Source organism: Solanum dulcamara, chromosome 1, assembly GCF_947179165.1.
Source record: "Solanum dulcamara chromosome 1, daSolDulc1.2, whole genome shotgun sequence".
NCBI classification, from domain to species: Eukaryota; Viridiplantae; Streptophyta; class Magnoliopsida; order Solanales; family Solanaceae; genus Solanum; species Solanum dulcamara.
In genome coordinates, this window is record NC_077237.1 from 39,159,179 (window position 1) to 39,231,267 (window position 72,089).

Sequence of the window (72,089 nt, forward strand, 5' to 3'; positions counted from 1 at the left end):
CCTTACCTTGATACCTTTGTAGTAGTCTTCATCGATGATATTTTAATTTACTCTCGGGGTGAGGAAGAACATAAAAATCACTTGAGAGTTGTGCTTCAAACATTGAGGGATAAACAATTATTTGCAAAATTTAGTAAGTGTGAATTTTGGTTAAAGGAGGTAGCATTTCTTGGTCACGTAGTGTCCGGTGATGGAATCAAGGTTGATCCTAAGAAAATAGAGGCAGTCAAAAATTGGCCTAGACCATTATCTCCTTCAGACATTAGGAGCTTCTTAGGTCTAGCCGGGTACTATAGACGGTTCGTCAAAGGCTTTTCTTCCATCTCATCTCCTATGACAAAATTGACCCAAAAGAAATCCAAATTCATATGGACAGATGAGTGTGAGAAGAGTTTCCAGACCTTAAAAGATCGACTTACCTCTGCTCCTATTTTGACTCTCCCAGAAGGATTAGAAGGGTTTGTAGTTTATTGTGATGCTTCAAAGATTGGTTTAGGTTGTGTCTTAATGCAAAAAGGCAAGGTAATAGCCTATGCTTCTAGGCAATTAAAGGTGCATGAGCGCAACTACCCTACCCATGACCTTGAATTGGCGGCTGTTGTTTTTGCTCTGAAGATTTGGAGGCATTACCTCTATGGGGTGCATGTGGATGTCTATACTGATCATAAGAGTCTTCAATATGTGTTTACCCAAAAGGACCTTAATCTAAGGCAAAGGAGGTGGCTAGAACTCCTTAAGGACTATGACATGAGTGTGCACTATCATCCGGGTAAAGCCAATGTGGTTGCTGATGCACTTAGTAGAATATCTATGGGGAGTGTGGCCCATGTGGATGAAAGGAAGAGGGAGTTGGTGAAAGATGTTCACCGATTGGCTAGATTAGGGGTGAAGTTGGGTAGTACTAATGATGGGGGTATGGTTGTTCAAAATAGTTCTGAATCCTCTTTGGTGGTGGATGTTAAATCAAAGCAAGATCTTGACCCAAAGTTTATCGAGTTAAAGAAGTTGGTAAAGGAAAAGAAGATAGAAGTCTTTTCCCAAGTGGGAGATGGGGTTCTATACTACCAAGGTCGGATATGTGTTCCAGATGTTGATGGCCTAAGGAGTTTGATCTTGATGGAGGCTCATAATTCTAGATACTCCATTCATCCCGGTTCAACAAAAATGTACCGAGATTTAAAGGAGTTGTATTGGTGGGGTGGCATGAAGAAGGACATAGCAAGGTTTGTGTCCGAATGTACAAATTGTCAACAAGTGAAGGCCGAACATCAAAGACCGGGTGGCCTAGCCCAAGACATTGAAATCCCAACTTGGAAATGGGAAAATGTGAATATGGATTTTGTAGTGGGTTTGCCTCATACCCGGAAACGTCATGACTCGATTTGGGTAATTATTGATAGAATGACTAAGTCAGCTCACTTCTTACCGGTTAAAACTTCCTGTAGTGCCGAAGACTATGCCAAGTTGTATATTCGGGAGTTGGTGAGGTTGCATGGTGTGCCATTATCCATTATTTCGGATCGTGGTACCCAATTCACTTCTCACTTTTGGAGATCATTTCAAAAAGGCCTCGGTACTAAGGTAAAGTTGAGCACAGCATTCCATCCTCAAACGGATGGGCAAGCCGAAAGGACGATTCAAACACTAGAGGATATGTTAAGGGCTTGTGTGTTGGAGTTTAAAGGGAATTGGGATGATCATCTACCTCTCATCGAGTTTGCCTATAATAATAGTTACCACTCAAGTATTGAGATGGCACCGTTTGAGGCTTTGTATGGGAGACGATGTAGATCACCGGTAGGTTGGTTCGAAGTAGGTGAGATGACCTTGTTGGGCCCCGATTTGGTACTTGATGCTTTAGAGAAGGTGAAGATCATTAGAGAAAGGTTGAAGACGGCTCAAAGTCGTCAAAAGTCCTATTCTGACACTAGAAGAAGGGATCTTGAGTTTAATGTGGATGATTGGGTGTATCTGAAGGTTTCACCCATGAAAGGTGTGGTTCGATTTGGTAAGAAAGGGAAATTGAGTCCTAGATATGTAGGGCCTTATAGAATCGTGAGACGTGTTGGTAAGGTTGCATATGAGTTGGAATTACCATTGGAAATGGCCATGGTTCATCCGGTGTTTCACGTGTCTATGTTGAAAAAACATGTGGGTGATTCTAGTTCCATTGTACCTATGGCAGTAGTGAATATTGAAGAAAACTTGACCTATGAAGAAGTTCCTGTGGAAATTTTGGACCGGCAAGTTAAGAGATTGAGGAACAAAGAAATTGCATCTGTTAAAGTCCTTTGGAGGAATCAACAAATAGAAAGTGCAACATGGGAAGCGGAAGCGGATATGATTAAGAGATACCCTCATCTTTTCCCCTCTACCCAAACCTAAGGTATTAAGTTGTCCTTGCTCAATTACTTGAAATCCTTTCATCTCAACTTTTCTTGTCATATGCTTGCAAAATTATGAAATATTTTTTAACGATATTTTAAATTACACTGTTGCATTAATGATAGGTTGTTTGTTAATACTCTACTCTACTCAAGCTAAGTCTTTTCTCATTCGAGGACGAATGTTCCCAAGGGGGAGATAATGTAATATCCCCTAAAAACGTTGTATACGATGTTTCAATTTTTGCCTAAACATGATATAGCCTCTGTATTTTGGTCATAACTTTTCATAGCAATATCCAAATTGAGTGATTCAAATTTCTGAGTAACCACAGGATCATTACCTACAACTTTTATGAAGACCATATTTTAAGATTCGGAGGTTAAGTAGGTCAAAAAAAATTAATCTTTGTAAGGTAGGATGCTGTTACGGAAATGAGTATTTATAGAAGAAAAATCATATCTCACTGTAGGTTTATCCAAATTGGTTGATTCTTGAACGATATGAAACTAGACTTCCATATCTACAATTCTTATGAAGACACTAAATCCTAATAAGGAATTTATCTTATTCAAACGCAGCTCCCAAAAAGAGTATTCTGTCAAAGATAACTCATTTCACCTACCATAGAAAGATCTAGATACATTTGACATCACTCATGACATAAATTGTCCTCCATTTAACATCATCCATGACATCAATATATTCCACTAAATTTTCAGATTTTTATTTTATAATTATTTTATTTATTGTTAGGTCATTTTTCCCACCTATAAATACCCACCTTATTTCCTCATTTTATTCATCAAGCTTTCTCAAGCAAATCTTCTCTCTATACACATTCTCAAATATAGTTTTAGTTCTTAGTAGTGAAGAAATACTATTCCGGTGATTCATATATTCCGAGTAGTACACAAAACGTTCCGGCAAGGAGAGAAGCTAGGACTCAAGAGTGTTCATTAAGTCTTCCGGTACCAACTAAAGCTTCGGTTTCCAGGTATGTAAGGCTTCAATGAGAGTATTCCTTCCACTCTCATGCCTAAATTATTTTGAGTATATGATAAATTATATTTATTTTCTTTAAGATTTACTCTAAGTTATGTGAGTATTTATCCATGGGTTCTTCCACCCATGTAGTCCAAAAACTCTTTCAATTAAATCTCTCAATTTCAAGTAATTTTCTTATGGATAATTCTTATTTTTACTTAATAGCATGAATCATGGTTGAACTAATGATTATTGGTCTATTTTGATGCAATATTATTTCATATGTATAAATTGATGGTTTGCAAGTAATTTCTCTATTTATCTCTTTAAAGGTTCTTGAAATTAATGGTGGGTTGTTTAAAGCATGATTTTTAATTAATGAATTTTAAAGTATTTATGTATATTTATTTACATACATATTTGCAAGTTGAAGTGATTTGATCCCACCTAGTTTTACTATGTTTTTAATAAAGTTTTACTTGAAAGCTTTGACTCCAAATAAATGTTTATGAAAACAATATCTATGATCAAAAAGGGAGTCTTATGAAATGAAAGAATGATGAAATGATATGAATGATGGATTCTTTATGCAATAAGGACAATTCTTGCATATTTGAATTATCAAATGTTTTAATGAGCTATTCTACCGAATATGATGTTTGAATTCTCAAGTTATATGCTATGAATATTTTAAAGTATTAAACTATTCCGTGGGATTGACTTAGCACCGAATGAGGCATTGAGGTGGGATTCGGTAAGGGAATCCTAGTAGCAACCCCTTGTCTCATTAACTATGTGCCAACATAGGAGCCCTTGTAGGCTTAGGCTAATGGATCCATAAATAGCTCTTAAAGTTAAAGTTAAAGAAATGAATGAAGTTGACGGAGTTCTACTTGGCAAGTAGTCTCCCCGACCAACGTAGGGGGTTATGTTGGATTCCATGTAATAGCTCGCATGGTCTTAAATGTCGGTTATGGTTAGATTCCCACAAAATGAATGTTTTAAAGGATATCCATATGATTTATTATGCATGTATTACATTATGTTTCATATTACATAAATGTTATAATATTTTTTCAATGTTCATGCATCCTTACATACTTAGTACATTCAAAGTACTAACGCATACTCTTTTGCCTATATGATATCACCATGTAGGGATCGGTGCTCCTCCTCGTTCTCCTCCACGTGGCTAGTTGATATTCCATTGAAGACTACTTTTGGTGAGTTCCCATGTTCCGGGAACAATACTCCTTTGTCTTTCTAGTTTATGATATGTTAAGATATTTTATTATGGCATTTCTTCTATTATGATTGAGGGTGAGCTAGGAACTTGTCTTAGCCCCATTAAATCTAATAGTTAGAGGTATTGTTGGACATATGTAAGTTGAAGATTTATTATTATTATGATTTCCGCTTGTCTATTTATCATCATTACCTATGAAAGGCTAAAAGAATGCTAAGAGGCTTGTTTGAGGTACTTTCGGGTTCCTCATTCGCCATGTCACGTCTAGGCCCTAGGCTTGGGTCGTGACAATAATCTATGCATTTGGGACCATCATGTAAAAGCCCATAGGATTTTATCATTTAGAATTTAAATTCTAAGTTGAGAAAATATTTGGGCTCCATGGGTGTAAGAACCCATGGATTAAAACCCACATACCTTAGTGAGGAACTTGAAGAAGAATTGGAGAATTTTTGATGTTAGGCCTTTAATTGGGAAGCTTGTGTCACGACCCAACCCTATAGGCCGCGACTGGAGTCCGACCTGAACCCCCGTATACACGTCTATCAGCTGTGGTCGAGTCGAACTATAAATAACATAACACCATACAACAGAACCCTATTGGGTGATAACATTATCATAAAACTGTAGCCTCTTTCACTTGCATCACATTATGAAAGGGCACGCAAGCTTACAAGGTTGCCAGAGCATAATAACATATATAATACATCATATAGACCCAGCTGAACCAAATTGACATACACAACCCACATATATATGTTTACAGACCTATAAAAATATTAACAAAAACCTATGGTGGGACAGAGCCCCCGCCATACCCCTGAATAACAAAATAATAATATACATCAGCGACCAGTGCCAAAAACTAGGCTCTGAGATAATGGAGCCTCATCCAGCTGAGCTGAACGGAATCTTAAGCTGATAGACTCCCAAAACCTGTATCTGTACCTGCGGGTATGAAACGCATCCCCCTGAAGAAAGAGGGTCAGTACGACATATGTACTGAGTATGTAAAACCTAACATAATACAACTAGAAGTATATCTGAAATAGAGAAGCAGGGGATAAAAGATCAAATCAGAAACCTATACCTATATTCGGTGAATCATAAAAAACATGCATGCTCAAATTAAACTATATATCCGGCCCTGGCAGGGATCCGGTGAATCATGTTTGTAGGACCATCATAGGCCCTGATGCCATCACCACCTTATTACAACACATCATATATATATATATATATATATATATATATATATGTACCCGACCTTCTAGTGAGGGACTCAGTGAGTTTTTCATGTTATTGCATTATCATGTCCTCATATACTGTACCCGGCCCTTTAGTGAGGGACTTGGTGGATAATATAGTGAACTATGCATGAGAACATAGCCTGGCCAGGGACTCAGTGATAAAAGGGTTACAGTATTCACGAGTAGAGCAGTGAGTAACTATATGCAATTTAAATCATAATTAGAGACTCGACAGAATAAGAAAGTTAAGCTTTTGCCTGAGGACCCGAGTAGTAGTGTAGTCATCTTGAGTATCCTCTAAATGCTATTATGGGATATATCAATGGTAATTTCAGGGACCCTAGACACATACCAACGTAAGTCCAAGTCGCTTATGGAATCAGAAATACTTGTTATTACATAGTCTTTAAGAATTGGAGCCTGTACATTTGGTACCTCTTTAACATATAGAAGTTTCCAGGGAAATATCTCAACTACTATAGGACTTCAATATTCAGAAGTAAATAAGAGATGCTTAAAAATGGAATTACCCCGGAGCTCACATCATATTTAACTTACAACTAGGACATGCCAAAAGAGAAAGAGAATAAGCTCTATATAGTCTGTACTTTCCTTCCTGTGGTCATCATGTATATATTTCATACCCAGCCATCCTGGGGCTCAGTGAACAATTATGGCATCATAATCTCATTTTCATACCAAGTACATATCAAGCGAAAGGAGAGATAGCTTTCCACACACTACTTTTTAACACGTAGAAGCCTTAACAGGCAATACTTAATTCTTGCAGGAGTTCCAATACCAAGCAGTGGATAGGGATTATGAGGTGTACTTGGAGTTCTGGGAATGGAATTATCCCCTCATTTCACATACAATTAACTTAAGTATAAGATATGCCAAAAGGAAAGAAAGATAGCTTTACATACTTATGCCAAAACATGCCAAGAGAAAGCTTCACATACCTCTTATGAGTTACTCTTTATCACATTCGCCTCGTCGTCCTTTGAACCTATTCAATATGGAAGCAATACGAATATCAACCACCCCTGACTTTTCAGCATCTTAAGTTGCACACAAGTATTCATAGGACTCATTTCCTCGCTCGTCTTCTCGACTAGTTCTTTAACTAGTTAAGGAGTTAACGAAAATTGGGCAGCACCTCCCCTATAACAGGCCCTATCCGAATTTCCAATTAGATCCCTAATCACTACATCCAACCAACAAAAACAAACTGCAGCTCATATACAAATAAAACATGGAAACATTACACAACATAAGCTCCAAACAACTTGCTGAAAATTACGATACCAAAATAGAGTTTCTAGTCTTTATTTCACAAAACCTTTAATTATACAAAATGAGGGGTCGTGTGGATGTAACCAGAAGTACCCATACCTCTTTTAGAATACTTTTAGGCCCTTAAACACACCCCCACACACCTGCAGCAACACACCACAACCACAACACCTTGCTTCGACTATAATTTAACTATAGCGACTCCAATTTAGTTTGTTTCGAATCGTCGAGCATATTTATGGAATTTTCATATTTCCAGCACTTTAACAAAGTGTAAAAAACTTCATAAAAACACCATAAACTCAAAATTGAAGGGAAAGGTCTTACCTTACCCAAAATTGGCCAAAACTCGCCAAACTAGCCTCGGAAGTTCCTTGTTGTGGTGAAACTTTAGCGGACTATTTGTATCGCTTCTTCGCTGTCCCAAATTGTTATTTTTTGTTATCAAACACCGTTATGTAGCCATGGGTTACCACAAACAATTAATTCATGGAATGAAAGTCGGAGGCTCACCTTTTCGAGACCAAACTCGTAGCCCCTCTCCTTGGCCCTCTAGGTTTTTCTCTCAACTTTCTCTTAGTTTTCCAAGTGTAAAACTGAAGAAATGACTCCGTAGTCATCGTAATATACATATATACACTCCCAGTGATCAAGGAACACCTTATATAATTAATTCACAGAGGAAAAATTGAAGAACTTACCTTTAATTCTTCCAAATCGTGGCTGCCTTTCTTTTTTGTTCTCTACATTTTTTCCTCTCCTTTGGCTGATTTTTTGGATAGATTATGAGGTCCTTAGTCACAATACATACATATATATGTTGCCTTAGGAGGTGAAACGTGTTATCCCCATAGGGTGACACATGTCATCCCCATAGGGTGACTGTGTCCAACCCTTATTGGATCAAAGTAACCATGCAACCAATTAGGGGCTGCCACATGTCCTTAGTGGGGCTCACCCCCAATTAGGTGGGTCACCTACTTAACCCCAAGCAGGTGGGTCACCTGCTTCCATGTGTCACCTTCCTAGGCTTCCACGTGGCACCTTCTCTTGCTGCCACGTGTTGCCCCCTCTCGCTGCCATGTGTCACTCCCATATAGTGCTATGTATACCTCTCACGTGCTGCCATATGTCAAGTAGGTGCATCACCTACTTATTCTAAGTAGGTGCATCACTTTCTTATTTCTTCTTTGTGGGTTCGTAATCTCTTCTTACTTTAAGGACCTATGTAATCCTTGCTATGTAATCTTGGTATGTACTCAAGTATCTTAGGTATGTAAGACTTCCAAGTTAGTAACTTATGTAGGTAAATCAAGTCCTATGACTCGTTACTTGGCCCCAACTCCTTCCGACTTCTCATGACCCTATTTCCAACCTTCCCTCTCACGGGTTATCGCATTCTTCTTTTCTTAGAGTTGTGTGATAGTGTAGTAAATTATCCGACTCACTTGATAACTTCTAAGAAGCTTAAGAGACATTCTGAGATCAGGAGTGTAGGGTGTAATAGCTTGAATCCTTAAGTTTTAGAGAAAATGTGTTGTAGATGATTTGAGAGAGAAGAGGATGAAGTTTAGGGTTTTGGGGAGGCAAAACACAACAAAAATGATCCCAAAGGCGTCTAAGTTCGTATATATGTTATTAGGTAATTGTCCAAGATGCCCTTCACGAAGAATCTGGAAAATGGGCTCAAAACCCTGCAGGCGCAATAGTGGTGTGCCGCGCCAAAGGAAAAACTACTGCAGCTAGTTTCGGGCGCTCTGTTGGTGCGCTGCGACAAGCCCATAAACTATTGCAGCGGTAGTCTTTGGTAAAATGATCATAACTTTTGACTCTGAACTCAGAATGAGGCAAACTTTGTGACGTTGGAAAGAGGACTCAAAGACCATTAATTTGATAGGTCATGGAATACCTAATTCCATATATAAAAAGAGATATAGGCATTTGAAGTTGACCCTATTATGAACTCATACAAAAGCTTAGCCGATGGAAATTCTTTAGACTTGACTTGGTGTTTGAGATCCCTTATGACCATAAAACACATATACTATACTTCAAATACTAAGAAATTGATCCTAAATCATATGTAAAATTAGAATTCAATGAGTTCAAGCTTATACACCTTCAAAGAATGGTTTGGATTTTGGCATAGAAATTTTTGAGGTGTTACATGAAAAGTTTGAAAATAAAGAGGAGGGAGACCAACACCCATGTGATAGAATAGATGTTGCCAGTCCAAATTGTTTGATGAGGAAATTTCCAATTGAAGAGACTTGTACTCAAGAAAGAGAGTTCACCGTGCCCTTGTATGTGGTAAGAATAGTCATGATTAGCAAGGCCATGGATGATCCAAGCCAAAGAGAGAATCTCTTCCATTCCAAATGCCTCATCAAAGAAAATATATTCTCTATGATCATTGATAGTGGAAGTCGTGCAAATATTGTTAGCACCACCTTAGTGGACTTTTTAAAACTTGCTACCACTAGGCATGCTACTACTTACAAACTTCAATGATTGAGCGAATGTGATAATTGAGGGTTCATTAACAAGTATTGATCAAGTTCAAAATTAGAAAGCACAAAGATGAAATTCTATGTGATGTGGTTCCAATGCAAGCTTTTCATGTACTAGTCGAGAGACCTTGGTAACATGATCATTCAACAAAGCATGATGGTAGGACTAACCAATATTCCCTTGTGTTGGATAGTCACAAATATGTTCTTCACCCTATGTCACATTCCCAAGTCAATGAAGTATATCAAAAATTGAGTGAGTTGAAGGAGAAAAGGAAGGAGAGAGGAGAAGAACATGCAGTAGTTGAGGTTGATGAAGGAGAAGAGTAGAGAAGGTTAAAAGGGAATACCCAAGTATTGATGTCACACATAGGGATCATATGCCACACACTAACCCATCTTATTCTTCTCTTCCCCATTCTATTTCCTTTCTTTTGTAGGATTATGATGATGTCTTTCCAAAGAATCTTTCAAAGGGATTACCCCCTCTCCAGGGTATTGAACACCAAATCGAATTTGTAATGGAATCTCAATTACCTAATAAGCCAACTTATCGAAGCAACTCGAAAGATTCAAAGGAGATCCAAAGACAAGTTGAGGAACTCTTCAACAAGGGATATATGAAGGAGAGCATAAGACCATGTGTCGTACCGCCTATTTATTCTAAAGAAAGATGGGACTTGGCAGATATGTGTAGATTATCGAGTAATCAACAAGATTACGGTTAAGTATCTCCATACTTTCCCTAGATTAGATAACATACTTGGTGAATTGAATGGTTCTTATGTGTTTACAAAGATAGACTTTGAAGTAGGTATCACCAAATTCGGATGAACCCCGGTGATGAATGGAAACCGCCTTCAAGACCAAATTTGGTCTTTATGAATAGATGGTTATGTCATTCGGCCTCACTAATGATCCAAGTACTTTCATGCGTTTGATGAACCATATGATGAAACCCTTTATAGGGAAATGTGTTGTAGTATATTTTGATGATATCCTTGTTATAACAAATCTCTAGATGAATAGGTTGAATATTTGAAGGGTGTTTTTGATGTTCTTAAAAGAGAACGATTGTATGCCAACCTTGAGAAATATTCATTTGTGTGGATGAAGTTGTGTTCCTAGGGTTTGGTGTGAGCTCAAGAGGAGTCGAAGTGGATGAATCTAAGATAGATTCCATTAAAAATTGGCCGACCCCAAAATCTATTAGCGACGTAAGAAGCCTTCATGGGTTGGATAGTTATTATAGGCGATTTGTCAAAGGATTTAGTACCATAGCCACTCTCTTGACCAAGGTAATTTGAAAGGATAAACTTCTCAAGTGGGGTGATAAGCAAGAAAAGTCCTTCGAAGCTTTAAAGTCTATGCTTAGCTCCGCTCCCTTATTGCAATTGCTGGATTTTGAGAAATTTTTTGAAGTTGAGTGTGATGCTAGTAAGGTAGGCATTGGAACCATCTTAATCCAAGAACAAAAGCCCATTGCCTACTTTAGTGAAAAGCTAAAAGGAGCAACTTTGAACTATTCTACTTATGATCTTGAATTGTATGTTTTGATTAGAGCTTTAGGGAATTGGCCACATTACTTGGGGCTAAAAGAATTTGTCATCCGGACCGACCATGATTCCTTAAAACACATTAGGGACCAAGGAAAGTTGAACAAGAGGCACACCAAATGGATTGAATTCCTTGAAACTTTCCCTTATGTAATCCAATACAAAAAGGGAAAGGAAAATGGTGTGGCCGATGCCTTTTCAAGAAAACATGTTTGGTAAATATTTTATCTTCCAAATTGCTTGGATTTGAATGTTTGAAGACATTGTATCCCAAGGACCCCTACTTTGCAAAGATCTTTCTAGATTGTGAAGAATGGAAAAAGAAAGGTGGTCTAGGGAGAGATTATCTACTCCTTTTTCAAAATTTGATGGATTCTTGTTTTAAGGGTAAGAGACTTTGTGTGCCAATGAGCTCTTGGAGGGAACTCTTTGTGAGAGATGCACATGATGGGGAATTGATGGAACACTTTGGCATTGCTAAAAGCTTGAGTATTCTTGATGAGCAATTTTATTGGCCCAAAATGCGATTCGATGTTGCTAAAATTTGTAGCCAATGTGTTTAGTGCAAAAGTGCCAAGTCTAGACTTCTTCCCCAAGGGTTGTACACCCCTCCTCCCACACCTCATGTATCTTGGGTTGATATCTCCAAGGATTTTGTATTAGGCCTACCAAGGACCAATCGAGGGAAATATAGTATTTTTGTTGTGGTTGACCAATTTTCTAAAATGGCTCATTTCATTGCATGTAACAAATGTGACGAAGCTTCTCATGTTGCATCATTATTTGTAGAGAATGTGGTCAAATTGCATGGTATTCCCCAAAACATTATAAGTGATAGGGACTCAAAATTCCTTAGTCACTTTTGGAAGGCTTTGTGGGGCCATCTTGGAACAAGATCGTTATTTTCCACATATTGTCACCCCAAACCGATGGCCAAAATGAATTGGTAAATAGAACCTTGGGTTCTATGCTCCGAACCATTATGAAAGGGAGATTGACATCTTGAGAGGAGCATTTGCTTTTAGTTAAATTTGCATATAATAGAGTTATTCATAGTCATATCGGAATGACTCCATTAGAAATTATTTATGGTTTTAACCCCCTAACCTCCTTAGATCTCATTCCTTTGTCCCAATATTTTGTTTTGACTCTAGATGGAGCAAAGAGAGACAAAGCCATGAAAAAGTTGTATGACAAAGTGAGGATTCAACTTGAAAAGAAGAACCACGAAATTGCAAAGGGAGGAAGAGACTTGTGCTTAAACTAGGAGAATGGGTATGGGTTCATTTTCGCAAAGAGAAATTCCCCCACAAAAGGAAAGGGAAGTTGATGCCTAGAGGCGATAGTCCCTTTCAATCCCTTGAGAGACTCAACGACAAAGCTTATAAGATTGATCTTCCAATGGAGTATCAAGTTCATAACACTTTCATTATGAGTGACCTTTCTCTCTTTGATACCCATAGTGATGGAGATGTGAATTTGAGGACAAATTCCTTTCAAGAAGGAGAGAATGATGCGACCCGTAACTCATCAAGACCATTCACAAGATGATAAGATTTCGATTAGGAATGAATCTAATTAAAATAGAAATTAAATAACATAAAAAGTAAGATAGATGAGAATAGGGGATGAGAAAGGAAGAAAGAAAGGGCAATTGAATACACAATCAACCAATGGGGAAAAGAAACTTGAATTCAAAAAGAAACAACTCAATTGAAACCACAAATGACCAATCTCAAGTGAAATCAAGGTTAAGAAGTTTTAAATCAAAAATGGAAATCAACCCATCACTAATCTAGATTTACCTACACTAAACTAGACTAACCTAAAGGAAACCACCCTTAAACTACACTCTTTAAAGAGTTTGTTCATTCAAATCCAAAATTTTCCTTCCAAATTAAAAAAGATTACTATTTATACTAAGAAATAAAAAAGTCATTTTCTTTTACAATTTTACCCTTAATGAAATAAAGGCCTTGTTTGGTTGTCTTCTTTCGTGAATTCTTGAATTTATGAGATGGCCATTTGCACATATGGCTTATTTCTTCTTTCTCTTCACTTTGATGGACTTTCCACACATTGTATGTCTTTATTTGGTGTCCATCAAGCTCCTCTAAATTTTTCATTTGATATATGCTATCCATGCCATTATCATCCTCCCCTTCTTGAAAGAAAAAAGTTTAGGTCCAAAAAACTTTCCATACTTAGTTTTTTTTAAGCCCCAAAAACCTGCACACTTTTTGACTATGTGTAACTACTGAGCACGCGCCATGTGGCACACGACCGGAGGGCTGGAGCTGACTAGGCGTGGGCTGCTAATGTGGCACTGACTTCACACCTGTGTGGCTGCTGCGTTGGCAAGCTTTTTCTGACGTGCTAGCCCACGTAGTTTTTTTTTAATTTTTTTTTAAAAAATTTCCACTAGTGGGCCAACCGATGTGAACCAGCCTAGGAAGGCAAGAACAAAATAGGAAATCAAAAGACAAGGAAAAAAAAGATAGATAGATAGATAAAAAATAGGAAATCGAAAGCAACTAAAGGGTATATTAAATCCTAAAACCTCAATCATATTAATTCTAAGAAGCAGCTAACTCTTATGAAGACCTCGAGGAAATTGAATTCACCTCGCAACCCACATTTCTAAGCAATGTTCAACCCAATCTTGTACCAAGCTCACAACACTCTTTCAAGAGTTACATTATATCAATATTCAAACAATCTACCTAAAAATCAAGACTAAGCTAGCTATTTATAGTGTTTGTCTAGTTATTACAAAAATGGCCCAAAAGTGACCCCAAAGCTTTACAAGAATGGCCAAATTAGGCTGATGCTCAAGTGATGCCCAAAATGATGGGCCATCACCCTTTTGATGAGGTATCACTGCGTCCGTCGCCCCTAGGCAGTATGCTTCCAACAACCTTCCAAGTGACGCCCATTTTGATGGGCCATCACCCCTTTGACGCCCAAGTTGATGGTTGTCACACCTAGGTAGTGAACAACTTGCCTTCTCTTCCACCTCTGATCCAACTATCATGTTGTGGAACCCTTTGTGTGGTCTCAAGATGGGCTCAAAGACATCAAATACATCCATCTTCACAAATATGATTTGAAGAACTTATATCTCTCACACGTGGCTACTTGTAAATGGATTAGAGGTTACTTGGATCGTATCATACTCCCTCTATTGAAAAGGATTTGTCCTCGAATCCAAGCCTTGCAAAACCATAGGGAAAAAAAACAACAACATCCTCAAGACATGAGGGTTGGCGTTAGTAAGAATAATTTATTACCATGACAAGGTGTCACACACTTAACATATATCCAAGCATCAAACTGTTGAAGCACAGGTTTGTAATTCCACAAGAAAAAAGACACTTGGCTACTAAAGATATTTTGACATAGGGTAAAATCATAAGAACCAACATTTGCTCTACAGTTAGGCAAGAACCAATCCCCTTTTAAATCAAGTAAAACACCATAGCTAAGTGCAAGGTCATAAACAATATTCACCCAAGTTAAGACTACAACCCACGCACTAGCTAATTTCAGGAATGGAATTACTCCTAATCCACCACCGGGGTCAAATACCAATGTAATGCTCACACAAATTAGCAAAAACATATCATTTAAGTGAATATGATCAAGTAGTAATACCAAGTAAGAATCATATATAAAGGAAGAAATGCTACTACTATACTCATCGCTATCTAGGCCAACACTGGGGTCAAATGAAAAGGAATAACATAGCATCAAGTCAAGGTGACTCTCATTTGCCCTATTGATACTACTATTAACATAAAATATATTCCCCAAATAAGCATGAGTATCATCATATGCAAATAGATAGTAGAGAAAGGTGTCTCACAAAACAACTTCATCCAAGGTGTTCACATAGGTATGGCTACTATTAGACTCAAAATCATGGGTCATACCATCAAGAATTGGAACACACCAAGAAGGAGAGGTAATGGGAAAACAAATACCACCTTCCTTCACATCATAATCCTTCCCCATGAGAGTACTCTCATCTTCTAAGAAGATATTTCCATCTTTGGGAGGAAAGACTTCATACCATAGTGGGTTACTATAAAAAGTATAGGTCTCATGAACTACACTATTATCATGATTCATGCCACTAGGCCCTTCACTAGGAGTGATCTCATTATTTTCAAACAAGATATTGTACTTGAAGAGAGAATGATCAATCATCATAGGAAAATTAAAACATGTAAGTTCACTCTTAAAAAGACACCTATCTTTTTCCAAAGCATTTTCAAGCACATGATCTCTATGAGAAAAACAAATTATAGGATCTTCAACCAAAGATATGCTCAAAGAGTCACTCCAATACAAATGATCAATATTATTATCATTATCACCAAATTGAGGTTCATTAATCACATCACAAGATTCCTCAATTAGTGAACCAAACTCACAAGCAAGTTGATCAACACAACCACTACATGTTATTGAACTATCATTCAAAGCATGGGTTTCAACATTAGGTGGACATAAATCAATCTTACTAGAAGAATCAATTCAGTTATCAATAGGATCAACTAGTGTATCTACACCCTCAACATATATATTATCAATACTTGGTAAAGAATAATTAGGCTCATATAAAGATAGGTTGTCACTCACACTTTGTTTATTTGTAGTTGTAAAAGTGTTAAGTTTAGCTATTTTACCTTGATGTTCGCAAGAAAGATCTTCTTTACCTTGGACACTCCCTTAAGAATATTGGAATACCCAAAGGAACATTCATCACACCTTCGATGGTAGGTTCCTAGTTGGGAACTTGTATCCCTTCATTCATCATGTTTGTACCTATAGAAGAATACTTACAAAGAGAAGGATTAGCAAGAAGGTTAGATTGAGATTGTGGCAACCCCTCACTTCACTCCACTCACACTCTCCTTTTTCTACTCTTAGGTTTCCACCTTTCTCTCCCTCACTCCTCTCAATATTTTTTCTTTCATATTTCACCTTGGGAGGAGGAAATAAATGTGTTCCCTATTGATCCATAACATAGTTGGACCATACTTCCTTATTTGGAACCCTATGTTTGTTAAACCAATTGGCTCCCAAAAAGAAGTCACAAAAGGCCATAGGTATTACATCACACCAAACCTCCTCATAGTATTCGCCATATGTGAAAGAGACCTTTATCACTTTAGTAACCTTATATCCATCCATGATGTATGGATAATGCTTTGATATTTGAGATGGCCCCAAGTAGTCTATCATAGATAGAGTGATGTAGTTTAGATTACACCAATCACCAAGGACAAGATCAAAACCCAAAGCTCCACACATAGCAACCTTTATTTTAAGAGCTTATCTTCTCGGGTAAACATTATAAAGCTTGGTGTATCCTTTTGGCACGTACATGAACCTCATGAGCCATTTAAATTCTCCCCATGTCAAAGGATTGGTATTTCCACCAAATCCTCGAAGCCAATGTTTCCATCAATTCAAGGCAATACCTTTAAAGTATTCAAGGGCATACCTTGATTTCGTTAGGTCCTCAAAATCATGGTCTTAGAAATTCTATTCACATTACCACTCCTAATCAAGATAGGCCTCGGGATCACACTTTTCTTCAAAAGTAGGGAGAGTAACCCTTTTAGGAGTGAAACCCCTAGAACATCTCTCATACCCTCCTTGGTTCCTATATCCTGACACTTGTGCATGGGAATCAAATGTAGAGAATGTAGTGCTCTTAGACATTAGAGATACATACTGCCTTCTTCCCATCGAATGACTGTGACTTGAACGAGCATAAGCATACATACCACTTTGACTAGGACAAGGATTTCCATGAGACAAAAAGTATGAATTTTCATAAGCCTTAGGGGCATGCTCCTCATAATTCTTGTATAAGAGAGTATTATACCTTACCTCATCATCATTCTCAGAGCGGGAAGTGTAATATGTTCCCATCGTCATAGGAAGCATCTCTACTCTTGGAGTAGGAAGTGTAAGATCTTTCACGTGCTCCATCATCATTGTCATAAGGACTATCACTAGGTGCTTCATCCTCTCCATATCTACCATAAGAACCATCACAAGGCTCTTTTCCGGAATAGTAGCTTTCATTCCCATTTGGATCTTGATCATGGCTATCAACATAGCCTCCATAATCACCATCATCTTCATACCCATAGTCTCAATTACTACAATCATAGTCTCCCATATCATAGTCACATGTATCAGAAGCTATTGAGGAAATACTTCCTTATATCTCCTTTGTACCTACAAAATGAGCACACAAGATTAGTAGTAAAAGCTCCTTATCAACACTCATGTTTAAACATCTTTGATTGCCTCTCAAACTGGCTCGGTTAAGGTTGAAGATTGCTTATACTTGGTTAGTTGTCGAAGCTTCAATTGCTACTCTTAGACGAAATAGATCTTTATTTCAAGAAGGAAGGATGACCCGATTAACAAAAAGTACTTGAATCAAGAGGTTATCTACAAAGTAAAAATGAGAAAACCACAAAAAGAATTAGCATGAATGAAAAACGGACACAAAAACTAGCATTCACAAGTACGGAAAGACTACTAAATGCACACTAGTTATGGAATTTAAAAACGGGACATGAAAACCAGATAAAATTAAAATTTCCGGGGTCAATTTGGATGATCACTTGAAATATAGTCTAGATGACCCTAAGAAGACGTGGCATCAAAATGAGACAACGAAATTTCAAAATTTCCATACTCATTTTTTACCTCAGACTCACCAAAGTGAGCCTCACTTCTCCACAATTGTTATCAAATTGCAAAAATTGTCAAAGATTGATGCTCACAAATACTTAGAAGGAAAACTTATTCAATCTTAGTTGAGAATTAGTTCTAGGAATCAAGAAAAGATGAATTAAGAGTCAAGAAATTAACACCAGGAATTAGATAAGAGATCACTAAACAATACTTCACTTGCCAAATGAGGGACGTCAGTGATGGTCTATCTGATGATCCGTCAGATGTGTGATGGGCCGTCACATGTGTCGCCAAAAATGACTCTAAAAATGGGCTTACTAGATAAGAATGACACCTAATGTGATGGGTCATCACTTGTATGATGGGGCGTCACTTGCTCCGTCAAAAAGAGGGTTCCAATCAGAGCTTTTGTTTAAGTATGACGCCTAAAGTGACGAGTGTCACGTGGGTGATGGGACATCACCCTCTCCATCACTCCTCTTCAGTGATTTTCAAACTCCGTATTTTATGCGGAATTTTGATTTCCCTGGGCCCACTTCTCTTAGGTCTTACCCTTTTTGGACTCAAAAACACCTTTCTTCTAATTTGTTTTAAGGGTTTTGGATCAAATGTACATTTCCTTGCTTCTTCTTTACTAGAACTTTATGAAGAACACCAAGAACACTTCAAAAATTTAAATTTGCAACTCCTTCAAATCAACTCGAATGAAGCTCAAATTTCAACCGTAGCTTCCTTTCAACGTAGAGAACAAATTCCACTAGAAATCGGAATCCAATCAACACTAAATCAAAGAACCCAATTCAAAATCTTCAGTTCTTCAAGCTTTCTTCACCCAACAATGGTAGAACTCAAACCCATTACTCAAACTTGGTGAAATCTCATATCTAGGCTATATTAATACTAGAGAATGCAATTCTAGTCTTAAAAACATTAAACAAGACTCAGAACATAAAAACCATTTTTCGGGTTTTCTTCAAAAACAAATTTGACACTTTTTTTTGATTTTTTTCAATACCACAACCCAAGACTAGAATCGTGAAAATGAATCTAAGCTCATCTCTGATACCAAATGATGCGAACCAGCCTAGGAAGGTAAGAACAAAATAGGAAATCAAAAGCAACTAAAGGGTATATAAAACCCTAAAAACTCAATCGTATAAATTCTAAGAAGCAGCTAACTCTTACGAAGACCTCGAGAAAATTGAATTTACCCCGCAGCCCACATTTCTAAGCAATGTTCAACCCAACTTGTACCAAGATCACAACACTTTTTCAAGAGTTTTATCATATCAATATTCAAACAATCTACCTAAGAATGAAGACTAAGCTAGCTATTCATAGTGTTTTTCTAGTTATTATAAAAATGTCCAAAAAGTGACCCCAAAGCTTTACAAAAATAGCCAAATCTGGCCATGCTCAATTGACAACCAAAATGATGGGCCGTCCCCCTCCTTATGAGGCGTCACTGCCTCCGTCGCCCCTAGTCAGTGTGCTGCCAGCAACCTTCCAAGTAATGCCTATTTTGATGGGCCATCACCTCTTTAATGCCCAAGTTGACGGTCATCACGCCTAGGTAGTAAACAACTTGCTTTCTCTTCCACCTCTAATCCAACCATCATGTTATAGAACCCTTTTTGTGGTCTCAAGATGGTCTCAAATACATCCAACACGGCTATCTTTACAATTATGCTTTGAAGAACTTGTAGCTCTCGCAAGTGGATCCTTCTAAATTGATTAGAGGCTAATTGGGTCGCATCACCAACAATGACCAACTTTGACATAAAAGAAATTAGATCAAATGTACCTTTTGACCTTCTTTTCCTTCAAGAACATTTGAAGATCTTCAAAAAAAACTAGAAAACCAAGAACACACACCAATTGCTAACACCCTCAAATTAACTTGAAATTGGTTCAAAATTTAGGATTTGCTTCTCCTTGACAAAGAGAAGAATCTTCAATAATTATTAATCTCCAATTCCTCTTCAATCAAAAGACCCACTTTCAAAGTTTGAAAAGTTTCAAAAGCTCATAACCCTTCACTGGCAACTCAACTTCTACAACTTCAAATTGAAAGAAATTTGAAACCTAGACTCAAACAAATACTAGGAAACAAGAAGCTAGTGTCATAAACAACAAATCAATACAAAATAATTTTTGGATTTCTTTTGGATGAATTTTTGGAGTTATTTTTATTGGATTTTTGAATTTATGAACCTAGGATTGAGATCCGTGAATACAAATCTCAAGCCTATGCTCTGATACCAAATGATAAGATTCTGATTGGAATAAATTTAATTGAAATCAAAATAGAAATTCAATAACATAAAAAGTAAGATAGATGGGAATAGGGGATGAGAAATGAAGAAACAAAGGGTAGTTGAATACACAATCAACCAAGGGGGAAAATAAACTTGAAATAAAAAAGAAACAACTCAATTGAAACCACAAATGAGCAATCTCAAGTAAAATCAAGGTTAAGAAGTTCTAAATCAAAAATGGAAATCAACCCTTCACTAATCTAGATTGAGCTACACTAAACTAGACTAACCTAAAGGAAACCACCCTTAAACTACACTCTTTATAAAGTTTGTTTATTCAACATCCAAGATTTTCCTTCCAAATTAAAAAAGACTACTATTTATACTAAGAAATTAAAAAAATACTTTCTTTTACAATTTACCCTTAATGAAATAAGGGCCTTGTTTGGCTGTCTTCTTTCGTGCATTCTTGAATTTATGAGATGTCCATTTGCACACATGGCTTCTCTCTTCTCTCTCTTCATTTTGATGGACTTTCCACACATTGTATATCTTTATTTGGTGTCTATCAAGCTCCTCTAAATTGTTCATTTGATATATGCTATCCATGCCATTATCACAAGATGTCAAGACGTGATGTAACATTCCTTAAAATGCTCAGAAGTGTCTTAAGAATACCTTGGGAATAGGATGCTCGCGTAACGCAATATACTTATTCTTTTTGGAAAATCCAATTTCGGAATGTCGATTAGGGGATCAAAACCTGCGAAAAAATAGTATCAGTGGATGTTTAGGACTCTTGTATCGAAAGACAAATTTTATCAAAAATTGCACAAAACAGTGAGGTGCGAGGGAGCTACGCGTCGCCCACTTCCTCCCATTCAGTGTAATATTTTCCCGAGTTAAAATCTGGTCAAAATCTCATTCACTAAAAATTAGCTTATTCGGGAGCAATTCCGCGTAGCAGACCTGAGAGATGTTTTTCGTCCGAATTTAGTTTTTTAACTAAAGGCACATTATACATTTCCCTAATTGTTAATTAATAAACCTGGACATTTTTAGGCCATAGTTCTACTCTATAAACTACCCTAAACCCTTAATTTTATTTATTCTTCTACAATTCACATACTCAAATATTTTTCTCTCTACAAGAGCTCTTAAGGACTCCTTTGAAGAATTACAAGAAATTCACTCAATGTCTCCATCAAAACTCTCAAATTCTCCCAAATTATTTGGTTTTATCACTCAAGGTATGTGGATATTGATTCATGGATTCTTTTATTCATGAAGCCCAATCAATCTCAAAATTTCTATTAAATTCAAGTATGGGGTTTTATGGGTTTTATGATCTCTATTCCAATTGCATGAATTATGATTCAAATTATGATTATGAGTTTATTTTAATATAAATTGATAGTTATTGCATTGAATTGAAGATGTTTTCCTTGAATTTTCCTATATTGATCTTTAAGGTTCATGTTATGAATTATGGGTATTTTCAATTATACTTTCAATGACATTATGTTTATAAATTATGTATGGACTGATAGAAAGTATATGATCATGCATGTTTTCAAGTCAATTTCATAAGTCTCGAATCAATTTATCATGCATCCATGTTTTATCCTAATTTCCAAGTATGAACTATGATTATGTATGTATGATTTATAATGTGGAAGGACAATACCCGCATTGCACTTATGTTATGAAAATGAGCTACTCTATGATTTCAAACCTATGATCATGACTATGATATATGTTCATTACAATTTCTATGCTATATATGTATTCCGTGGGATTTTACTTAGCATCGAATGTGGATTTGAGGTGGGGGCTCGAATTATGGAGTCTTTAAATAAAGTCTCTTGTCCTATAACTACATTCCACCTTAGGATTTCCCTTTTTGGTCTAGTTAGTAGATCCACATATAGCATACGTTAAGACCCGCCTAGCGGGGTAGAGTCTACCTTGGCAAGTAGATTTCCTTTTTTCGGTGTAGGGATGACATCAGGATTCCATATTATAGCTCACATGGTTTTATTGTCGGTTATGGTTCCTATTTCACATATTTAGATCTCTTATGTATTTTTTTTTTTTTTTTTTTTTTTTTTTTATGGGAACAGACCCTACACGAGGCTCCCACCTCTCGTGCACAGTCAGGGGTTGAGCAACACCCCCAAGCCTTAACATAAATAATCAAAATAAAATACAAGGAGGGAGACATAAACCTTACCTCCGATCCTATGGTGGTTCATAAGTCGGCTAACCTATTAAGGTCGGCTAACTCATCCCCGATACAAAAAAGAGACTAACTATAACTAGAAAGCATTAAACCTGTGAGAGGACTCCTCTCGGTACAAATCAACTAAGAAAGCATAAATGAGGGAGACTCTCCCCTTCCATGAGAATACAAGAAAGTAGCCTACACTAGTCCTATTCAATTATGCTACGACTCAGGCATAGCTACATTGAGAAAGAACAAGTATACGAACCTTCTATCTCGCATGGGTTGGGGAAATTCTTTTCATCTTTGCTCTTTTTAGGCATGTCGTACCAAGTAGGTCCAAGGAAAGTTGCAGCAACAACAATCGTAGCTAAGAGGGATGAAATGATAGGAAGTAAATGTAGCCATAGCAGCCAGCTTGCTTGGGATTGTAGTTAAGGAAGCTGAGGGACAGAATAGGTGTAATATGCATTTTGTATGTGGTGCAGCCCTGACTTGAACAGCTGGTTGGATGGTTCCAGTGTTGTCTACTGATCCGGGGGGTACCTGCATATCCACAAATAAGCCAAGCAAGAGTTCTAATGCAGCCTTGGCTTAGATGTTTGACTGAAGGTGCCTTGGACTTTGGAAGGGGGCCATTGTTGCTGTTCAATGTGCCTGCATAGCAGCAAGTAAACAAACAGAGAGTTGTGTTTGTTGGAGCTCCATCTTCTTGTCTTCTTATCAATGAGAGCAGTCAAGGAGTCCCAAAGGACTTGGATGAAAGGGGGCTGCTGCAGGTGTTGGATGAATACAGCAGGTATGCATGGATAGTTGGTGGGATTAGGAAAGGCCCTTGCAGTAGTGGCTGTTATGTCCCTTTGTCTGTGACTTTGTTTACCTGCATAGACAAGCAAACAAAGAACCAAACAAGTGTGATAGTAGTGGGGGTTGTTGCAAACCTGTAGGCTGCTTCTTGTTGCCTCCAATGGAGAGATGAGCAGCTCCTTTGAAGGTATCTTATGTGCCTGCACATAACAATTAAGAAAGCAAGGAGGTTCAAGATTTTTGGGATGCAATGGGGCTGCTGCAGGTGTTGCAGGGATGGAATATGTATGGGTGTAGGGCTGGTGTTTTGGTGAGGTCCTCTCTTGGAATGCTGTAGTCTCTATGTTGATGCATTTCATTTGCCCAGGTTCCCCAACAGTTGTTGTACCTGCACAAAAAACATCACAGAAAGACAAATATCCAACCAGACAGGGGCCTTGTGCAGGGGGCTTTCTATTTGATTTGATGGTTGTATCTGTGTTGTCTTTTCTGTAGTTGTTGTTAGTGCATGTTGATGAGTCAATCCAGCAACCTGCAACAATACAACAAACAACCAAAGGCAAAAAGGAACTTGCACCAGTTAGCAAATAGGAAAGGACCTCCAAGAGAGCTTTGGGTTTCAACGTCGCTCGACTAACGTCTCCAATTATCCGATTGAGTTGAAACTTCTTGGGGTATACACAAACAGCCCTTTCTTTAGTTCTGCAAGATTTGGAAGCTTTTTGCACAAGCTGGAAAAAAGGCACCCTCTTTAGGCCTAAGGCAGCTGACTTTTTCAAGGTCGCTCGCCTAACGTCTCCAATTGTCCGTTTGTGTTGAAACTTCTTGGACCTTGTCAAAATAATATATACTGCACTCCCACAAAGTTTGGATGCCTTGGTGTAGGTCCTCAGGTTGCAAAACACCCTGCACATCTGACCCTGCTGTATTTTGGTCATAGTCTGCTGTAGGTTCTTGGTTATCACCATGTTCTGTTGTATATTGCTGTAGGGGATGTAGCTCTGGTGTTTAAGAGATGGTGCCTTGCAGTTTGGAATGTTCCATTTCTGATGTATTATGTGCCTGCACACCAAGAAATAACCACACAAGGAATTCCAAGTATCTTGGATATAATTGGGCTGATGCAAGTAATAAAGGGTGGAATCTGGCATGTTTGAATTGTTGTTGGGGGCTGGTGAGTCTCTTGCATGTCTAGCATTTGTCTCCCTTTGTTTGGATATCTGTGGACCTGTACAAACAAGTAGCCAAAGACCCACACAAATGTGGGGGAAATATAGGCTGCTGCAAACCTGTAGCCAGCTAGTGGAATTGTTCAGTTATATGTTGTTGCAAGCTATCTTCAGGAGGAGATCATTACTCATGATCAGCTCCTTAGGGTACCTGCACCTACATACAAAAACAAAGACAAAGCAAAGAAAAGAAAAGACCTCAAACAGTTCTTTGGAGCTAGTTAGCTTTAAATCGGTTAATTTTTTCAAAGTCGCTCGACTAACGTCTCCAATTATCCGATTGAGGTGAAAATTCTTAGGCTTTGCAATTACCATATTTGCTGTGTTCCTGCAACATTTGGAGGTCTTTTGGACAATATAGAAGCTCCAAATTGTGAAGTGCACCATTGGGAGGCTTAAGTCGACTAACATTTTCAAGGTCGCTCGACTAACGTCTCCAATTATCCGTTGGAGATGAAACTTCTTTGGTTGTGCAAATATAGTATTTTCTGTATCCCTGCAAAGTTTGGAGGTCATTTGGACAAGTTGGAAGCTCCAAGTTGTGAAGTGCTCCATTTGGGGACTTAAGTCGGTTGACTTTTTCAAGGTCGCTCGACTAACGTCTCCAATTATCCGTTTGAGCTGAGACTTCTTGGGCTTTGCCCCTATTATATTTTCTGTGATCCTGTGCAATATGGATTCCTTTTGATGTTGCATGGTGCTTTTGTTTGTTGTTGCAGTTGTGGCATGTGCAGGAATTCTGAGTGCCTGACCTTTGTTGTTGTTGTTGAATTGCTTGTTTGTGCAGGTGTTGTATGACTGCTGAGTCTCTAAGGCAAGTCCAACCTTGGAACAGCTGTGGTAAATTTCCAGTATACACCTGACTGGCCCTCCACTAGTTGGATGATATGGTGCCTGTGTATTTATACCTACAAGGCCAAAAAGGAGAAAGACAAAGAAGAAAGGTTCTATTCTAATCCTAACCTGTAAAATAAGATTGGTTATTTTAAGAAGGCATAAGCCAAGGGAGGTATTCCCTTTTACCATGGTCCTAACTATAGAACCTTCAAATTGATTATTACTATGCATAGCAATAAGTAATTTGAATAGTAAGTTGGACCAAGGAGGCTGACAAGGTCATGGTGGCTTCTTGATTCTCTTAAGCCTTCTTCTTCTGAAGTTGGCCATTTCCAGTTTGTCAAGCTCAAAGTAAGCTCTTGCCTCTTTGGGAAGCTCTTGTTTATTGAGATATATCTGTGGAGTAGTGCATTTGTGGCTATGTTTGGACAAAACATCAGCTGTAAAATTGGCTTCTCTGTAAGTGTGGTTGCATTTGAAAACCTGGAATTGATGACTGATGTCCTGCAGTTGTTGGAGTTGTGTTCTGACAGTCCATGGTGGTTGAGCTAGGTGTTTTATCCATCTGATTACTAGCTCAGAGTCCACTTCAAGGATCACTTTAGTATATCCTAATTGGAGACACCAAGTCAAACCAAAAATGGCTGCCAATATTTCAGATTGGTTGTTTGTACCTTCTCCAAAAGGGGTTGAGAAAGCAAAGAGAAGATCTCCTTGATTGTTCCTTAGCAATCCTCCCCCTCCTATTTTTCCAGGGTTGTGAAGTGCACTACCATCAGTGTTCAGCTTCACCATGTGAGCTGAAGGTTTCCTCCAGTAGACAGTACTAACATTAACTTCATTAGTACATTTTTCCACAAGAAGGACCAGTTCCTTCCATCTATTTGGCCAGCTGATATAGGAGTAGGTAGTGCTTAGAAGGTTGAAGTTATCCTTGAAGACTGAGTAGATCACTCTTGTAATATTGGACTGCTTCCCTCCATATTTGATGGCACATCTATTTTTCCATAGGTTCCAACATATGAAGATTGGAGTTGCTTGTAGGATAAGTTTATGGACCTCATTACTGTAATTACTGGACCACCACCTCATCATCAGGTTTCTAAGGGGTGTGTATTCTTTACTAATACCCAAAGAATCAGAAAATACACTCCAAACCTTCCTGGCAAAGTTTCCAGAAACAAATATATGGTCAATGGTATCCAAACCAGCTCTATGGCAACAGTAACATTGGGCTGGGGCTTCTCCAAAGCTGATAAGTTTTTCATTAGTAGGTAGTTTCCCTCTAAGTGCTCTCCAGAGTAGGAAGGAACACTTAAAAGGAATGTGTTTGTGCCATGTTTGAGAGTTAATTCTTGTCTTACTCCTTTTGTCCCTGATAAGTTCCCAGGCAGAAGAACAACTAAATTCCCCACTGCTATTAGGCTTCCAAGAGGCCTGATCAAGTTTGTGGGGCTGATAGTTGATGTTACTTGCCAGGATGCTAGGTACAAACTGAGGAGGTGCTTTCTGAGAGACCAGTTCTGCATTCCATTGACCATTAATCATGAAAGAAGACACCTTAGTATTGTTCTGTCTACTACTGGCTGACCTGAAATTAGCTAAGGGGCCAACTCCCAACCAATTATCCCACCAAAAGAGGCAAGAACCAGACTGTATCTGCCATTGGATATGAGGCTCAACATTGTGCTTGTTCTTCATGAGGTGCTTCCATATCAGAGACTGTCCTGTGTGCCATTTTTTGGTTATAGGATTTGACCTCTGACAGTACTTAGCTTTGAGGAACTCACTCCATAAGGAATTCTTAGTTCTGAATATCCACCATTGTTTGTATTGGAAAGACTTGGCAACATCTGATATTAGTCTCACTCCAATACCACCCTCTTCATAGGGATAACTCAGATTCTTCCAAGAAGACCAATGATATTTCCTCCTTTCATTCTTCCACCCCCAGAAGAAATTGGCTGTGATGCTTTGAATTTTCTTGATAGTGGTTGCAGGAGGGGAACTAGCAGATAACAAGTGAATAGGAAGTGCTTGGATGACATGCTTAATCAAAGTAACTCTTCCTCCATAACTAATTAATTTTGCCTGCCATCCAGCTATCCTAGCCACAACTTTAGCTATAAGCTCAGAATAATAGATGATCCTCTATCTACCAATATAAAGAGGACACCCCATATATGTGATAGGGCTGTTCTTTTGCTTGAAGCCTGTAACTTTCTTGATTCTTCTAACAGTAGAGTTGAAGGCATTTGAGGGTACCATGAAGTTACTCTTGTCTCTGTTGATCAATTGGCCTGAAGCATGCTCATAGGTATGTAGTGTTTCCATGATAAGCTTCAAGGTATGAGATCTTCCAGATGAGAATATGATGATGTCATCTGCAAAACTGAGATGATTAATTTGAGGGCCCTTTTTAGCCATCAGGAAACCATGATATTGGGGGTGTTGATGAAGGTTGTTCATGAGCCTGGAGAGGACTTCAGCACCTATGATAAACAAAGCTGGTGATAATGGATCCCCTTGCTTAAGGCCTCTTGTGGAATGAAAGAATCCATGCCTTGAACCATTAATAATGATGGAATACCAATTATCAGCCATAATTCTCCATACCATATCAATGAAACCTTCTTCAAATCCCATTTTCCTCAAAACTAGACAAGTATAGGCCCAAGATACCCTATCATAGGCTTTAGCCATGTCAAGTTTGATAACTACATTGCCTCCTACATTTGGCTTCTTGATCTGGTGTATAATCTCTTGGGCTAGCATAATATTTTCAGAAATGTTCCTGCCTTTGACAAATCCAGATTGGTTAAGGGAAATGAGGTTGGGTAGGATAGGTGCCAGTCTAAGGGAAATGAGTTTGGAGATGATTTTGTTTGTGAAGTTGCTAAGGCTAATTGGTCTATACTCAGAGAGCTTGTTAGGATGGTGTACTTTTGGGAGCAGCACCAAACAAGAGTGAGTAAAGTATTTAGGCATAGCTTGTCCACAGAAGAAAGATAGAATCACTTTAAGGAGGTCCTCTTTTATGATGTTCCAACATGCTTGGAAGAACTTGCCATTCATTCCATCAGGTCCAGCAGCTGAATTGGGATTCATTAAAAACACTACAGTTCTCAACTCCTCCATTGTAGGGATAGCTTTCAGGTTTCTGTTATGCTCATCAGTGACCATCCTGGGAATACATTGGAGGGTATGCTCCTGAATTTGTGTCTCCTCACCAGTGAAAATGGCTTGGAAGTGTTCACATGCAGCTTTGGCTATGTTTTCTTCACCTTGTACCCAATTATCATCCTCATTCTGGATCTTATGGATGTATAATTTCCTCCTCCTTCCTCTTATCAAGGCATGAAAATACTTGGAATTCACATCACCCTCTTTGAACCAATGCAACTGAGTTTTTTGCTTTAGCATGGATTCCTCCAGTTTCAGGTATTTTATATACTCTGCATTGATGGCATGGAGCTTTGTTCTGTTCTCTTCAGAATTACTAGAGATTAGCTCTTCCTCTGCATGTCTAGTCTTGTCTTCATATTCTTTAACTTTGGCATATATATCACCAAATTGCAATCTGGACCAAGTACTAAGAGTGGATGCCAACCTCTTCATTTTCTGATGGAAACACCACATTGGATTACCCTCCATGGTCCTGTTCCAGCAATTACTAACAGTATCCAAGAAAGATGGTTGTTCTGTCCAGCAGTTAAGGAATTTGAAATATTTGGTGTGTTGTTGGTTTTGATCAGTCATCTCCAGCAGTAAGGGGCAGTGATCTGAACCCACAGAGGGTAGATGAGTAATGGTAGTCTGAGGCATCATCTCTAGCCACTTATCGTTGACCATTCCTCTGTCAAGTCTCTTCCAGATTCTGAACATTATACCCCTTAGATTAGACCAAGTGTATCTCTGACCACAAAACCCAAGATCTTGTAGTCCACAGGCTTCTATGATGCTGATGAACTCAAGGCTCTTTTTCATATTGTAAGTGACACCTCCCAACTTTTCTTGAGGGTCTGTGATAACATTGAAATCACCTAATGTGCACCATGGAAGGGAGGTGGCTGACTGTTGTAGCATGCTATCCCACAGAGGTCTTCTGAGATGATCTTTGCATTTTGCATATACAAAGGTAACTATGAACTGATTTGGATTCATTACATGATTAAATTCACAAGTAATCAACTGCTCCTCATTTTCCAATATCCTGCAGTCTACATCCTTGTTCCAAAAAAGCCAAATCTTACCATTTGGATTACTAATAGCATGGTCCATGTTGAGTTGATTTCTGAAGTACTGAATCTGAATGCTATCAGAAAAAGGCTCTAGGATGGCAATAATGGGAATTTGATGGATACTCTTAAGAGATTTAAGTCTTTCCATGGCTCCTTGGGTATTAATACCCCTCACATTCCAGCATAGTGTACTAATCATTGAGAGTTTTTGGAAGTGAACAGCCTAGTGTGAGGTCTGCTTGTGCGAGCAGAAATAGTTGGACTGATGGGTTTATTACTGTGACTGGTTCTATGAATTCCTCTAGGGGACAAACCTTGGGAGTTAGCTATTCGTTGAATCTCATCATCATACTCATTTGTGTAAGATGTACCTAAGGGTCTGTTTACGTGTTCACTGGCAGCATCCTCCTCATCTAGATCCTTCAAGGGTTGGTCCTCATAGTCACCCTCATCTTCAGACTCAATAACTGCATATTCATCCAGGTCAGGAGGGACTTCTATATTAGTATTAGTATTAGTATTGAGGGTGCATTTGGGGAGAGATTGTGTGTGTTGTTCTGCAGTTCTGCTTGCAGGATGTTGAGGAGGTATGTGGTTGTACTGAGTTTGCAAGGGTGTAATATCCATCCCCCCTTGGTCATCCTCCAGCACAAATTGTTGGCATCCAAGGTTACGATGTTGTTCTTTCACATTGTCTACTACCAGAGGAATTTGTTCCTCGTGAGACAAATTCCTTTCTTCTACTCTTTTTTTTAATGCATCCCTTCTCCTTTTGCTCAGTTTATTCTTTTTTTCATTAGACCCTGTGACACTAGTGCTTGCTACAGACCCTAAATCCTTGGCCATAGATCCCAGCTGAGTATTATGACTGGTAGTGTCAATATTCCTATTTGTGTGGTCATTAGGCTGATTAATTGTAGGTAAATTTATGTTATGAATTGCAGGGGTTGAGTCTTCTCCCTGAAAATGCAGCATGTGCATTTGAGTTGGGACCTGACAGCTCCCCTGTTGCTGCTGCATATCAACATCCCTTCTGTCAATATGCATTGCATTGTCCTTCAAGCTAATATCTGCTCTTTCCTCCAAGGATTCCTTTGAGTTAACAGGTGCAACTTCTTCCAAGATTTGCAGATTTGTAGGCTGAGTAGGAGTTGTAATGTTGCCCATTTCTAGATTGAAAATGGGAGAAACTGCAGGTCCCAGTTCATGCAACTCTGTTGCCCTATTTTGCACATTCTTTTCGTTTATTTTAGCAGCGGAAAAAATATATGAAGTGGTAGCAGGAGTTCTAGAGTCACTCCTAGGGTCAACCATACTGTTCTCATGCAAAACATGAGACATAACCCCCCCTCTGGGTACCCCTTCCTGCAAGTTAGTTGGCTTCTCCTGAAACCCACCATCCTCACCTCCATTAACTACTTCAGCAGCAACAGTTAAAACATTCAATACATTAAGACTACAGGGGGAGCCATGGGGGATTGGGAGCATTGAGTCAATACCTGATCGATGCTCGCTTTGTACGGTTTGAATTGCGCTGGTCGTAGTGACAGTATTACCATCAATACCTGTAGTTCTGAGTTGAGTGGGTTTATATACCTGTTGAGTGTTACCTTGTATCTTTTGGGTGTTTTGTACGGTTTGGGTCTTCCCTTTGAATTTTCTTCTCTTTTGGGTTTGCCATTGGTTGTTTGGGACTTGATTCCTGTTCTGATTATTTGAGTGTTCCTGTATTTTGTTTCTTCCTCCTTGAGTTGTGGTGGTTGTTTCTTGTATCGGTACCTGTTTTTTGACACTTACAACATTAGTTAAAACAGTTGGAGAAGAGATCATACCTGTGTTTTTTGTCGACTCATCTTTCTTTGGCTCTTCTTCCTTGTTTTTGGCCTTATTGCGTTCTGCATCTCTTCTGCTGACTGGGCAGGCTAGAGGAGTATGACCTTGGTGTTTACAATAAGTACAATAAAGTGGTATATCTTCATATTCGATATCCTGCCATCTACCTTCCCCATTTGGGTCATCATTTTCATCAAAGCCAATCCACACACTTTGGATTCTAGGCTTGGTGATGTCCATTTGGACTTTTACTTTCGCTACGCTACCCCTCGTCTTTTGCATGAAGGCCATGTCTAAGTGCAATACTTGTCCCACGTCCTCCAGCAAAATCGTAACAAATTCTTTGTGGAAACAATGCCATGGGAGCTCCGGGAGTATGACCCATACAGGGAGAATGGGGGTTTCATAGTTTGGATCAAAGGTAGGAGTCCAAACTTGAAATCTCATAAAGACACCTTCAATGTACATGCGCTTGCTATCTAAGACAGTAGCTCTATCGTGTTCGTTATCCAGGTCAATATATATATGTCTAGAGTTAAAATGCGTAATCTTGACCTTGCCTCGGAGTTCTGTTTGGGCAATGAATTTCTTTCGAATGACCTCCATCTTGGGCATTGGGCTATAGAACTTGCCTATGAGGGTGTACTTACATGATTCTGCCATTTTAATCATGTAGTCCTCTCTCTTAAACATAATAGCAGGACAGCCTTGTTTCATTACTCTTTTTGGGGTTGTAAGGTCAATTTTGGTAGTATTCTCAGTTTGTGTAGCTCTCAGCCGTGTGGCCATGGATTGTTTTGCTATAGGGGGCGGAGGGTGATTTGTGGTGACCGGTTGGTTGATAGGGGGCTTGGTCTTTGGAGGTAGCGCACTGGGGGTTAGGGTCACTACCGGATTTCTAGAGTTTTTTGGGTCGTATTTTTGAAAATTAGAAGATATTGGAGGGAAGTCTGAACTGGGAGGGTATTTGGTACTTTTAGGATTAGTTAAGGTGCTAGGATTATCTGGGGAAACATTTTTGGGCACTAAAAGACTGTTTTCGACTCTATTATCACAAGATGGAAATTTGGAATTTGAGTTAGAGGTGTCTAAAAATTGTGGCGCTTGGTTTAAAACGTTCGTACTGATATGGGGGTTAGTAATACCTTGAGAATTTCTTTGGGCGTTCACTGGATGAGTGTTTTCGGTGATTTTTATGTTAGGTTCAATTCTAGTATTGGCATTTGGTGTGTTAGGATAGTCATTTTTTGAATTTAAATTTTTTTGATGGACACCGGAACTCCGGCGATCGGAAAAAATGTTTCTAGTTCTAACATCCCCAATTGATGGTTTTTCAATACAAATTACAGAAGTTGACTTAGAATTGGTTCCTTGATCAGTGGCAGAATGTTGAACAGTGATCGCTGCTGTTTTTTCAACATTCCCGAAGCTTCGAATGTCCGATTGGGACGATTCCTGTTGTGTTGGATTCGTCTCATCGATACCTACGATTCTGTCTTTTGAACGAAATTTTTGGAGGTCCGGAGGTGGATCCGGTTCCCTGGTAGCCATAAGCTTAAAACTAGTCTTCTTTGAGAGCTTTTTTTCTAGTGAGATGTTAGAGAGAGAGCGATCCGGTGAATACCGTTAGTAACTAATCTCTTATGTATTTCATGATCTAAATTATGCTTTTCAAATTCTTTGGTCATTATGATTTTCTCTTATTTTACTTACCTCATCTTATGATGTACTTTACTTGACCATTGCATTCCATTATTTATGTTGCATGTCATGTCCTCGTACTTAGTACATTCAAACATACTAATGCATAATTTTTGCCGACATTACCTCCTATTGTAGGGGTTCAGGTTGAGGATAATATCCATCTACGTGGCTAGTTAAGATTTCCTATTCGGCAAAGTTGTGGTGAGTCCTCATTTATTAGTGACTAGTTATTGAGTTGGTTATTGTTTCCAAAGATTTTTGTTATGATTTATTTTGAGGGTGAGCTATGGAAATGTCTTATCCCCCACCCATGTTCATGAGTAGAGGCATCTAGTTGGATAAATAGTTCGAGTATATGTTGTCATGTAACATTCTTTATTTACTATCCATGGTTTAGACTCTCTTATGATATTTCTGCTTTTGCTTTATCTTATGTATGCTTATGATATGAAAAAGAGGCTTGGTTGGATCCCTCCGGGGTTTCGATTATCGTGTTACGACTAGGCCCTTAGTCGAGTCAAGACAAATTTAGTATCAGAGCATAAGGTTCAAGTTTCCTAGGGTTTCCAACATGCTGTGTTAAGTAGAGTCTTATTCATGGGTGTGAAGTGTGCCTCATCTATGAGTAGGAGGCTATGTGGCCTTTTTAGGAATTCTCACTTCTTTCATGATCTATGTCGTGCGTTAGATTATATTCTAAGACTTTCTTTCCCTAATGATTGTTCTTTGAAATGTTTCTAAAAATAGCTCTAAGAAAACCACCGTTGCCAAGGGGAAATAATGCAAATGAAGCCCAAGCTCTCCCGGCTCCTCAAGATAATGGTCCTCCACCAGAATAGGTGACTAATGCAGAGTTTCAGACCGCTATTACTATGCTAGCCCAAGTGGTGACCAACTAAGGGGTTGAGGCTCCTCCTAATGTTCCTAATCTGGCCTCACGAGTGGGGGACTTTACATGAAGGAACCCTCCAGAGTTTCATAGCTCAAAGGTTGATGAGGATCCTCAAGAATTTGTAGATGAGATCTACAAGATAGTGAGTATCATGGGGGTGACTTCGAAAGAGAAAGCGGAGTTGGCAGATTACCAACTTAAGGGTGTTTCTTAAGTTTGGTACACTCAATAGAAGTTGGAGAGGGTGGATGAAGGTCCTATTGAATGGAAAGCTTTTAAACTTACTTTCCTTGATCGCTTTTTCCCTCTTGAGCAGGGAGGATAAAGTGTTGGAGTTCATAAATCTTCAACAATGCACTATGGGAATGAGGGACTATGCCCTCAAGTTTACTAATCTATCCAAGTATGCTCCTTCATTGGTTGCCAATCTACGTGCCCGAATGAGCCAATTCATATCGAGGGTGTCTAACTTGGTTGATAAGAAATGTCGTACCTCTATGATTGTTAAAGAGATAGACATATCTCAGCTCATGAATTTTGCCAAACAAATTGAAGGAGAAAAGCTCAAGGAAATGAGGATGAGGGATTCTAAGAGGGCCCGGTATGAAGGTGGGTTCTCCAATGCTAGGACCGTTGGTAGTAGTTGCTGCTCTCAGAAAGCCAACGTTCGAGGAAGAAATTTGCTAAGAATAGGGTGCCATACCCTAAAGCTCAAGGAAGATGAGGTGTGAATGCTAGTATCTCTTCTTTTTTGAAGTGTGCAAAGTGTGGAAAGAATCATGAAGGAAATTGCTTGATGGAGACGTGTGTTTGTTATGGATGTGGAAAGATGGGCCATAAGCAATCTGAGTGCCCTTATCTTGCCAAAAAGGGTGAAGAAGGTCGTCCTCAAGGAGGCCAAGTGCAACAAGGCGCTCATTCAACCTAAGGGTTTTCAAGCAACAACCAATTTTATGCTCTTCATTCTAGGCAAGATATGGATGAGACTTCCGATGTGGTCACATATATGTTATAGGTCTTTAACTTTGATGTTTATGCATTGCTTGATCTGAGTGCCAACTTATCTTTTATTACTCCTTACCTTCCTATGAGATTTGATGTGTGCCTCGAAGTGTTATTAGATCCTTTTTCAGTTTATACTCCCATTGGTGATTCGATATTACCCAAGAGAGCTTATATAAATTGTCCCATATTGGTTTTGCACAAAGTTATTCCATGTGATCTTGTTGAACTTGACATGACTGATTTTGATATCATTCTTGGTATGGATTGGTTACATGCCGCCTATGCATCTATATATTATAGGACCCGTGTGGTTAAGTTTCACTTTCCTAATGAGCCTATTATTGAATGAAAGGGTAATGATTCTGTGGTCAAGGATCAATTCATTTCATGTCTTAAGGCCCATAAAATAATTTCCAAAAGGTGCATTTATCATATCATGTGGGTTAGGGATGTTGACTCCAAAACTCCTACTCTTGAGTCAGTCCCTATAGTTAATGAGTTTTCTGATGTGTTTCCTAATGATTTTCTCGGTATTCCTCCCGAAAGAAAAATTGACTTTGGCATAGATATCCTTCTTGGTACCCAACCTATTTCTATTCCTTCTTACCATATGGCTCCGGCGGAACTTAAGGAGTTGAAAGAACAATTGAAGGATTTGTTGGATAAGGGTTTAATAAGGCCAAGTATTTTACCATGAGGTGCTCCCGTATTATTTGTTAGGAAGAAATATGGTCCACTCCGAATGTGTATAGTCTATCAGCAATTGAACAAAGTTCCTATAAAGAACAAATATCCAATCCCAAGGATAGATGACTTGTTTGATCAATTACAAGGAGCAAGTTACTTTTTCAAGATTTATCTCTGTTCTGGTTATCATCAACTGAGGGTAAGAGAGTGTGATATTCCCAAAATGACATTTCGGACAAGGTATGGTCATTTTAAAATTATAGTAATGTTGTTTGGTTTCATAAATTCTCCCTCTATTTTTGTAGATTTGATGAATCATATATTTAATCCATACTTGGACATATTTTTTGTGGTGTTTATTGATTACATCTTGATTTATTATCGAAATGAGAAAGATCATATGGGTCACTAGAGGATTGTGTTGCAAACATTGAGAGGGAATCAATTATTTTCCAAATTTAGTAAGTGTGAGTTTTGGCTAAGGGAAGTTGCATTTCTTAGTCATGTGGTGTCAGGTGATGGAATTAAAGTAGATCCAAAGAAAATGGAAGCGGTTAAGAATTGGCCTAGACCATTATCTCCTTTAGATATTAGAAGCTTTTTGGGCTTAGCCGGATACTATAGAATGTTTGTTGAAGGGTTTTCGTCTATTGCCTCGCCTTTAACTAAGTTGACCCAAAAGAAGATGAAATTTCAAGGTCGGATGAATGTGAGAAGAGTTTCCAAACATTGAAGGATCGTCTTATGTCGGCTCCTATTTTGACATTGCCCGAAGGTTTGAATGGGTTTGTTGTTTATTGTGACGCCTCACGTGTTGGTTTAAGGTTATAGCTTATGCCTCTAGGCAACTTAAGGTGCATGAAAGGAACTATCCAACCCATGATATTGAACTTGCGGCGGTTGTGTTTTCTTTAATAATTTGGCACCATTATCTTTATGGGGAGCATGTTGATGTGTTTACAGACCACAAAAGCTTGCAATATGTGTTTAGCTAAAGGGACTTGAACCTTAGGCAAATGAGCTATCTTGAACTCCTCAAAGACTATGACATGAGTGTATTGTACCATCCGGGTAAGGCAAATATTGTAGCCGATTCTCTTAGTCGGTTGTCTTTGACTAGTGTTGCATGAGTTGAGGAAGGTAAGAGAGAGTTAGTTAAAGAGGTCCATAGGTGTGCTTTGGTTGAATCCGATGATGGAGGTATTCTCATACATAAAAGCTCGGAATCGTCTCTTGTGGTGGATGTTAAGGCCAAATAACACAATGATCCGATGTTGGCTGAATTGAAAAAGTCAGTTGCCGAAAAAGCCATTGAGGCTTTATCCCAAGGGGGAGATGGGTTATTACCTTTCCAAGGTCATTTGTGTGTTCCAAATATTGATGGATTAAGAGAGTTGATATTGAATGAGGCTCATAGTTCTCAGTATTCAGTTCATCTGGGATCCACCAACATGTATCATGATTTAGGGAAGTGTATTAGTGGAATGGAATGAAGAAAGACATAACGGAGTTTGTGGCTAAGTGTCCTAATTGTCAATAAGTTAAAGTTGAGCATCAAAAACTAGGAGGCTTAGTTTAAGAAATTGAGATTCATACTTGGAAGTGAGAAGATGTGAATAGGGAATTTGTAATGGGTTTGCCTCATACTAGGAGAAAACATGATTCTATTTGGGTCGTGTGGACTGAATGACTAAATCAGTACATTTTCTACCTATTAAGACATCTTATGGTACCAAAGACTACGCTAAGTTGTACATTCATAAACTTGTGAATCTTTATTGTGTTCCGTTGTCGATTATTTTGGATATAGGCACTCAATTCACTTCATATTTTTGGAAGTCATTTCAAAAAGGTCTTTGTACTAGAGTCAAGCTAAGTACCGTTTTCCATCCTCAAATCAATGGACAAGTCGAAAGAATGATTCAAACTTTGGAGTATATGTTAAGGGCATGTGTGATTGATCTTAAAGTAAGTTAGGATGAGCATTTTCCATTGATTGAGTTTTCCTACAATTATAATTATGATTCTAGCATCTAAATGGATCATTTTGAAGCCTTATATGGGAGAAGATGTAGATCTTTGGTGGGATGGTTTGAATGGGTGAGATGGCATTGATTTGTCCAGATTTGGTAGTTGATGCAATGGAGAAAGTAAGGCTTATAACAGAAAGGTTAAAGATGGCTCAAAGTTGTTAAAAGTCCTATTCGGACACTAGGAGGAGAGAGCTTGAATTTCACGTAGATGATTAGGTATATTTGAAGGTTTCACCTATGAAAGGTGTAATGCAATTTGGTAAGAGAGGAAGGTTGAGTCGTAGATATGTAGGAACCTATAGGATATTAAAGCGTATTGGCAAAGTGGCATATGAGTTAGATTTTCCATTTAAGTTGGATATGGTTCATCCGGGATTTCATGTCTCAATGTTAAGGAAATTTGTGGGTGATCCAAGCTCTATTGTGCCATTGAAAATTGTGAACGTTAAAGAGAATCTGACTTAAGAGGAAGTCTCGATGGAAATTTTAGACCAGCAAGTGAAGAGTTTAAGAAATAAAGATGTTGCATCTGTCAAAATATTATGGAGGAATCAACAAGTAGAGAGTGCTACATGGGAAGCAGAAGAGGACATGGACATGATGAATCATTATCTGTATCTCACTCCTTCCACTAAATATTAAAGGTACTAAGTTTTTAATGATCAAATCGATTAAATTTCTACGTTTCAGAGTAATATGTCATTCATATGCACGCATGATTCATGAAAATAATTTTTTCTCAAAAGGCCATATTTTATGTTATATATGAAGTTTACATGTTCTATGATTTTTCAAAGTGTCCTCATGTACATATTGAGTTGCCGGTTCTCTTTCCCATGTCCTTCCTATATTAGTTGAATCTCATTCGAGGACAAATATTTCTAAAGGGGAGATATTGTAACATTCCTCAAAATTCTCATAAGTGCCTTAAGAATGCCTTGGGAATAGGCTACAAACATAATGCATTATTCTTATTCTTTTTGGTAAATCCGAGTTCGGAATGTCGATCAGGGTGTCAAAATCTGTGGAAAAATAGTCTCGGTAAATTTTTAGGACTCGTGTATCGAAAGATGAATTTTGTCAAAAACTGCACAAAATAGTGAGGTGCGAGGCAGCTCTGCGTCGTCTACTTGTTCCCGTTTAGTGTAATATTTTTTTGAGTCAAAATCTGGTCAAAATCTCATTCACTAAAAATTGGCCTATATGGGAGCAATTTTGCAACGCTGACTTGGGAGATGTTTTTCGTCCGAATTCAGTTTTTTAAGTAAAGGCACTTTAGACATTTCCCTAATTGTTAGTTAATAAACCTGGATGTTTTTAGGCCCCAATTCTACTCTATAAACTACCTTAAATCCTTAATTTTATTCATTCTTCTCTAATTCACCTACTCAAATATTTTTCTCTCTACAAGAGCTCTCAAGGACTCCATTGAAGAATTCCAAGAAATTCACTCAACTTCTCCATCAAAACTCTCAAATTCTCCCAAATTCTTTGGTTTTCTCACTCAGTGTATGTGGTATTAATTCATGGATTCTTTCATCCATGAAGCCCAATCAATTTCTCAAGTTTTCTATTAAATTCAAGTATGGAGTTTTATGGATTTTATGATCTCTATTCCAATTGCATGAATTATGATTCAAATTATGATTATGAGTTTATTTTAATATAAATTGATAGTTATTGCATTGAATTGAAGATGTTTTACTTGAATTTTCCTATATTGATCTTTAAGGTTCATGTTATGAATTATGGGTATTTTCAATTATACTTCCAATTATATTATGTTTATAAATTATATATGGACTGATAGAAAGTATATGATCATGCATGTTTGCAAGTCAATTTTATGAGTTTCAAATCAATTGATCATGCATCCATGTTTTACCCTAATTTCCAAGTATGAACTATTATTATGTATGTGTGATTTGTAATGTGGAAGGACAATACCCGCATTGCACTTATGTTAAGAAAATGAGCTACTCTATGATTTCAAACCTATGTCATGACTATGATATATGTTCATTACGATTTCTATGCTTTGTATGTATTCTGTGGGATTTGACTTAGCACCGAATGTGGATTTGAGATGGGGGTTCGTAATATGGTGTCCTTATATAAAGTCTCTTTTTCTATAACTATGTTCCACCGTAGGATTTCCCTTTTTGGCCAAGTTAGTAGATCCAGATATAGCATACGTTATGACCCGCCTAGGGTAGAGTCTTCCTTGACAAGTAGATTCCCTTTTTTCTAGTGTAGTGGTGACATCAGAATTCCATGTTATAGATCGCATGGTCTTATTGTCGGTATGGTTCCTAACCCACATATGTATGATATCTTCTGTATTTCATGATCTAAATTATGCTTTTCAAATTCTTTGGTCATTATGATTTTCTCTTATTTTACTTACCTCATCTTATGATGTACTTTACTTGACCATTGCATTCCATTATTTATGTTGCATGTCATGCTCTCATACTTAGTACATTCAAATGTACTAATGCATACTTTTTGCCTATATTATCTTCTAATGTAGGGGTTTAGGTTGAGGATCATATCCATCCACGTGGCTAGTTAAGATTTCCTATCCGGCAAAGTTGTGGTGACTCCTTATTTATTAGGGACAAGTTATCGAGTTGGTTATTATTTCCAAAGATTTTTGTTATGCTTCATTTTGAGGGTGAGCTAGGGACATGTCTTAGCCCCCGCATGTTCATGAGTAGAGGCATCTAGTTGGACAAATGTTTAGAGTCTATGTTGTCATGTGACATTCTTCGTTTACTATCTATGGTTTATACTCTCTTATGATGTTTCTTCTTTTACTTTACCATATGTATGCTTATGATATAAACAAGGGGCTTGGTTGTAGCCCTTCGGGGTTTCAATCGTCGTGTTATGACTAGGCCCTAGGTCAGGTTGTGAAATGTGAGTTGCAAGCCCTTCAAGGTTTATTCTTAAAGTTCGAGATAGTAGAGCACATATCGGGACCACCGAAGGGATTCTACATCATGGTGATAGAATTGGAAGATTGTCTTGGAGTAATGATGGACCCGATGGCCCATTAGATGGATCGTCAGAAGGTGACTAGAAAGGTCTGATACTGGATAAGGACGACGGCAAGGATGAAGAGCTAATGAGGGTGTGACGACCCATCACACCAATAGTCACACATCACGACGGTCAAAATAGGCCATTTTTGGAATGATTTAATGGCCACTTTGGGCTATTTTTGTAATAAATAACCAAACACTATAAATAGCTAGCTTGTCTTCATCCTTAGGGTAGATTTATTTTGATTATTGTTGAACAATACTCCTAGAGAGAGTTTGAGAGCTTGATTAACCTTTGATTGTCTTTTGCTTAGAAATGTAGGTTGCGGGGTGAATTCAATTCCCTCGAGGTCTTCGTAAGAGTTAGGTGCTTTATAAGATTAATTCGATTGAGGTTAATGGGTTTAATATACCCTTTAGTTGTTTTCAATTTCCTATCTTGTGTCTATCTATCTATCTATCCTTTTTGTTTCTTGTTTTTGATTCCGTATTTGTTCTTGTTTACTTAGGCCGAATTGTATCAGACGAGCTGTGGATGCTGGCATAATGCTGATATGACGAAAGTGGCTGATGCTGAAATATTGATCAAGTATAACTCCACATAACCTTTTACGGGCCATGGAGTATATTATGGGACGTGGAGAGGGATCGTGAAGATTAGTTGAAGACTGGATATTCTGTGAAGGCAATCACTATGGACCCCATTATAGGTCGTAGTCATTACCACAAGGCGCGGTGCATTCTGTGAAGAAATGAAGGCCCAACATATGGTGGAACTAAGTCAAAGACTACAGAGCATGACCACGGACCGTTAAGTCCAGTACGGACCATAGTGCCTAGCCGTGAATTGTGACAACTTAAGTTTTCCTAGTTGGTTTAGGAGTAGGTTTTGTTCTTCTATAAATACCTGAATTTATTATATTATTAAGGTTGCACGTTTTATTATCAGTTTTGAATATTATGGTGAACAACATTGTCTTGAGATTGATTTTTGAAATATAATTTAAGTTTTCACTCTTGATTTGTGGTTCGTGTGTATGATTCAAGGTTTACTTCTTCATTCACGTAGGTATTGATTCATGAATTCTACACAAATTATTATTCCTTTACTTACAATTATGAGTATCTAAGCCCACAACTAGGGTTGTGGGAACCATAATAAAATAACAAAGTAGGCAAATGTGTAGAGTAATCTTCATTTAGGTGTTTTATATGTATCGTGATTTTCTTTGTCTAAAATTCTTTCTTGATGAGTGCACGCATTGGGAGCCTTCCTATCTTCATTGCTTTCCCGGGAGGGAGGTAGTGATTAGAAAAAGATTATCACAATAGAAATTTAGAGGAACAAAATTTCGTCTAAGTTACTTGAGCCCGGGAGGGGATAGTACTCTAAGGTCCAAAATGAGGGGTAGTAAAGCACACATTCTAAGACCAAGAGGAGATGAATGAAATGCACCTAAGAAGCACAGGGATATGAATTAGATGTCATATAACTCACTATATTTTACATGTAATTCATTGAAATGTTATCACTTACACGATTAGTCTGTTGAGTTAAAAGTCATGGGGAACAAAATCCTTGCTAAATTCTCATATTGTTCACAACCTAATTATTAGTTACTTTTCTATTGACATCATTAAGTTTTACTAAATCAATCAACAAAACCCTCATTTTACTTCATACACTTTTATTTTCAGGAACTAGACACTACAATTGAAAAGTGCTTGCTAATAGACTTGTTTCAACCTATTCCCCTATGGGATCAACCCTGACTCTTAGTTTTGTAAATATATGGAAAACGATCATCTATATTTATTTTGAGAGGTATACTTGAACATTATCATCATCAATTATCGGTAATTGAACAAGATCACTATTAAGAATAAGTATCCTATTCCGAGGATTGAAGGCTTGTCCGATCAACTTCAAGAAGAGAGTTACTTTTCAAAGATTGATCTTCAATCGGGTTATCATCAACTCCGAGTAAGAGAATGTGACATTCTGAAGACTGCTTTTAGAACTTGATATGGTCACTTTGAATTCTTTGTTATGTCTTTTGGACTAATGAATACTCTTGCAGCTTTTATGAATTTGATGAACAGGGTATTCAGGAAACACTTGGGTATGTTTATGATTGTGTTCATTAATGATATTTTGGTCTACTCACGGAGTGAATAGGAGAATGCCAATCATTTAAGGATTGTGTTGCAAGTCCTCAAGGACCGTCAATAGTTTGCTAAATTTAGCAAGTGTGAGTTTTGGTTAAGATCAGTTGCTTTCCTTGGCCATGCTGTGTCCAGTAAAGGTATTATGGTTGATCCTAAGAAAATTAAAGCAGTTAAGAATTGTCCTAGACCTTTGTCTCCTTTGGATTATTGGAGTTTCTTAGGCTTATCTTGTTATTATAGACGGTTTGTTGAAGCCTTCTCTTCCATTGTATTTCCCTTGACTACTCTGTCTCAAAAGAAAGTGAAATTTCAATGGTCCAAAGCATGTGAGAAAAACTTTCAAAAGTTGGAAGATACACTTACTCCACTCCGGTGTTGACCTTACTGAAAGGTTTTGATGGGTCTGTTGTGTATTATGATTCTTTGAGGGTTGGTCTTGGTTGTGTCTTGATGCAAAATGGTAAGGTGATAGATTATTCTTCTAGACAACTTAAAGTTCATGAAAAGAATTATGCGACTCATGATTTGGAGTTAGCAGCAGTTATGTTTGCTTTAAATATTTGAAGACACTATCTCTATCATATCCATGTTGATGTATTCATCGACCATAAGAGTTTGGAATATGTGTTTAACCAAAAGAATTTGAACCTTCAACAAAGGAGGTGACTTGAATTGTTGAAAGACTATAATATGAGTGTGTTGTACTATCTAGGTAAAGTGAATGTGATTGCTGACACTCTTAGTAGATTATTTATGAATAGTATTGCCCATGCTGAAGATGGTAAGAAGGAGTTAATTCGTGATGTTCATAAGCTATCTCATTTGGGTGTTCTCTTGGTTGATTTTGATGAGGGTTGTGTAATTGTGCAAAATGATTTTGAATCATCTTTTATAGTAGATGTTAAGGCAAAGAAAGATAGTGATCCTACTTTGGTTGAGTTAAATGAAGTGTTTGCCGAAAAATACAATGAGGCTTTCTCCCAAGGGGGAGATGGTGTATTGAGATATCAAGGTCGTTTGTGTATTCCTGATATTGATGGTTTGAAAGAAATGATATTGTCCAAAGCCTATAGTTTGTGGTATTCTATTCATTCGGTTTCCACAAAGATGTATAGATATTTGAGGGAAGTTAGTGGTGGAATGGCATGAAGAAGGATATTGCGGAGGTTGTGGCCAAATGTTCGAATTATCAACAAGTGAAGGTTGAGCATAAAAATATGGGAGTTTTAGCTTAAGATATTGAGATTCCTACTTAAAAGTGGAAGATTTGAATATGGACTTCATTACAGGATTTCTTTGTACTCAAAGGCAACATGATTCGATTTGGGTGGTTGTTGACCGAATGAAGAAGTTGACTCACTTTGTTCCGTTAAGACTTTCTATTTGGCCGAGGATAATGCTAAACTTTATATTTTGGAGTTGGTTAAGCTTCATGGGGTTTCCTTATCTATTATTTTGGATTGAGGTACATATTTTACATCTCAATTTTTGAGGTCTTACCAAAATGGTCTTGGCACTCAAGTTATGCTTAGTACGACTTTCCACCCACAAAGCGATGATCAAGCCGAGCGTACTATTCAAACATTGGAGGATATGTTGAGGGCTTGTGTGATTTATTTTAAGGGTAATTGGGATGATCGTTTGCCTTTGATTGAGTTTTCTTATGACAATAGTTATTATTCTAGTATCCAAATGGCTCCATTTGAAGTTTTGTATGGTAGGAGATGTAGGTCTACTATTGGGTAGTTGGAAGTTGGTGAAGTTGCTTTTATATGCCCCTAGTTGGTTCATGAGGCTATGGAAAAGGTTAGGCTCATTAGAGAGAGATTGAAGACCGCTCAAAGTCGACAAAAGTCCTATTTGGATGTAAGAAGAAGGGAACTTGAGTTTGAGGTAGATGATTGAATTTACTTGAAAATATCACCCATGAAGGGTGTGATACATCTTGGCAAGAAGGGGAAGCTTAGTCCATGGTATGAAGGCCCGCATCAAATTTTTAGGAGATTTGGCAAGGTGGCATATGAGTTGGATTTACCTTTGAAGTTAGTATTGGTGCATCCGGTGTTTCATGTGACTTTGTTGAAGAAATGTATTGGTGATCCTAGCTCAATTGTACCTTTGGAAAGTGTGCGGGTAAAAAGAGTTGAGGAATAAAGAAGTTGCATTCGTTAAGATACTATGAAAGATCTGTCATGACCCGAAATGGGGCCAAGCTGTGACACGAGAATCAGGATGCGAGGGACCCCAACCAAGACATCTTAGCATACATCGCATAAACAAGGTAAAGAAAACATAATAAGGATAAGTGGAAGTAAACTTCAAGGGGATGGGACTAAGGGATAGAATCAATCAACCAATGCCCGAATGGACTACCTCATAATATAGTCTAAACATGCCTCTAGTCTAATATTTTAATGGGGAGCTAAGGACAAGCTCCTAGCTCACCCAAAACAATAGAATAAGTCAAAAAGTAGCAACATGAAAGGAAAATCATTTCCCTTGATAAGATGAAGACTCACCAACGCTTTTATATCTAAGCAACTCTAGCCACGAATAGGATGGTCGTGAGTATTGTCCGCCCCTACGTTATGAGACAATGTAGGCAAAATATGTGTTAGTACACAAAAGGTACTAAGTATGTGAGATATGCATGACCAAGTAAAGGAACATGTCCAACATGACATAAGATGCATGAAAAATCATAATGAACATGAGTAAGGCTTAAAATCATTTGAAAACATATGAAAACTCTTGGTCAATGCATATAATAAAACTTCATCATAAACTCATAGCTTGACCTTCAACTTATGTGGGATAAGACCATTAACCGACATCTTAAGACCATGCGTGCAAGCTATAACATGGAATCTGATGGAACCCTCATCGAGAAGAGGGAGGATACCTTGTCATGGCATACTCCATCATGGTACTCAACTCAACTATGCTATACGTGGATCCACTAGCTAGGTCATAAAGGCAATCCTATGTGGGCAACGTAGTTTGGGACTTTAGGTTGCTACTAGGATTCCCTTGGATAACTAATTGCGTTACCGGACCGAACCCCACCTAGAAGTTCTTTCGGTTCTTAGTCAATATCCTAATGGAAACCCATAAAAATACATGATCATAACATAATAGGGAAAGATAGTAACTGTCTATCAATCCATCTTTAAATGATTCATAAGAATCCATAACTTCGGTGAGAATTGTACTTATCACAATCTTTAACATGATTGTGTGAAAATTGGACTTATCACACCATAATAAATTTCTTTGATCAAAACCTGATCATCATCATAACTTCATCATTAAAATCATAATCTCGACTTTAAATCATGAAAGATTTCCTTGAAAATCATTGAACTCAAAATCAACTCATGAAAGTCATCCTTGAATCTTAAAATCATAATTGAGATAGTTTATGTATAGGCATCCATAATTCAACTTAAAATAATACAATTCATGTAGAAATATACTTAGAATAATCATTGATAACCATTCAAAATAAATTTTAAACAGCCCAATGCAATTAATCAAAATTAGGGTTAATACATCATTGAAAATTAAGGAAACCTTGGAGAAAACTTTGGGACTCCATGGGTAAAAGGAAACCGTGGATCAATCCCCACATACCTTGATTGAAATTACTCAAATTTGAAGAATAACCTTGGTAAAATATGAAACCCTATCTTGGAACTTGGAGAAGAATCCTTGAGAAAATTTGGTTCTTGCCTTAGAGAATTTGGAAGAATGTTTTACAATAAGGGTAATTTCAAAAAATTGGATGGATATAGGCTTGAACTTAGCAATAATTGTGACTAGGTTCATTTAACTAAACTTGGGAAATGATGAAATTACCCTTCATTAAAACTGGGATTTCGACCCTACGGAAGGACTCTACGAGTCGTAGAAATAATGATGAGTCATCAAGACAACTTGTCTTGTAGGTTTGAGAAAAGGGTTAAATTTCAAGTCTCTGATGTTTGCAAAAGAGTCGTTTCTATTACCCGTCTTCATGACGACGAATCGTCATTTGGGCTTGTCCTGAAGGTTTTAATACTTGCAAACTTTAAGGGTCTCTAAACTTTGTTTACGAGTTGTATCTACGACTCATAACAACTTCTACGAATCATCCTATCAAGTCGTCGACTCAACCTTGAGGAACTTCTAAAACATGGCCTCTAAAGTTGGGTTACAGGTCAATATTACGACTTGTCGAATGAACTATAAGTTGTAATGTTGAATCGAATGACCTTTTTTGAGATTTGGACCTGGTCAACACCCAAGACTCCCTTTATGACTCATCTCTATGAGTCATAGAAATCTCTACGAGTCATAGAGCGAGTCATAATATTGAGTCCAGTCCATATTTTGAGTAATTTCATCTTGGTTCCAATTTTCGGGTCTTAAAATATTTCCCCCTTGAGAATATTTTTCCTCGAATGAGATTAATTTAGAATAGGTAGGACACAAAAAGAGGACCAGTAACCCAACTTTATAATAATGACACCTTGAAATGCATAGATCATGAAAACTTCAACTCAACATAAAACATGACTTAAAAATCAACTTTCATGAACATGCATGCATATGAATGACATAGAAGGAACTGAATACGTAAGAGTTCAACTAACTTTGAATAAGAACACTTACTACATTAGGCTTGAGTAGAGGGGAAGAGGTACGGGTATCATTTCAACATATCCGCCTCCGCTTTTGAAGTAGGACTTTCTACTTGTTGAGTCCTCCATAATACTTTTACGAACACAACTTTTTTGTTTCTTAACTTCTTAACTTGCCGATCTAAGATTTCCACCGGAACCTCCTCAAAAGTCAAGTTCTCTTTGACATTTACATCTTTCAATGGTAAAATGGAATTCGGATCACCCACGAACTTCCTCAACATAGATACATGAAATACCGGGTGAATCATAGATAATTCAAATGGCAACTCTAACTCATAGGCCACTTTACCAACACGACTTACTATCCTATATGGTCCAACATATCTAGGACTTAGTTTCCCTTTCTTGCCAAAACGCATTACACCCTTTATGGACAAAACCTTCAAATAAACCGATTCATACATCTCAAATTCAAGGTCTCTTTTCCTAACATCGGAATAAGACTTTTGATAACTTTGAGCCATCTTCAACCTTTTCCTTATGAGTCTCACCTTCTCCAGGGCATGTATTACCAAATCTGGACCAATTAAGGCCATCTCACCTACTTCAAACCATCCTACTAGGGACCTACATCTCCTCTCATACAATATTTCAAAAGGAGTAATTTGGATGCTAGAGTGATAAGTATTTGTCACGACCCAACCCCATAGGCTGCGACTGGGGTCCAACCTTGACTCCCCCTTATGCGTATCTATAAGCTACACCTAAGCTAAACCATGTGTGATGTGACACTATACCCAAAAACTTCAATAGTTGAAAACTTTTTCATGTACATGTAGCCTCTTTCATTCATATCATATCATCAAAGGGCACGCGAGCCGATGAGCCTGCCATAACATAAAAATATTTACAACCTGCCGTATAGGCACATTCGAAACAAACTTATAAATAACCCACATATACATATGTCTCTAGACCTCTAAGAATAGTAACAACAACATATGGCAGGACATGGCCCCCCATACCCCTGGACAATTAAATATATATATATTACATGACTAGTATCAAAAGTTAGGCTCCGAAATAGTGGAGCGCTCCCATTATCACTGAGTGGAAACCCTAAGCTGGAGGATCTCCAAACTGAGCATCTATAACTGCGGGCATGAAATGTAGCCCCCCAAAGAATGGAGAGTCAGTACGATATATGTACTGAGTATATAAAGCATAACAATACATAACTGAGCTGACAACTGAAGTAGGGATGCAAGAAACAAATATAACAGTTAACGAATTTCTCTACCAGCATATTATGACATGAGGGCATGTATACCTTCCTTACATACCATACTTGGCCTGCTATGGGACTTGGTGCTACAAGTGTGTCACTATATTTCCACATGCATGCCTACAGACTGTATCCGGCCCTTCAGTGAGGGACTCAGTGAAGATGTCATTTCATTAAGTATCATGCCCGACCCTTCATGGGATGCGGTGAATAATCATTTCATCATATATCATGCCTAGCCCTTCATGGGATACGGTGAATCATCATTTTATCATTTATCATGCCCGACCCTTCATAGGATGCAGTGAATTTATCTTGCCTGGCCCTTCATGGGATGCAGTGAATTAATCTTGCCAGGCCCTTTGTGGGTTCATAGTCTCGTCCTATTTTAAGAGCCTATGTAATCCATGCTACGCAATCTTGGTATGTACTCAAATAGATTAGATATATAAGGCCTCTAAATTAGTAGCTTACGTAGGTAAATCAACTCCTACGACTCACTACTCGGCCTCCAATTCCTTCCGGATTCTTGTGACTCTATTTCCAATTTTCTCTACTATGGGGTATCACATTCTCCCTTTCTTAGAATCATTTGAGAGTGTCGTAGCTTATCTGACTCTCATGATAATGTCTCAGGAACTTAAGAGACATTCCAAGTTTAAAAGTGTGGGGTGTAACAGTATTATTGTAGGTAAATTCGATCAATGGAAAATGTTCATCCCAACTTCTTTTAAAATCAATGACACACGCCCTCAATGTATCCTCTAAAGTTTAGATCGTTCTTTTAGCTTGACCATTGGTTTGAGGATGAAAAGTGGTACTTTACTTAACCTTTGTACCAAGACCTTTTTGAAACAACTTCCAGAAATGTAAAGTGAATTGAGTACCTCGGTCTGATATAATGGACAGGGGAACATCATAAATCCTTACTAATTTATGAACATACAACTTAGCATAATCTTTGGCACCATAAGAAGTATTAACCAGTAGAAAATGAGATAACTTAGTCATCCAGTATACAACAACCCAAATTGAATCATATTGCTTCTTAGTACAAGAAAAACCCATTACAAAGTCCATATTCACATCTTTCCACTTTCAAGTAGGAATTTCATTGTCTTGGTCTAGACCTCCTGGTCTTTGATGCTCAACTTTAACTTGTTGGAAATTTAAACACTTAGCTACAAATTCCACTATGTCCTTCTTTATGCCATTCCACCAATACACTTCCCTCAAATCACGATACATCTTGGTAGAACTCGGATGAATCGAATATAGGGAACTATGATGTTTTCATTCAATATCAACTCTCTTAACCCATCAACTTTGGGCACATACAATCGACCTTGTTAACAAAGCACTCCATCTCCCCCTTGGGAGAAAGCCTCAGTGGCTTTTTCAGCAATTGGCTACTTTAACTCAACTAACACTGGATCATGGTCTTGTTTAGCCTTAACATACGCCATAACAGATAATTCCAAACCATTATGCACAAGACCACCTCCATCATTAGAATGAACCAAATGCACACCTAAACATTCAAATCTATGAACATCATTAACTAATTCTTTCTTACCTTCTTCAACATGTGCAACACTAATTATGGACAATTGACTTAGTGCATCGGCAACCATATTAGCTTTACTCGGATGGTGCAACATACTCATATCATAGTCTTTCAATAATTCAAGTCATGTCCTTTGCTGAAGGTTCAAATCTTTATGGTTAAACATATATTGTAAACTCTTATGGTCGGTGAACACGTCTATATGGACACCATAAAGATAGTGTCTCCAAATCTTCAAAGAAAACACAACCATCGCTAGCTCAAAATTATGAGTTGGATAGTTTTTTTTATGCATCTTAAGTTTCTTAGAATCATAGGCTATTACCTTACCGTATTGCATCAAAAAACCACCAAGACCAACTCTTGAAGCATCACAATATACAACAAAACCATCGGTCCCTTCCAGTAGAGTCAAACTAGGAGCGGTAGTGAGATGATCTTTCAACTCTTGGAAATTCTTCTCACAAGCTTCCGACCATTGAAACTTCACCTTATTTTGAGTAAACTTAGTCAAAGGTGAAGAGATCAATGAAAGCCCTTCTACAAATCTTCTATAAAATCTAGCTTGGCCCAAGAAACTTCTAATATCCGAAGGGGACAACGATTTTAGGCCAATTCTTCACCACTTCAGTTTTTTTAGGATCAACCATAATCCCTTCACTAGACACAATGTAATCAAGGAAAACCACCTCCCTTATCCAAAACTCACATTTATCAAACTTGGCAAATAATTGCTTGTCTCTTAGAGTTTGCAACACAATCCTTAGGTGATTAGCATGTTCTTCCTCATTCCGAGAGTAAATCAAAATGTCATCAATGAACACAATTAAAAAATATCCAAATATTGCTTGAACACCCTATTCATCAAATCCACGAATATCGCGGGGGCATTGGTCAAACAAAATAACATAACTAAGAACTTATAATGATCATACCTTGTTTGAAATTCCATCTTGGAAATATTACACTCCCTCACCCTTAACTGGTGATAATCTGAATGAAGATCAATCTTAGAGAAATAGCTTGCCCCTTGCAATTGGTCAAACAAATCATCTATCCTCAAAATTGGGCAATTATTCTTTATGGTTACTTTGTTCAATTACCAGTAGTTAAAACACATACATAGTGAATTGTCACAACCTAAACAAGGGCTAAGCCATAACACGATGATCGAGATATGAGGGACCCCAATCATAATCTATCTTAGCATACATCGCATACATAAGGTAAATAACATGATAAAGACAAGCGAAAGTAATCATCACAAGGGAATGGGACTAAGGGAAATCAACTCAATAGATGTCTAAACCGGACTACATCATATGCCGTCTAAACATGCCTCTAATCTAATCTTTGATGGGCGCTTAGGACAAGCTCCTATATCACCCAAACAATAGAAGTAAGACAAGTATAAAAACAAGAAACAAAGTCATTGCCCTAAATAAGATGAGGACTCACCAACTCTTGATATCTAATTAACTCTAGCCACGAATAGAATGATTGTGAGCATCATCCGTCCCTACATTATGAGACAATGTACGAAAAATATATGTTAGTACGTTTGAATATACTAAGTATGTGAGGTATGCATGAACAAGTAAAGGAACATGAAAAATATACCATAAGATGCATGACCAATCATATGAACATGAATAGAGATTCAAGGCATTTGAAAATATATGACACTCATGGTCAATGCATATCATAAAACTTCATTGTAAACTCATAACTTAACTTCAACTTGTATCGGATAAGACCTTTAATGGCATCTAAGACCATGCGAGCTATTACATGGAATCCGATGGAACTCTCATTAAGAAGGGGGAGGCTACCTTGCCAGGGAATACTCCGCCATGGTAGTCAACTCAACTCAATTATGCTAGATGTGGATCCAATAGCTAGACCATGAAGAAAACCTACGTGGGCAACATAGTTTGAGACTTTAGGTTGCTACTAGGATTTCCTTGGGTAACTAACTATGTTACTAGAATGAACCCCACCTAGAAGTCCTCTCAGTGCTTATTCAATATCCCAATGGATACTTATCAAAACATGATCATAACATAATAACGAAGGATAGTAACTGCCTTTCAATCCATCTGTAAATATATTAGGAATAGCTCATTAACTTAGTGATTCATAAGAATTCATAACTTTGGTGAGAATTGTACTTATCACCATATTTAAAATAAACTTATCATACTATAATAACTTCTTTGATCTTAACTTTGATCATCATCATAACTTTTATAATTATAACTTGAAAATAGCTTTATGCATGGACATTCATAATTCATATCAAAATCATGCAATTTATATGAAAACATGCGTATAATGATCATTGATAACATCTAAAAATGGAATTAAATCAGCCCAATGTAATTCATCAAAACTAGGGTTCATAATCAAATTAAAATTGAAAGGAACTTTAAGAAAACTTTGGGACTTCATGGGAAAAAAGGGCCCATGAATCAATCCCCACATACCTTGAGTGATTTCACTTAGAATTGAAGAACAAACCTTGAAGAAATATGAAACCCCATCTTGTCGATTGAAGGAGAAACCTTGAGAGACTTTGTTCTTGCCTTAGAGAAATTTTAGGAGATTAAATTGAATATGAGGGAAATTTGAAGAATTGAATATATAAAGGCTTTGAACTTTGCCATAAAATTAGGTTCATTGAACCGTACTTTCAAAAAGATATAATTACCCCTCATTAAACTTCAAATTTTCGAACTTCAGATTTTGGACCTATAGGTCCCTTTTTATGGGTCGTATATGTATTAATGAGTCATCAAAATGACTCATCCTATAGGTCTGAGAAAAGGCCTGATCTTCGAGTCTTTGAAGTTTGCAAATGGGTCATTTCTATGACCGTCAAATTGTCTACACATTGTAATATAGACTCATCCAGAAGGTCCCAAAACTTACAAATTCTAAGGGTCTCTGAAGTTTGGTTATGAGTCATTCCTACGAATCGTAACATCTTCTACAAACCGTCCTGTCAAGTCGTAGACTTGACCTTAAGGGACTTCTAAAACATGGTCTCTGAGGTCTATCTACAAGTTGTGTCTACGGGCCGTCTAAGAGTTTATGGGTCATCAACCTAGGTCGTAAGACCTTCCTCTGAGGTTTTCCATGATCAACTACCAAGAATCCCTCTATGACTTATTTCTATGGGTCTTAGAAACCTTTACGGTTTGTAAATACGATCATAAACTTGGGTCCAGTCATTATTTTTAAGATTTCTCTTTGGTTTCAAACTTTCCAACTTCTGGCGTCTTATGATATCTCCCCCTTGGGAAATTTGTCCTCAAATGAGATTAACTTATCATAGGGAGGACACAAAAAGAGGACTACCAACCTAGTATGAACATGATGACACCTTAAAATGCATGGAATATGAAAACTTCAACATAACATAAAATCATGACTTTAAAATCAACTTTTTATGAACATACATGCAAATGAATGACATAGAAGGAACTGAATATGTAAGATTTCAATTAACTTCGGATAAGAACAACTTACTACTTTAGGCTTGAGTAGAGGGAAAGAGGTATAGGTATCGTTTCATCATATCTGCCTCCACCTCCCAAGTGGCACTCTCTACTTGTTGATTCCTCTATAACACTTTGACGGACGCAACTTCTTTGTCCTTTAGCTTCTTAACTTGCCGGTCTAAGATTTCCATCTGAACTTCTTCATAAGTCAAATCCTCTCCAACATTTACTTCCTTCAATGGCACTATAGAGTTTGGATCACCCATAAACTTCCTTAGCATAGATACATAAAACACTGGGTGACCCATAGCTAACTCAAGTGGAAAATCTAACTCATAAGCCAACTTTCCAACACGTCACAATATCTTATAAGGTCCAACATATCTAGGACTCAATTTCCCTTTCTTGCCAAACGCATTACACCCTTCATGGGTGAAACCTTCAAATAGACCCAATCATCTACCTCAAATTTAAGGTCTCTTTTACTAACATCAGAATAGGACTTTTGACGACTTTGAGTTATATTCATATTATTCCTTATGAGCCTTACCTTCTCCATAGCATCTATGACCAAATCTGGACCAATCAAGGCCATTTCACCATCTTTAAACCATTCAACTAGGGATCTATATCTTCTCTCATATAATACTTCAAAATAAGCCATTTGTATGCTAGAGTGATAGCTATTATTATAGGCAAATTCGATCAAGAGAAAATGTTCATCCCAACTTCCTTTAAAATTAATAACACACGCCCTTAACATATCCTCTAAAGTTTGGATCATTCTTTTGGCTTGACAGTCAGTTTGAGGACAGAAAGTGGTACTTAACTTGACCTTTGTACTGAGACCCCTTGAAAATGACTTCCAAAAGTGTGAAGTGAATTGTGTACCTCGATATAATCTAATGAACAAGGGAACACCATAAAGTCTTACCAACTCATAAACATACAACTTTGCATAATCTTCGACACCATATGAAGTCTTAAGCGGTAGAAAAAAAGTCGACTTAGTCATCCAATCTATAATAACCCAAATAGAATAATGTTTCTTCTTAGTACGAGGCAAACCTGTCACAAAGTCCATGTTCACATCTTCCCACTTCCAAGTAGGAATTTCAATATATTGGGCTAACCCACCCAATGTTTTATGTTCAACATTAACTTGTTGGAAATTCAGACACTTAGTATTCTTTTAGTATTTCATAGGTAATGACAATAAATAAACAAGCGAAAATCATAATAGTAAATCTTCAACTTACATATGTCCAACAATACCTCTAACTTTTAGATTTAATGGGGCTAAGACAAGTCTCTAGCTCACCCTCAATCATAATAGAAATAAATATCATAGTAAGTGTCTAAAGATCTCAACATTCATAAGCTAGAAAGATAAAGAAGTATTGTTCCCGGAACATAGGAGCTCACAAAAAGTAGCCTTTAAACGAAATCACAACTAGCCACGTAGAGAAGAACGAGGAGGATCACCATCCCTACATGGTGATATCATGTAGGCAAAAGAGTATGCATTAGTACTTTGAATATACTAAGTATGTAGGCATGCTTTACAATGTAATTTGTTTTGGACATTTATAAGGTAAATTACATAAAAGAGTGCATGCATGAGTAATCAAGTAGATATCATTTAAATCATACATATGTGGATATATACATGCATGAGTAATCATGTAAATAGTATTTGAAATGTTCATTTGTGAAAAGTTGACTATAACCGACATTAAGACCATGTGAGCTATTAAATGGAATCCAACATAACCCCCTACGTTGGCCGGGGAGTCTTTAAAATAATTATAAAGAAAAATTTGAAAATTTAATAGAGGTTGTGATATCATGGGTGATGTCAAATGGAAGACTATTGATGTCATGTGTGATGTCAAATGGATCTAGACCTTTTATGCTTGGTGAGATTAATCTTTTTTTTGACGAAATACCTTTTTTCGGAGCTATGTTTGAACAAGATAAGTTCCTAATTGGATTTAATATCTTGATCTAGAAGTGTTCTTTCATGTCATTCAAGAATCAACTGATTTGGAGCATCCTATAGCGAGATATGATTTTTCTTCTATAAATACTCCATTTCATCATAGCATTAGGTCTTGCAAAGATTAATTTATTAGACCTCCTTAGCCTTCAAATCGTAAGCTATGATCTCATCATAAAAGTTGTAGGTAATGATGTTGTGGTTATTTATAAATTTGAATCACCTAATTTAGACTAGGCTATAAAAAGTTATGTCCAAAATACAGAAGCAGTATTATTTTCATCGAGAATTGGAACACCATATACAATGTTTTTAGGGGGTGTTACATAGGCCCAAGAAACTTCTAATAAATGAAGGAGATAATGGTCTAATCCAATTCTTAAGCACCTCAATTTTATTAGGATCAACCATAATCCCTTCACCGGACACTATGTGAACAAGAAAACCGACCTCCCTTAATCAAAATTCATATTCATTAAATTTTGCAAACAATTACTTATCTCTTAGAATTTCCAACACAATCTTCATGTGATTAGTATTCTCCTCCTCATTCTGAGAAGAAACCAAAATATCTTCAATGAACATAATTACAAAGATGTCCAAATATTATTCAAATACCCTATTCATCTAGACCATGAAAGTCGCAAAGGCGTTGGTCAAACCAAATGACATAACTAGGAACTCATAATGGCCATACCTTATTCGAAATGCTGTTTTGGTAATATCTCACTCCCTCACCCTCTATTGGTGATAACTTGAACGTAGATCTATCTTCGAGAAATATCTGGCCCCTTGTAATTAATCAAACAAATCATCTATCCTCAAAATTGGGTATTTGTTCTTAATGATTACTTTGGTCAATTGCTGGTAGTCAATACACATATGTAGGGAGCCATCTTTCTTTCTAACAAATAAAATAGGAGCACCCAATGGGGATATACTTGGTCTAATAAAACCCTTGTCTAAAAAGTCTTTCAATTGATCTTTCAACACCTTTAATTCCACATGGGCCATTCAATAAGGAGGAATAGAAATAGGTTGAGTACCTGGAAGAAGGTCTATACCAAAGTCAATCTCTCTTCTGGGATGGACACCGGGTAGATCATCAAGAAACACATCCAAAAACTCATTAACAGCAGGGACTGACTCTAGTAAAGGGGCTTCAGAATTTTCATCCCTAACCCTTTCAAGATGGTATATACATCCCTTGGAAATCATTTTCCAAACTTTAAGGCATGAAATGAATTGACCTTTGAATACGAAATTACTACCCTTCCCTTCTAGGATAGGCTTATTTGGGAATTGGAACTTAACCACTTAGGTCCTACAATCAATACAAGCATAACATGTTTATTGTCAATCCATACCAAGGATAACATCAAAATCGATCATCTTAAGCTCAACTAAATCACATAAGGTAACTTTGTGCAAGACCATAACCGAACAACTTATATAGACTCTTTTAGCCACAACCAACTCACCTACGGGAGTATAAATGAAAAAAGTCTCTAACAATATTTTGGGGCTAACATCAAGCCTCATGTACACATAGGGTGAAACAAAAGACAAATTTGCCCTCGGATCAAGTAAGACATAAACATCATAGTGAAAGTCCCATAACATACCGATAACAATATGGAAGTCTCCTCCTCCTCTTTTCTACCATGGAGAGAATAAAATCTATTATTGCAGTGACCACCCTTTGGTTGCACTTGAGCACCTTGTGCAACTTGGCCTTAAGGATGAGCATTGTTGACCTTACATTCCTTAGCATGATGACCCGACTTACCACACCGGTAGCACACATTCAAACTGGCTAAACATTCACCCTTTTGGTTCTTACCATACTTATCACATGCGAGAGTAACTTGGCCAATAGGAGCACCTTCTTGAGGCTTAAAGTCGGGCACCCTATCCTTGCCAAACCTTAGAGTAGTGGCAATAGAAAATCCTTGGCCAGAGTACTTTTGGAAAAAATGAGGACTTCCAACAGTTCTGGACTTAGCATGAGAGAATTCACTACCATTGGTCCTTGGCCTCTTAGACTCCCTATTCTTCACCTTTAGCTTTTTACTCTCTATTTTCTCCGCATAGGTCATGAGTCTAGATATATCCATCTCCTGAATCAACATAGCTATTTTGCACTCCATTGAGACTAATATCCGACACACCTAATACGAACTTACTCATATGAGCTATTGAGTCAGCAACCCTGCATGGAGTATATTTTGACAATTAAGTAAAATTGAGGGCATACTCCCTCACACTCATACCACCTTGCTTAAATTGATGAACTCTTACACTTTATCCTCCCTCAAATCTAATGGGAAAAAGTAATCAAGAAATATTTCATAACCCAACTCCATAGGCCGTGGCTGCTGCCCGAGTTGGGCACCCATACGTACCCTTAGCCCCACTTAGTGTATTAGCAGAATAGACAAAACTAAGAGTCAAAAAAAGGTCGCTAGAGAGCGCATGAGAACAGATATAGCTCAAGAGGGCAGTTAAGGCCATCAGAGAACACAAAGCCCAAAACATATATACATAACCCACATCATAAGTCTACAGACCTCTATAGAATGATAGCCTAGTCATATGACGGGACAGGGCCCCATCATACCCTTAACCAACATGTATAAATGTACAATAAAAAAGTTAGCACCAAAATAGGGCTCCGAATAAAGAAGCACTTCCAACCAACAGGGTGGATGTCTTAGGTGAGCGGATTAGCAAACCGAGCATCTATACCAGCGAACATGTAATGCAACCCCAAGAAAAGAGGGTTAGTACGGACAATGTACCATGTATGTAAAGAATGGACTGTAATAAGTAAAGCCATTACCAGAACAGAATATGCAAAAATGAGAAAAATACCCAGAATACCAAAATGCTTTTCATAACCACAGGTAATGTATATAGAAAACATATGCCATATCTGGCCCTATTATGGGAATCAGTGAACAAATCATAGTGGTCGCCCCATCACTGGCGCCATAGCACATCATAACTCCAAAGTAGGAAATATTTCTGTAATAGATCATATTATATCAGATGGTCATATAAGATCATATCCTATCATATGTGTACATGACATATCATAACTCTATAAATCCCATGTACAGGTCGTACCTTCCCCTTCACATCGGGGCATGAAGAACAATGCAAAGAAGTATGCATGATAACAAATCCTGGTCTGGGCTCAGTGAAAGAAGCATTGAGGCATCCACGAGTGGAGTAGTGAGAAACTAAATACAATATAAAATATAAAACATTTCCAGAGACTGGATAGCGTAACTCCGATACCAAGTCATATAAGAGAAATTAAGCGATAATCATAGTGCATGTCTTTCAGATGTCACGATGGTCTATGTCAAAATAGTCTTTCTGAAATCGTTTCCATATTTCAAAATATATTATGGAGCTCAATGGAATAATTAAAATAAGCTATCGTTCAAAATTAAGACAAGAATCATATCAAGTACCTTTTAAAAGTCACTATGGATTACATCAAAATGGAACTTCTGGAATTATACACTCGTATCAAAGCATAATAAAATGTCCTTTGTAAATCAAGAAATTTCCCATAGGAACCAATCCCTTATCCATTCCCTTAGACTAGTTCATTACTAGTTCCAAAGTTAGCGGAAATCGGGCAGCATCTCCCCTATAACTTGCCCTATCCAAACTTCCATTTTAACCTCCAAACCTTAGAAGCCAACCAACAACAACAATCAGCAGCATATATACAAGTAAACCACTTCAACATTACACAACACAAACTCCAAACAACTCGCTTAAAACTACTATACCAAAATAGGGTTTTTAATCTCTATTTCATAAATCCTTTAACCACACGAACCGGAGTGTCATGTGGCTGAAACCAGAAGAATATATAGTCATATTTAGTCATGTTACATACTTGAAATACTACAAAACAACGCACAAAACAACACCATAATAACAACGACTCTAGCCAAACTATAACCTATTAAAATTGCGTCAAACCAGCCCCTACATGACCTGCAACGTTCTTTAGTCATAACATGTATATTTTGATGTTTCCAATCCGTATTTATACCTTCATAACATGTCCAAACCTTAAAAAAATGTGGGAGAAGAGAGCCGAGTCATACCTTGCTAGAACTCGCTAAAACTTGCCTCGGAAGTTCTCTTAACATGCTGAAAATTGACGGGCTACTCATGTCCCTTCTTCGCTGCCCCAAATTGTAATTTTATACTATTAAACACCATAATGTAGCCATAGGATACCTTAAATAATTAATTTACAAAATGAAAGTCGGAGGCTTACCTCAAATTGGCCAAATCCTTGGCTGCCTTCTCTTCTTTCTCACGTTTTTTTTTCTCTTCTTTGTTGCTAATATTTGGATGAAAGTGAATTAATAGTCATCACAACATGTATATATATCTTTCCTTAAGAGGGGAAACATGGAAGCCCGTGTATTTCTTGCTACTTAAGCTCGACGTGTACTCAAGTAGCTTAAGTACGTAAGACATCCAAGTTGGTAGCTTACGCAAGTAAGTCGAGTCTCGCGACTTGTTATTTTGCCCCCCCCAACTCGTTTCAAATCCTTATAACCCTATTTCCAATCTTCTCTTTTATGGAGTATCTCCTTCTCCTTTTCTTAGGATTATTTGATAGCATTATAGATTATCCGACTCACATGATGACTTCTAAAAAACTTAAGAGCCTTCCCAAAAACTTAAGAAGCTTAAGAAGCATTCCAAGGTACAAAAGTACGGGGTGTAACAAAATACTCCCTTGAACTCATCCCAAGTCATGGGATATGACTCTTTAGGCCTCTCACTTTCCCATTGATCAAACCAAATTTGAGCAACACCCTTCAATTGATAGGTGGACAACTTTGCCCTCTAAACCTGGCTAACCCCCATGATGTCCAAAATCTTGTGGATACTATCAATGAACTCTTATGGATCCTCGTCAACCTTAGAACCCATAAACTCCAGAGGATTCATCCTTATAAAATCACGAACTATTGTCACCAGTGTACCCATATTTTGATTCATAGAAGTCACCACCTCAAGGTTAACTTGAGGCATAACGGCTTATGCAAGTACTTGAAAGGCTGCTCGAAACTCGACATTGGAGACTTGATCATTCAAAGGATCATTCAAATGTTGTGGCTCCTTCTCAACCATATTCCTTCTAGCAGGGTATCTTCGCGGAGGCATATTCTAAAAATTGCAAAGAATAAGCGTTAGAAGGAAAGACTTAACCACTCTATCGCACGACATAGATCATGAAAGAAGTGAAACTTTTCCTAAGACATTTTGTATCCTCTTATTCATGGATGTGGCGCGCTTCACACCAATGAACAAGACTCTACTTAACAAGGCATGTTAGACTCCCTAGGACTCTTCTAAACATTGTGCTTTGATACTAAGTTTTTCATGACCTAATGTAGGGCCAAGCCGCAACACGACGATCAGGATATGAAAGACACCAACCATAATCTATCTTAGCATACAATGCATACACAAGGTAAAGAGCATGATAAAGACAATCAGAAGTAATCATCATAAGGGAATGGGACTAAGGGAAATCCACTCAATAGATGTTCAAACTGCACTACATTATATGCCGTCTAAATATGCCTCTAATCTAATCTTTGATGGGGGGGGGGGGGGTTAGGATAAATTCCTAGCTCACCCAAAGATTAGAAGTAAGATAAGTAATAGAAACAAGAAACAAAGTCATTGCCCTTGATAAGATGAGGACTCACCAACTATTGATATCTAATCAACTCTAGTCACGAATAGGATGATCGTGAGCGTCGTCTGTCCCTATATTATGAGACAATGTAGGAAAAATATGTGTTAGTACATTTGAATGTACTAAGTATGTGAGGTATGCATGATCAAGTAAAGGAATATGAACAATATGCTATAAGATGCATGACCAATCAAAATGAACATGAATAGAGCTTAAAAGCATTTGAAAACAGATGAAACTCATAGTCAATGCATATCAAAAAACTTCATCACAAACTCATAACTTAACTTTAACTTGTGTTGGATAAGACCTTTAACCGACATCTAAGACCATGCGAGCTATTACATGGAATCCTATGGAACCCTCATTGAGAAGGGAGAGACTACCTTTCCCGGGCATACTCCATCATGGTACTCAACTCAACTCAATTGTGCTATATGTGGATTCACTAGCTAAGACATGAAGGTAACCTACGTGGGCAATATAGTTTGGCACTTTAGGTTGCTACTAGGGTTCCCTTGGGTAACTAACTACGTTACGGGACCGAACCCCACTTAGAATTCCTCTTGATTCTTAGTCAATATTCAAACGAAAACTCATTAAAACATGATCATAACATAGTAGGGAATGATAGTAACTGTCTATCAATCTATTTTTAAAACATATTAGGAATAGCTCATTAACTTAGTGATTCATAAGAATTCATAACTTCAATGAGAATTGTATTTATCACCATCTTTAGCATAATTGTGTGAGAATTGGACTTATCACACTATAATAACTTGTTTGATCTTAACTTTGATCATCATCATAACTTTCATAGTCATAACTTAAAAATAGCTTTATGCATGGGAATTTATAATTTATCTCAAATCCATGTAATTCATATGAAAACATGCATATAATGATCATTGATAACATCTAAAAATGAAATTAAATTAGCCCAATACAATTTATCAAAACTAGAGTTCATAATCAATTGAAAATTGAAAGGAACTTTGAGAAAACATTGGGACTTCATGACTGAAAAGGAAACATGAATCAATCCCCACATACCTTGAGTGATTTCATTTAGAATTGAAGAACAAACCTTGAAAAAATCTGAAACCCTATCTTGTAGATTAAACGAGAAACCTTGAGAGACTTTGTTCTTGCCTTAGAAAAATTTCGGTAGAATGAAATAAATAGGAGGGGAATTTGAAGAATTTAATATATATATATATATATATATATATATATATATATATATATAAGCTTTGAACATGTCCATAAAAGTGTCTAGGTTCATTGAACTACACTTTGGAAAAAACATAATTACCCCTCATTAAACTTTGGATTTTGGACCTATGGGAATCTTTCTACTAGTCGTAGAAGTATCGACGAGTCGTCAAAATGACTCATCCTGCAGGTCTGAGAAAAGTCCTGATCTTCAAGTCTCTGAAGTGTCAGGACCCGACCTAGGGCCTAGTCGTAACACGTTGATCAAAATCCCAAAAGGATCCAACTAAGCCTCTTGTACATATCATAAGCATACATAAGGAAAAAAATAAAAGCGGAAACATCATAAGAGAGTCTAAAACCATGAATAGATATCTGAAAATATCTTATGACAATATAGACTCAAACACACGTCCAACTAGATGCCTCTAAACATGAGTATGGGTGGGGGCTAAGACATGTCCCTAGCTCACCCTCAAATTTTACGATGTAAACAAAAGTCCTTAAAAAGGAAAATAGTAATCAACTTGAAACTAGTCCCCTATTAATGAGGACTCACCACAACACCTTGGGATAGGAATGCCTACTAGTTCCGTGGACGATAAGGATCTTCAACCTCAACTCCTACATTATGAGATAATTTAGGCAAAAATTATGCATTAGTACGTTAGAATGTACTAAGTATGAGGGCGTGACATGCAACGTAAATCATGGAACGCAAAGGTCAAGTAAAACACATGATAAGATGGAATACGTAAAGTCATGAGAAAATCATATTGACCAAAGCATTTAAAACATAAGTTCAAGTCATAAAATACTTAAGAAATCATACATATGTGGGATAGGAACCATAACCGATATTAAGACCATGCGAGCTATAACATATAATCCGATGATCCCCACATCGAGAAGGGAGAGGATACTTTGCCAAGATAGACTCCTAATCATGAATATATGCTATTTATGGATCCACTAGCTAGGACATAAAGGCAAATCCTACGGTGGCACATAGTTATGAGATAAGAGACTTTATATAAAGACCCCTTGCTTCGAGCCCCCACCTCAAGTCCACATTCGGTTCTAAGTCAAATTCCACGGAATACATACATAACATAAGATCATAATTTCATATATAATATTCATGATCATAGGCTTGAAATCATAGAATAGCTCATTTCCATAACATACTTGTAATGTGAGAATTGTCCTTTCATCATTACAATCATATTTGCATAATTCATATTATTAGGCCTTAGGTCGCCTTACTTTATAAAATGCACGAAAAACCATAATTTGAAACATACTTATAATTCATGATCATAATGGAAATACATAGTCATAATTCATACTTTGAAAATTTATGACCATAGCTTGAACTTGGAATTTGGGTATAACATGGATGCATGATCAATTAACTTGAAAATCATGAAATTAACTTGAAAATATGCATGATCATAAACTTTATATCAGCCCATACATAATTCATATAGATAATATCCTTTAGAAGCATAAATCAAAATATCCATAATTTACATCATGAACCCTAGAAATCAAAGTAGGAGAATTCATGGAAAAACTCTTTAATTTAATTCAATAACCATCAAATTATTTCAAAATAGACTCATGATCATGATTTAAGTCAAAATTCATGCAATTGGAATAGAGATCAGAAAACCCATAAAATAGCATACTTTATGTTACACCTCACCCTTTTAAACTCAGAATGTTTCATAAGTTCCTTGGACATTACCATATGAACCGGATATGCTACGACACTATCAAATGACTCCAACGAAGGGAGGATGTGATACCCCGTAGTAGAGAAGGTTGGAAGGGGAATCATATAAGAATCCGGAAGGAATAGGAGGCCAAGTAACGAGTCGTAGGACTCGACTTATCTACGCAAGCTACTAATTTAGAAATCTTACATACGTGAGTTACTTGATTACATACCAAACTTATGTAGCACGGATTACATAGGCTCTTAAAATAAGACGAGATTACGAACCTACGAGAGGGAGCAAAAACTAGTTTCCGAACTTACGAAAGTGAAGCAAACAGGTGACAAGCAGGAAGGTGACTCACCTACTTGGGATGGACCCCACGCTGCCACGTGGCAGCCCCTAACTGGTTGCATAGATATGGTGGACCAATCACGGCTGGACACGTGTCACCACCCCCATAGCCACCCTATATATATGTGTATTGTGACTAATTAGTTCATTCCTAGCCAGAAAATCAGTCCAAAACATGGAGAGAAAACGTGAAAAATGAAGAAGGGAAAGGCAGCCATGTCTGGAAGAATTTAAGGGTAAGTTCTCCAATTTTTTTCCGTGAATTAATTATATACGGTGTACCTTAAGTACGTGGATATGTATATATGTATTTTAAGACCTTCATGGAAGTAAAACTCCATCTTTAGAATTGGAATTTGGAAGAGAAAATAAGAGAAAACGTTAGTTAATAAACCCGTTTTTGGAAGGGACAGTGGTTAGTAATATTGGTATAACTTCTTGTGTACAGATTCGTTTCGAGTGATTTAATATGTTTTGGAAAGGTATTTCGTGGTTCTATAACTTTCATTCAGACTCCAAAATCCATTTCTACTTTTATCAGCTTGAAAAGTGGTGATGAAGTGTAGAGGAGGTACTTCTCAAATTTGGTTTTGGAAATTCTACACGGACAGCTGTAAGTATTTTGGTCATATATTTTTGTACAAAATTGATGTAGGGATGATTAGAAATTTTTTTGCGACCCTAAGACATATGTCTATAACTTTCATGAAGGGCGTAAATCCTGTTTCCCTCCATTACCCCTTCGAAACGAAGTGACAAGGTAAAACAGTAAGCTGTCCAGATTTCACATTTTGGATAGTTTTGGCGAGTTTGATAAGTTTAACGTAAGGTAAGGTTTCTTCTTTAAATTTGAGATTTATGTGTTCTGATGGATCATGTTACACGCCCTATTGGTGGCTGGAAATATGAAAATGGCTTAGAAATACTTGGCGTTCGGAATAAACTAATTTGTAGTCGTTATAGTTGAATTGTTGTCGAAACAAAGTGTTGTTCTTGTGAGTTGCTCTGCAGGGGTGTGGCTTGTTGTTTCAGGGCCTAAATATGTCCTAATGTGGGTTAGGGTGCTGCTGGTAGAAGCCACATGACCCCTCGTTATGTATAATTAAAGGCGTCACAAAATAAAGGCTAGACGCCCTATTGAGATATCGTATTTTTGGAATAGGTCGTTTGGAGTGTATGTTGTATATTGTTGGTATGAATTGCTGCAGGTTGTTGTTGTTGGTTGGCTGTAGGTATTAGGGACCTAATTGGAAATTCGGATAGGGCACATTATAGGGGAGGTGCTGCCCAATTTTCGTTAACGCCTTAACAAACTAAAGGACTAGTCGAGGAAACAACTAAGGCAATAGATTCCATTAACATTAAGGCGTAATCCAAGATGATGGAAAGTTAAGAGTAGTTGATATTCGTATTACTTTCATATTAAATAGGTTCGGAAGACGACGAGACGAGCAGGATAAAGGGTAACTCCCAAAAGGTATGTAAAGCTTTCTCTTGGCATGTTTTGGTATAGGCTCGTACAACTATCTTTCTTTCCTTTTGGCAAGTTTTAGCCTTAAGTGAAGTGTGTGTGGAATGTGGGGATAATTCCATTCCCAAAACTCCAAGTATGCCTCATAACCCATATCCACTGCTTAGTATTGGAATTTCTGCAAGAATTGAGTATTGCCTAGTAAGGCTCCTATGTGTTAAACACTAGTAGGTGGAAAGCTATCTCTCATTTCCTTTGATACGTATTTGGTACGAAAGTGAGATTATGATGCCATAATGATTCACCGAGCCCCATGATGGGCCGGGTATGAAATATGTGTATGCAGATCCCATAAAGGAAAGTACAGACCATATATAGTTTATTCTCTTTCTTCTTCTGGCATGTCTTAGTTGTAGGTTAAAAATGATATGAGTTCTGGGATAACTCCATTCTTAGCATCTCTTATTTACGTCTGAATATCAAACTTTTATAATAATTGAACTATTTCCATGGAAACTTTTATATGTTAAAAAGGTAACAAATGTACAGGCTCCAAGTCTTATAGACTATATGTTAACAAATGTTTCTGGTTCCATAAGCGATTTGGCTTTACTTTAGTACATGTCTAGGAGCCCCGAGATTATAATTGAGACAACCCATAATGGCATTTAGAGGACACTCGAGATGACTACACCGTTACTCGGGTTCTCAAATAAAAGCTTAACTTTCTTATTCTGTCGAGTCTCTGATAACGATTTAAATTGCATATAGTTACTCACTACTCTACTCGTGTATACCGTAACACTTCTTTCCTTGAGTCCCGGGCCAGGATATGTTCTCGTGCATAGTTCACTGCATTATTCACTGAGTCCCTCAATAGAGGGCCAGGATACGTGTATAAATATATGATGATGTGTTGTAATAAGGTGGTGATGGCACTGGGGCCATGATGGTTTTACAGAGATGATTTTACAGAGATGATTCACCGGACCCCCGAAAGGGCCGGCTATATGATATGACTCGAACATGCATGTTTTTGTAATTCATAAAGTACAGGTACAAGTTTCTGAATTGATATCTTATCCCCTGATTCTCTATCTCAGATATGTTTCCAGTTGTATTATATTATGTTTTACATACTCAGTACACATATCGTACTGACCCCCTTTCTCGGGGGGCTGCGTTCATGCCCGCAGGTACAGATACAGATTTTGGGAGTCCGTCAGCTTAGGATTCCATGCAGCTCAGCTGGAAGAGGCTCCATTGTATCGGAGCCTAGTTTTTGATGCTGTCCACGGATGTATAGAAATTGTTTTATCCATTCAGGGGTACGGCGGGGGCCCTGTCCCGCCATATGTTGTCATTTATATGTTTAGAGGTCTACAGACATGTATATGTGGGTTGTGTATGTCAGTTTGATTAAGCTGAGTCTACATGATATATGATATATGTTATTATGTTATGGCAGCCTTGTCGGCTTGCGTGCCCTATCGGGTTGTGGTACAAATGAAAAAGGCTACAGGTTTATGAAAATGTTATCGGCCAGTGGGGCTCTGTTACATGATATTGTCTTATTTATGATTCAATGTGACCTCAGCTAATAGATATATGTACGGGGGGTCCAGGTCGGACCCCAGTCGCGGCCTACGGGGTTGGGTCGTGACAGAAGTGGTATCAGAGCAGTTCGTCCTCGGAGTGTCTGCAGACCGTGTCTAATAGAGTCTTGGTTATCGATGTGTTGCGTGCCACATCTATAAACAGGAAGCTATAGGACATTTAGGATGTTACATTTCTTCTACATCTGAGATCGTGCTTTAGATCCGAGTCATAGGAAAAATTCCTTATACTAACCTTGGATCTTAACAGAAGGACGACACCAACAGAAAAAAGTAATTGATGACATGGAAAATTATAAAGCATGCAGGTAAGTAAAGTAAAGCCACGAAAGATATTCGTCAGGTAAGGTATTGAAATATAAAGTTGAAACCTGAAAGGAAAGCAGACATAAAGTGCAACAGATGCAGTTTGAAGTTAGACATATGAGGTAAGTCCGGTATTTTTATATTATTGTTGACGTTGAAAGCCCTGTGTGGCTGCGATATGAGATGACATTGAAAGCCCTGTGCGGCTGTGATATGATATGTATATATATATGTTGGCCCTGTGAGGCATTGTTGGTATTTTCTGCGTGCAGGTTTTGAGATAGTAAGGAGTGTAGAGGAAACTCTGCCGAAATTTTCCTAGAACAGGGAAAAGGGAATAAAACGTACCTTTATAACATGTCTTGGAAATTGATACCGAGTACCCGTATTATGCTAAAGTAAAGTTGTAAGAGGTACCCTTCATTTCGTCAATAAGGGGCTCCCTTTTCACTCGAAGAATTTTATTTCGGAGGAACAAAGGCTTATTTAAGTAGTAAAGTTTAGATTACGGTATCTCCAGTCGTATTTGTATTGTAGGAATATACACAGAGGGCTCAGAATGAAGGATAAGATGTCCCGCGAATGAGTTTCACTCTTTTGGAAAAAAAATACCAAGCCCTCAACTCCTAATTGTAAATTAGATGAGTTGTTCATAACTCGAGGATAAACTCAGAAGGAGACCAGGTAGGTCAAGTACTAAAAAAAAAAAGTACTGTGATGTTTAAGAGGTTCTGATTTCTTCCAACAATGGTTGGAAAATGATGTACGATAATAGTTTATAATTGCCACCGACTAATTGGGGAAAGAACTTCTAATAGAAGCACCTCAAAATGTGTAGGTTCATTAACAAATAATTTAGAAAAGGTCTAAAATGCCCTAAAAAAAACTAAATTCGGCTAGGACACGTTCCCAGGTCCGCGATGTGGAACTGTCATGACCAACTCGGTCAGAAGATGGTCCTAAATCCATGATGCGGTCCTGTCATGGACTAATCTATCTTGTGCATCTTCCCAGTTCTGCAACGCGGTTCTGTCGCTGACCACACTATTTTGTAGTTTCTTCGAAAATCTTTCTTCCATTCTACGGGTCCTAAAAATCTACCGAGACTATTTTCTCACAGGTTTTGACCCCCTGATCGATATTTTGAACTGGGATTTTCTAAAAAGATTAAGGATAATATGTTACATGAGCGGTCTATTTCCAAAGCATTCTTAAGGTATTTTTTTTAAAAAAAATTCTGAGGGATGTTACATGAAGTTTGCGATCGGGTCAATTCTACGACCCGTCAACCTGTCTACGAGTCGTAATATGGACTTGTCTTGCAGGTCCCAAAACTTTAAAATTCTAAGGGTCTCTGAAGTTTGGTCGTAACATCTTCTACAGACCTTTCTTTCAAGTCGTAGACTTGACCTTGAAGGACTTCTGAAACATGGTCTCTAAGGTCTATCTAAGAGTTGTGCCTACGGGTCGTCAACTTGGGTTGTAGGACCTCCTCTAAGGTTGGCCATGATCAACTACCAAGACTCTATCTACGACTTGTTTCTACATGTCGTAGAAACCTCTACGGCTTGTAGAGACGATCGTAAACTTGGGTCCACTCATTATTTTGAAGATTTCTCTTTGGTTTCCAACTTTTTGACTTCTAGGTCTTATATGAACCATCCTTCTTTCTAACAAACAATACAAGAGAACCCCATCGAGATATACTTGGTCTAATGAAATAAGTTGAGTACCCAGAAGAAGATCTATGCCAAAATCAATTTTCCTTTCAGGAGGGACACCGGGTAAATTATCGGAAAGCACATCTGAAAAATCATAAACTATTGGGACCAACTCTAGAGTAGGGGCTTTGAAATTTTCATCTCTAACCCTCACAAGATGGTAGATACAACCCTTGGAAAACATTTTCTGAGCATTAAGGCACAAAATGAATTGACCTTTGAACACAAAATTACTACCCTTCCATCCTAGGACTGGCTTATTTGGGAATCGGAACCTAACCACTCGGGTTCTACAATCAATAGAACCATAACACATTTATAGCCAATCCATACCAAGGATAACATCAAAATTGGTCATCTCAAGCTCAACTAGATCACATAGAGTAACTTTGGGGAAAACCAAAATTGGACAATGTCTACAGACTCTTTTAGCCATAACCGACTCACCTATGGAAGTATAAATAAAAAAGGCTCTAACAATGTTTTGGGGATAACATCAAATCTCATGGTCACATAAGGAGAAACAAAACAAAAATTTGCACTCTAATCAAGTAAGGCATAAACATCATAGTAAAAGACCCATAACATACCATTACAACATCGAGACTCTCTTACACACTCTTGTCTACCATGAAGTGCATAAAATCAGTTGTTGCATTGACCACTCTTTGGTTGCACTTGAGCACTTTGAGCAACTTAGCCTTGAGGAAGACCATCTTTGACCTTGCATTCCTTAGCATGATGACCCAGCTTACCACATCGGTAACAAATATTGAAACCCATTATACACTCACCCCTGTGGTTCTTACCACATTTCTTGCATGCGGGAGTAACTTGGCCAATAGGAGCACCTCCTTGAGGCTTAGGTTTGGGAACCCCATCATTGTCAAGGCTTGGAGTAGTGGCATTTGAATACCATTGGCAGGAATACCTTTGGTGAAAATGAGGACATCCACCACCTCCGGACTTACCATGAGAGAAGTCACCACCATCGATCCTTGGCCTTTTGGACTCTCTAGTTTTCTCCTTTAGCTTCTCACTCTCTATTTTCTCCACATAGGTCATAAGTCTAGAGGTATCCATCTCCCAGATCAACATAGACATCTTACACTCCTTTGAAACCATATTCGATACACCAGACACAAACTTGTTCATACGAGCTCTTGAGTCGGCAATCATAAATGGAGCATACTTTGACAATTGAGTAAACTTAAGGGCATACTCCCTCACACTCATCTCACCTTGCTTAATATTGATGAACTCTTGCACCTTGGCCTCCCTTAGCTCTGATAGGAAAAAGCAATCTAGAAATACTCTTTTGAACTCCTCTCAAGTCACGGGATCCGCCTCTCTAGGACTCTCACTATTCCATAGAACAAACCAAATTTGGGCAACACCCTTCAATTTATATATAGCCAACTCCTCCCTCTCAACCGGGCTAACCCCCATGATATCCACAATCTTGTAAATGCTATCAACGAACTCTTATGGATCCTCTTCCACCTTATGACACCAAAACTCTGGGGGATTCATCCCCATGAAATCACATAGTCTTATTACCATTGTACCTACATTTGGGTTCATAGGAGCATCTACTTCACGATCGGATTGAGTGGTAATGACTTGAGCAAGTACTTAAAAGTCCGCCTGTGTCACGACCCAAGCCTAGGGCTTAGATGTGATACGGCGAGTGACACACTCGGAGGTACCTCACCTAAGCCTCTTAGAATGTCGTTGGTAATGATAAATAAATCCAGCGGAAACATAAGGGATATAGGGACTAAGGAGCATCACATTAATAAGAGTCAAAGACAACATAACATCTTTTACTAGGTCCAACTATACGTTCTATATTAAGAATTGGCGGAGGCTAAGACATGTCCCTAGCTCACCCTCAAGATTAAGTCAAAAATACCAAACTTAATTTAAATATCTAAACATAACATCAGCTAGATAAGATAGGATTGTCATTCTCGGAACATGGGAACTCACTAAAGTAGTAGCCTTCAATGCTCAACTTAGCTACGAG